The sequence below is a fragment of the Diplotaxodon limnothrissa genome, linkage group LG15 (assembly GCF_057381915.1).
Source record: "Diplotaxodon limnothrissa isolate DT_005_m linkage group LG15, D_limnothrissa_male_GT1.1, whole genome shotgun sequence".
Lineage (NCBI taxonomy): Eukaryota > Metazoa > Chordata > Actinopteri > Cichliformes > Cichlidae > Diplotaxodon > Diplotaxodon limnothrissa.
In genome coordinates this window covers 1,828,501-1,900,589 of record NC_140610.1, presented here as the reverse complement: position 1 = coordinate 1,900,589, position 72,089 = coordinate 1,828,501, and positions in this window count along the sequence as shown.

Genomic DNA, 72,089 nt, shown 5'->3' with positions numbered 1-72,089 from the left:
CACCAATTATTCCAACACTACTAAGTACGTGTCTTTGGAGGAATCCAGAGTACATGGAAAGAACCAAACACACCGAGAACATGAAAAGTCCACACAGAAAGCCTGACATTTGAATCAGACTCAGGACTTTAACACCACCACGCTGCTGTGCTGTATTTTAAGAGCTATTGTTTCAGTAAACTTTCCTCCCACATCCAAGACAAAGTAGCTTCAGAGTCAATTAAGATATACTATATGTAGTGTATACATATACATATATATGACTATGAGATAATGAAGCACTCTTTGAGTTGCTGATCAGCGTCTTCTTTGTTGCTACAGTTGGCCTTCAGGGAGCAACATGTTGTTTCTATTTTAGTTTTCACTTGTTTGTTTCTTCTGGATTTCTACTTTAATGGTACACCTAATGCCAGTTTCAATAACTGAACTAAGTATAGGCATTAACTGCTGTTGTAGCTTGTTCGTATGCACTTACCTCCTGCAATATTTGTCACATGGCCAGAAGATTAAAAAGAGACCTTTAAAGGTCCAATGGGTTTTGTTTTTTTTTGGTCACTTTGAAGGTGAGAATAAGTCACGACATCACTGATGATTATCACTTAGAAATCTTCATTCTTGCAGTCAGACTGCGACGAACAGCAGTTGGAGACCAAAAAACATCCAAAATTATTGGGACCTTGTGCAATGAAGTCTTATTAATTTTGAAATGGTCCCCAAAAATACTGCAAATATAGCCCAAAATAAACTGCCTCGAATTATCTTGGAACCCTTTGTTAACACAAATGAGTGGAGTTCACACATTTCACAAAAAGATGATTCAGTGACACTATTCAGTGATCTAATGTCTCATTTAAAAGGTTTTCCAGTGTATCAGAGTGCACCTCATCACCCTCCCCTGTCCTCGTTTTCTTACTTCTTCACCACTGAGAGTTTCCCACATTAACCTTTTTCCCTCTGACAGGGACACACAGTAACTATACATTAGCTAGCACACACATGTGAAAAACTGCACACACACCACACTGTTTGTGTGTTGGGTGATGTTTGCAGAGCTAGTACTACTGCAGTTATTTTCGTATTCTCGATCAAATACCTCCATGCCATCAGCTGGAAACAACACCAGGGTGCAAAACGTGACAATTGACCTCGTTCAACAGTAACATGGCAGCTCAGTGCGACAAAAATCAGCAGAGAGGTCGAGCGTCAGGAATCAAAGAACCCACTCAGTGCTGGTGCAGATCGCTTTCATAAAAATTCTGAAAATGATTACAAGTACATGCGTTAAGTTAATCGTAGTGAGAATGTTTTGGCTCTGTGCTGCACATGGGTTTGAGGGACTTTACATCACACGCTGACAGAATGAGCAACAGCAGCAGGCACTCAGTAGTCTGTCTCATCTTTTAAGCCACCAGGACTTCAATCACCCTCTCTTAAGCCCAAAGATTGAGGCTGCTTAGAACATTATTCCTTCATCCGATTGAAAGTTGGGACAAATAGAGCAATGGGCTGGAGAGGGTTTCGCTCTCGTTTCCCTTAAGAGCCTGGATGCAAAGACAATTACCAAGTTGTGGGCACCGCAATGGAGAAGAAAACCACTCTAAGTCCTTGTGGGATGTTCTGTCTTCTACTAATCTTGCATTCCCCAAGTAGGCCAGAGTGTTTCTGCAGAAAGTCGGAGGAACTTTGCTGTTTTCATCACAACTGAGAGTACATATGTCTGCTGTAATGACACAAATATAAACGGCATGTACGACGTTTCTGTCCCGATTTTAATAATGCATTTTTAAGACAATACTTCTGTCGATGAAGCAGCTTGTCCGTGCCTGTGTTTGAAGCTCCACAAATAACATTCATTTATTTAATCACCAAACGATTCAAAGATGGAAGCCCCGGTGGCACGGGGACGTGAGGACCATTCATTTTCATGTCACTCAGTCTTTTATCTTTTGTTCCCTATAAATCACATGTTGATTAATGTGAAATGACAAGCTGAGAGACACTGAGCGCGGCTTTCAAATTGAACAATAATCAAGTGGGTTGAGAGTGACCCTGGCATGCAGGCAGACAAGCTCGCAGCTGCCAATGGCGTGTGTCTCTTTCCCCCCTGTTTTAATTACAGGCTAGACTTAATTAAAAGTTTCTGTGACATTTCTTAGTGGCTGGTTCTCACATCAATTAAAACATGATTCCTGAGCTCCAATCCAAAGTGGAGCGGGTTTTGTTTTCTCCACAGCTGTTGTAGAGAAGCTGTGAGTTCGGTTTATTAGCGCCACACAATTTGCACAATTGTTAATTTGTCACAAACTCTATATGTGGTTTCCTCTCCGGGGAGGCTGCGTTCTCTGTCAGAATCAGACAATTGTTTGTAGTGTCAGCTTTAATGCACATCTCAGAGTGATGGTTTCACATGCTATCAATCACGTTTCCATTCCAACGTCTTCATGAAGACTTGTGACATTTTAAGGTGGGGTTAGTAAATAGCATCTTTAGTGGGCTTTCACATACTTGGGGAGGAAAGTGAAGTCGCAGCCTCCATTACTGACTCATTTCAAGAACTCAGCTTCAAGCACCTCAAAATGGGCTCTCCCTTATTCTCACACTCCTTATTCTGAGGCTTGGAGTAAATCTCTCATCTAAAGGAATAAGAGCTATTCAGACAAGGCACTCAGCGCATCACATATTGGAAATCTAAGCCATCAAAATAAGTCCTGAATGACTTTTTGTGATTTAGACCTTATGGGAGATTTTCAAATGGATTCAAAGAGAACATGTGCTTGGAAATGACTGTGGATCACTGCACCACCATCCACGGTGGTTTTGAGGTCTGTGCACAACCTAATTGAGTTAGACTATTGATATTATACTTTATGAAAAAATAAGTATCTCATAATGCTTTTACCTGCACGGATTCCACTTCCAAGGATGCATTAGCCTGTTCCAAAGCTAGAATCGAGGCTTTTTACCTTAAAAACATCAGGATAAAATATACGCTCTCCGTTGTTTTCCTTTTAGTTCTGAGCTGCACGCTGAGTTTGATGCCAGCAGCATCAGCTGACTAACTTGTTTGAATATATTTTACACACATTAGTAATGTTAATTGTCTGCAGGCAAGCGAGACGGTGACTAACCTGAGCTTGGTGATATTTTTGAGCTAAATGTTGACCCAACAGTGATCTGAGTCACAATGTTTTAAGTGTCATTTTGTCATGTTTTTGAGATGTTTGTTAACATGTTTGTCATGTTAGCTTGTTAGTTAGCACCAAACTCAAAGTACAACGTGGTTGATTTTCCAGGTGCTCAGTAGTTTAGTAAAAAGATGAAAACCGAAGGTGCAGGAGTAATAAATGATGATTCTGTATCCCACAGAAATATGCCTGAACAGGTAACCTGCACACGGTGTATTTGGAACAATGCTTCTTCTTTTTCACTCTATGACACCCATCTTAATAAAAATTCAAATTTAAAATGATAGCAAAATAAAATCCATTATCATTCCCAACGCCCCTAGGCATCACATAGTAACCCTAAAGGTGTCTTCCACATCCTAATGAGTAAGACACATTTCAAGCAGAGGCTCCAGCCGTCCATTCCAGCCCTGACCCTAACCTTAAACCTATGACATCGTGTTTTCCAAAGTGATTCAGGTTAGGTTGATTTTCATGTCACACATATAACTCATGCTCTCATGCCTCCGAAAACATAACATTACCGACGATTTGTCACAGTCGTCGGTAATGTTACGAGCTGGGATGAGAGCGTGTTGACTTATCCAGGACTGGGTTGGGGGGGCAGCAGCCTTTGCAGAGAAGCCTAAATCTCCCTCTTCCCCAGGAAGCACTGAATAGTGACATTAGCAATAAGGCTGCCACGATTAGTCGACTAGTCACAGTTTGAAGCTTTGTAAGATCCCAAAAGACGCAGGAATAAGTAGTAGGATTTAAGAGTGTAATAACGGACTGAAACAGAAGATGGCAGCACTGCATGTACAAGGATGCCAGCTGCCGTTAAACCCCAAAGAAGAAGAAGAAGCTGTGTCCCAGAATTCATAGCGCAGCCCAGCGCAGTTTCCAACAATGGCGGCAGCTAGTTAGTTTTAATATTACTCTTATTATTCTTTCTGGGTCACAGAATAAACGTTTAACATATTTTCAGGCGAGAATGTAGCTGTGTAAACCTCAAATATCTGCTCAGTTTATCAGGACACCGCATATTTTCAAAAGCGCTCCGACGTTTTCGGAGACGTCTGTTACCCACTAGCTAGCTAGTAGCTCGATAGCTAGCCGGGGGCTAGGCTCACTAGAGCCGTGAGAACACCGGACTCCCGGCAAATCGTTTTCAAACCCACCGCCGTCTTTCACTACTCAGGTTAAACATGATATATGAGTCACTTAGATAACTTAAAAATGTTATTGTTTGGCTTTTTTCAGTATTTTATTTGTTCCTGAGTAAATCGGTTTGGCTGAGATTAAAGTTATAGTTTTTACACAGCTGAATAAACATCAAGCAGACAGCTGATTATCAGAAGTGTGAGATGCTCCAGAATTTACTCCGGTGTCCTGTTATATTTTAGATAGCAAGGAGTTTATTAAACTTCACCGAAACAATCTGCAAATGTCATTAAAATTTAATAAACTATCATCTTGTCTTTATTGTTAGTTAGCACAGACCTGAAACACTTAAAGCTGTAAGCTAATGATAGTTATATAAGAGCAGATGCTGCTGGTGCAATAAGCTGTACTTTTACGTCCAATGGATCCTGTATCAACCAAGATGGCGCCGCGTATGGATGCCCTGGTGCTTCAGTGCGTTACTTTTGTTTTGTTTTTGTGCATTTCTTCTGTGTCTGGGCACTCCTCTGGATACTCGTACACCAGAGAAGAGCTCCTTAACTACAGGACTACAACGCCTGTGGATTTATTTCCAATATTTGTCGCATCTGCGGCAGATTTACTGCTGACTCTGACCAGGAAAGCGAGACGCCGAAAGAGAGGGAAGCGAGCCGGCGCACTCGTGCGTTTGAGGAGACGCGGACTGCGAACTGCTCTTCCTGGGATCTTCCTTTCTAATGTACGCTCACTCGGGAATAAGATTGACGAACTGGCCCTGATGAGAAGCATGAACAGAGACTTTGCCTCCTCCTGTGTCTTATGTTTTACGGAGTCGTGGCTCAGTGAGGACATCCCAGACTGCGCGCTCAAGCTGGAGGGCTTCCATCTGCTGCGCGCGGACCGGCAGGCCGCTCTCTCCGGTAAGTCCAAAGGTGGAGGTCTCTGCTTCTACATCAATAGTGGCTGGTGCACAGATGTGACAGTGATTGCTCAGCACTGCTCTTCCTCTCTGGAATATCTTTTTATCCACTGCAAACCGTTTTATTCTCCGCGGGAGTTTGCTTCATTCATCCTGGCCGCTGTTTACATCCCGCCAGACGCAGATGCGCAGGCAGCTCAGTGCGCACTCGCGGAGCAGATACTGCACATGGAGCGGACATTCCCGGACTCTCTCATCATTGCTCTTGGGGACTTTAACAAAGCCAATCTGAGCCATGAGCTTCCCAAATACAAGCAGTATATTAAATGCCCGACCAGAGAGGAGAGGACATTAGACCACTGTTACAGCACGATCAGCGGGGCCTATCGCGCGGTGCCCCGCGCTTCACTCGGACTTTCTGACCACGTCATGATCCACCTAATCCCCGCGTACAGACAGAGGCTGAAGCTCTCCAAACCTGTCGTGAGGACTAAAAAACTGTGGAGCAATGAGGCTGTGGAGGAGCTTCGCACGTGCTTGGAGTCTACAGACTGGGACACATTGAAGGCTGCTTCTAACAGCTTGGACGAGTTTACCGACACTGTCACCTCCTATATCCACTTCTGTGAGGACAGCATTGTGCCATCACGCACCAGGGTGAGTTATAACAATGACAAACCCTGGTTTACTCCTAAACTCAAAAAGCTGTGGCTGGGAAAGAGAAAGGCGTTCAGAAGCGGAGACAGGGACTGCTACAGAGAGGCCAAGTACAGGTTCACTAAAGAAGTGGACATTGCTAAACATCAGCACTCTGAGAAGATGCAGCAGCAGATCTCAGAGAATGACTCGGCCTCTGTGTGGAAAGGTTTTAGGAATATCACCAACTACAAGCCTAAAACCCCCCACTCCACTGACGACTTGCTCTTGGCCAACACCCTTAACGACTTCTACTGCCGTTTTGACGAGCCATCAGGCAGCCTTCACACCTCCAACGGCCCCAACAATAGAGGCACTTTGGACACTCATTCCCCCACCTCTCCCCCCTCCATAGAGCCATCACCACCTTCAAACTGTTCACCTACAACACCCCCCTCCTCACCCCACACAAAAGAGGATTTCACACCACCTCCTCCCACCACAACTCTTCATATTCATGAAGCAGATGTGAGGAAGCAGTTTAAGAGTCTGAATGCTCGGAAAGCTCCCGGCCCAGACGGTGTGTCTCCTGCCACCCTCAGACACTGTGCAAACGAGCTGGCCCCAGTGTTTTCTGGCATCTTCAACTCCTCACTGCAGGCATGTCATGTGCCTGCCTGCTTCAAGTCCTCCACCATAATCCCTGTCCCCAAGAAACCTAGGATCACTGGACTAAATGACTACAGACCCGTGGCTCTGACATCTGTGGTCATGAAGTCATTTGAGCGCCTAGTTCTCTCCCATCTCAGGACCCTCACGGCCCCCCTCCTGGACCCCCTGCAGTTTGCATATAGAGCCAACAGGTCTGTAGACGACGCCATCAACATGGCCCTACACTTCATCCTGCAGCATCTGGACTCCCCAGGAACCTACGCCAGGATCCTGTTTGTGGACTTCAGCTCTGCCTTCAACACCATCCTTCCAGACCATCTCCGAGACAAGCTTTCCCAGATGAATGTGCCTGATCCCATCTGCCGGTGGATCACTGACTTCCTGACGGACAGGAAGCAGCATGTGAGGCTGGGAAAGAATTTCTCGGACTCCCGGACCATCAGCACCGGCTCCCCTCAGGGCTGTGTTCTTTCTCCTCTGCTCTTCTCCCTGTACACCAACTGCTGCACCTCCACCCACCAGTCTGTCAAGCTAATCAAGTTTGCAGATGACACCACCGTTATTGGGCTCATCTCTGACGGGGATGAGTCTGCCTACAGGAGGGAGGTTGAACGTCTGGTGTCCTGGTGCAGCCACAACAACCTGGTGCTGAATGCCCAGAAGACAGTGGAGATTATTGTGGACTTCAGGAAGCACACAGCCCGGAACAAACAGAGTCTAGAGAACTGTCAAGAGACACTCAGACCTTTATTTCAGAACATTATTTTTTATTTAGCACAGAACAAAAATCACTTCCACAGGCAGGATGTCGCAGCACTTATGATACGATTGCAACAGTTCACTGCGTGTAATTAGCAGCTGAAAGTTAGTGGCCACAGAGAATCCACAGATGAAAGCGAGAGTGGCCTCAAAAAGACTCCGGGGAAAGGAGAAGCTCGAGGCTCCTGATAAGTTCGGGCAAGTGTGTAAACAATTTTCAACCTCAAGGCCAGCAGGCTTCAGTAATGGATGCTTAACCCAAAGTAGAGTGATGTACTCCCCGCCCAGAAACACTGGGACCGGCTGAATTAGTGTGAGGACCTCTGACACGCTAATGTAAATAGAGGAGCAGAATTTACAGAGCACAGCGTTCTTCAACCTCTGAAACCACTCAGAGATCGAGGCAAGAAATTTATGTCCTTCGCCTTCGTGGAGGGGGGAGAGGAGGAGAAAGTGAGCGAGCGTCGTGGAGAAGAAACAAACCTGATGTGAGTCAGCAACAAAGAGACCCAAATATTCACAAGGGGGAACCTTCATCAACGCAGATGTTTAATAGCTGCTTTTCATATAATGTTTAGGATTTGATCCACTCCACTTTTTAAAGAAGACCAGCCTTTGAAATCAGTTACACAATCTTCGACTGATTCGGGCCCAATTTTCAGATACGGCTTTAAGGACTGTTCACGGTCTACGCGCATCGACCGCAGGAGAATCAGCCAGGGTCATTGCAATGTAGTGTTGTTCTGTGATACCCTGGAATTCATGTGGAGTTTACTTTGACACAGACCACCCACCTAAACACTGTGCAGACCAACAATACAACAGTGCTTCCAAAAGCACGACAATCTGTCGAGCTCAGAAAAGCAACTCAGAAATGACAAAAGGAAACAAACGATCCCAGAGCTCCAGTTCAAGTCCGGTGACGCAGGTGCTTTAATGTTGTGTTTGTGGATAAATCAATTTTTGTCATCTAATGAAAAAGGATCACAAAATCAGATTATTGAGTGATTAATGTTGAAATGTGAAGTTGTGCAGTTCATCAACAGAGTGTAGCCTTGGGTAATGTAAGTCAATCATATTGTTTTTTAATATGATTGATTGGTCATCAGCCAGTCAGCTTCTGCTACAGCTGATTATTTGGCATTTAAATGCAACCTGTTATTATCCAGAAATTGCTCTATAAGCGCAACAACCCAGGCAGCTCCATTTGGTACAATCAGATAAGATAAGATGACCTTTATTAGTCCCACAGGTGGGAAATTTGTTTTGTTACAGAAAAAGTGCAAAGTTATGTAGCAGAAATTAGAAAACACTGGAATGCAATAAAATAAAATACTATATACAATAAGCAACTGATGCAAACACAACGTGTCTGCAAAGCAACATGTGATATGATTATAATATGTTATGTTACATGTGGCTTTATCTGTATCTGGGCTTCTCTTAATGCTAATGCAAACACTGATATAGAAACCCACATTTGGCTTTAGTAGGTTACTGGTTACTAAAAGTCGAAGCAACACAGAAAAATGGACAAAGGCATTTTTGCCGTGTAGTGCAGTGAATCCATCTGAACACAAACTCGATCGATTCTGTTGACGTTTTCTCGCTGCAGTAACTTCAGTCATGGAAGCTGCAGTTTAGCATTTATTAGCTTTCAGCAGACTTTAAGCTATGATCTGCTCAGGCCAGGCCACACAGCCTCACAGCAAAACATATGCGGTAACTGATATGCAGCTGTGCTAACTGAACATGGTGCTTGTTCATGTTCCCTCGTCTAAGGTGACTTTACAACATTTAACTGTTTGTGAAAGAAGGAAAAAAAGTAGCTTGCATAGTTTGCAAGTTGGTATTTTGTCTCTTGGGTGAACTCACTGCTGGTCCTGCCCTCAGTCGTTCTCTAACACCCTTATCTCGGTGAGCAACGTGCTCGTGGTAGATGAACAGTAATATGAAAGAAGCATTTTGTTTTCTCAGAGATGCGCTGTGCTGACCGCTGATGTTTAACTCCTTTACATAACACAGCTTTAATTCCAAATATGATGCACAACAGACAATATTCCACTAGTAAATCATAAGATCATCGTTCATGAACATAAAGCATTTTTAGTTGTCATCACCCAAATAATACCTGACGTGATAAAGAGATTGAGAAACGCAGCTCCATGAATAGCTGCTAGCTGTGGTGACTTGGCAGTTTGCTTAAAGAGACCGTATCAGACCTGAGCTCACATCTCGCTAACTACACATACGAGCAGCAGATGTCAGAGTTCTGCCCCATCAACAAAGACACCTTACAGAAACAGTGCAGCACCTAATTTTGCCGTCTGCCCACTAACTTTAAAGTTTTAGCTCCATAGAAACCGACATTCGTAACAGTGGGACTGTAACACTTCTGTCTGGCACCTTTTTCCATCACTGAAAGCAGCACTTATTAAAAAATACAGCTCATACCTCAAACCTCTGATCAGCCTCTAAACTTACTGGTGTCATTTTGAGGCACGATTATAGGGAAGACAGATTTTTATTGATCTACAATACTTCCTCATTTCAGTCAGCTTTTCATGTTAGTCAAACCACAACATGTTTTCAGCGATGTCATCATTGTAGGAAGACACAGCTGATATAACTGTGAGTCCAGTCTTTGGTGATTGTACGCTATTAGAAAGATTAGTAACACCGACTTATTTAGAAAACTGTTTCTCCTCGAAACCAAAAAAGCAAACCGCCTACGGTATCCTTCGAGGTTCAATCCTCGGCCCAGTTCTGTTTAACCCGAATCTGCAGGGCCTCACTCAGCAGGAGGAAATGTCATAAAACTTCATAAAAGAGTGAAAACTAAAAAAAAGAGTAAAAACAAAAGGTTGCTGTCGAGCTGAAAGGCTGCTTCAAAATGAAAAAAGGAAAATTAATAATTGTTTAATTTCAGGTTATTAAGTGTTCAGCAAAATAAATTATCGCAGCACTTTGTTCTGTAGCTTGTTTTGACTGCAGCATTAATGCAATTAATCATGCATTAATTATAGATTTTTAAATGGACCTGTAGGGGTTATTAATATTTCCATACATGATATGTTAAGCATATGTTTTAGCCCAGTGATCATTTTGGACTACGTAGATCTGTGTGTATGAAATCATTTCATAGATTTGCCTTGGCTACTGATGGTATTCAAGGCAAGTGATCCTTTCACAAAGCTTAAGCTTTATTGATGAGGAGGCTGTAACCAATCAGGGTGATCTCAGAATAATTTCCTTTGTTGTGAAAACTGTAGTTGAGATTGTGTTTGTTACTTTTTGTCTGTTTTTTCCACAGATTTGCTATTTTTAAAGTAATTCGAGTATTTAACACTGCATTAAAGCTCCTAAAGTGGAAACTGTAATAATCAGTTGATATGACTGAAATATGTTGTTGTTGAAGATCAGTCAGACTTGCTAAGACTACCACGATGCAACAATTAAAGAGATTTTTGTGCAGTAGAGTTATTAATGATATAAAATATGCATTTTGTCAGGGGCTGTGCAAACATCGCATGCTTCTCCCACTGCAGTTGTTCAACTACTTAAATGTTCTCAGCAGTAACTTGCATTAAGGATCAGAGGGCCCTGCTGTGATGCAGCAGCAGTTAAAGTGATGATCGTCTCATAAATGAAATCAAGTCATTTTGGTCTTGATTTTGAATTTAACTAAACACGAAGCAAAAGTAAAAACAACTAAAAACTAAACTGTCTAAATCAGGACACGAACTCCTGCCTCTTTGAGTCGAACATTTTTAACATGTGTTTCAGCTTCAACACGCGTTTATAGACGCGATGCATCGTGTTTTATAAATATCGCTTACAACTACATAGTAATAATAAGAATGTACAATTTATAAGCAGTGGTTAATATTCAGTGTTGTCAGTAACATCGGGATCACAGATTTTTTTATAAAGAGCCATTTTGTGTGAAGCCTGCATTAAAAGCCCGGACACTTTTTCGCTCAATGTTGTTTTCTGTTATTTTCAATTTTCAACACATAAATCTCTGCTGTCACTTCCTCAGCTTTAAGTGAGTTTCTTGCTTAATTAAAAAAGTGCTCTTGGTCAGAACTCATCACAGCAAATTAACTGTACGAGTGTTTTTTTGGTTATATTACAAAGAGCAAAGACGGCGGTGAAGGATTAGTGCTACTGTTCTTTCTCTCCGTGTGTGTGTGTGTGTGTGTGCGCGCGTGCACGCGTGCGTGCGTGCGTGCGTGCGTGTGCGCGTGCGTGCGTGCGTGCGTGTGTGCGTGTGTGCGTGCGTGCGTGTGTGTGTGTGTGTGTGTGCGTGTGTGTGTGTGTGGGCACATGTAGTTGTGACTGTGGGAATATGAATATGAAAGATGAGATAAATCAGAGTGCCATGCAGTAATGGTGCGTGGGCTTCACCGAGCATGTTTCAAGTCAAGAGGAGTGTGTGTGTTTCTTTTATCCCTCGCTCATGGCTCGTTTTATTTTAAGGCATGATGACAGGTAGGGAGGATGAGAGCTGAGGTGGTGACTCACAGTAAAAGCAGAAGATGTGAGAGAACGTCTGGTGCATGCTCGGGTGTCTCATTCAGTCCTGGTAACGATGCGCTTGCTTAAAATGGAAAAGTGTATTTTCCTGGGTGGGCCTGTGGGGGTCGGATGGTGGACTAGTGCAGCTTTAATCACATCAGTCCAAACTGAGCCTAAACCTGACCCTGAACGTTTTTACAGTAACAACAAGCGGATGTGTAGAAAGGTTCAGCTGATGTGGGAACTCAAAGGAACTTCAGTTCATTTCACGGTGGCTCTTTTTCCTTTGATTGTGAAAACATCACAGTTGCCACAGTTTTTACTGAGATCTGAGGACCTGCTGAGTGGAAACATTTATGTGATTCAACATTTTGCTGGTTACAAACATCTTTATAAGAAAGACCAGAATAAAGTCCATGTGTGTGAATCTGACTCTCTCCCCATCCACTCGCTGAGTGGATCAACTGGAACTTTTCACTTTTTAACAGAAACGAGTCTTTTGAAAAAGAACTAAAATCTTCTCTGTTGGACTTCCTGTTAAGGTCACTGCATGCCACTGTGGTAAGATAGGATGTTATAAGATAAGATGAACCTTTATTAGTTCCGCACACGTGGGAAATCTTTTGTCATGGCAGAAAGTTTAAGAGCAGTAAAAGTTCAGAAAAACACAACAGGATAGGATAAGATAAAAATAGAATAACATACTATACAAAATGGAATAAGATGCTTTGTTATAGCAGGAAAACTTGCACTTGGTAATATTGCACATCAGGGAGACATTTACAGTTGTCTCTCTGCACATGTGTCTCTGCAGACACCATGTTGTGGAGTCTGACAGCAGTTGGAAGGAAAGGCCTGTGAAATCTCTCCGTCCCACACCGTGGGTGCCACAGCCACTGAAGGAGCTGCTCAGTGCTGTCAGAGTCTCCTGCATGGGGTGGGAGATGTTGTCCAACAGGGATGACAGCTTAGCCACCGTTCTCCTGTCACTCACCACCTCCACTGAGTCCAAAGAGCATCCTAGAACAGAGCTGGCCCTGCAGATCAGCCTGCTCAGTCTGTTCCTGTCCCCAGCAGAGATGCTGCCACCCCAGCAGACCACACCGTAAAAGATGGCTGAGGCCACCACAGAGTCATAGAAGGTCTTCAGGAGTGGGCCCTTCACTCCAAAAGTCTCCACAGCAGGTACAGCCTGCTCTGCCCTCCCTTTATCGTTTTACCAGCAGAATGATAAATATGGTCTCTGTATTCCCAAAGACTTCACTCACCCATCAAATCACTGAGTTCGGGTGTTTAAAACCAAGCAGCAGACTGCTTCTGTAAACGTTTGTTAAAGGATGGATTCCAGCGTGGTGCTGTGACAGGATGCCACCTGTGCAACAAGTCCAGCCGTAAAATGTCCTTACAACTAAATATTCCACAGTCAGCTGTTAGTGGCATCATAACGAAGTGGAAGCGATCAGGAACGACAGCAGCTCGGCCACTAAGTCACAGGCCGTGCAAAATCACAGAGTGGTGTGAGCGGTGTGAGGCGACTGGTGCACAAAGGTGGGTCGCTGCAGACCTCCAATCTTCACGTGGCCTTCAGACTAGCTCAAGGACAGGACATGGAGAGCTTTGTGGAAATCGAGTTTCCAAGGCTGAGCAGCTGCATCTAAGTCTTACATCACTTGGTGCAATGCATAACACTGGATGCAGTGATGTAAAGCTGCACTCTGCATGTTCTCTGGAGTGACAAATCACGCTTCAGTGTCTGTCAAGCTGATGGACGAGTCTGTGTTTGCTGATTGCCAGGAGAACAGTACTTGTCTGACTGCACTGTGCAGAGTGTAAGTTTGGTGGAGATTATAGTGTCGGGTTGTTTTCTTAAGGAGTTGGGCTCAGCCTCTCACTTCCAGGAAAAGGAGCTCTTAATGCGTCAACATACCAGGATATTTTGGACAATTTCATGCTTAATTTCAAGGCAGACAAGCTGGCGCTTATAAACCCGTAAACCTGAATGAAGAAGAGGATGGCGTTTGCCTTAAAGGCGTTTTAAAGAGCTGCTGAATGTGACAACATTACAAATGAATATACACAAATAAGTGAAAATGCAATTGAGTGTCACACATAAGGCAGTGAGAGCACACGTCTCAAATGTGTCTGTATGGAAAGCCAGAGGTGGGAGAACAGCAGGGAGCCCCCGAGCACAGAACCGAGTCATCATCCATGACATTGATTAAATCAGATACTATTAGAGGGCTACAGAAGCAGGAATTCCCTTCCCTTGATTTACAGTTTATTTAGACTGTTCACAGACGACAGGGCGGATTAGGGTTTAGAAAAGAAAAGAAAAACTGCACAAAAACCCAGAAAACTGTTCTAAGACATGAGAGAACTCACCAATCACATCCAAGGCTAAGCCCATGGCTAACTGGCTAACACTTCAGCCTCATAGTTTCATGCGTGTCTGTCCCTCAGGAGACAAGCCAAGCTAATGAAAATTAGTCTCCTTCTATCAGTGCAAACCATTTTGTCATATTCACTCACAAAGCTGACGTTTCTGTTCAAAAACAACAACAAAAAGATGTTTTAATTGTCGTTTCTAAGGCTCCATAAAACTACAAAAGGCTACAAAAGTTAGCTTGCATTGTTTAAAACAATTATTGGAGACAAGATGTTTCAACCACTTGGTAAACTCCACATCACCCAACCATGAACAGATTTGGGAATCTCTCCCTGTGTGACAGTCTGCATCTTCGATATAGACTCGGAGCGTGGTGGTACCCAGCCTTCCATCATTTCGGTAATGCTGACTTTTGCAACTAGCTCACTTTAGTAAATGCTTTGGATTGTGTGGGCGACTGATGACAATTTTGCCGCTTAGGAAAATGACCAGAAGTTAAGCTCAGTGGTAAATCCAGATATTCTATTGAGCCTTGCAAAGACTTCAGGTAAATGTGAAGGAATGGTTCACAGCAGCACTGGCCTCACACTCTCTGTTTGTCGGCTTGATGTAGCAGAAAAATCATTCCAGTGCACTGTTGGCCACGGGATACAGCAAGAAAGGAGCTGGAGTGGAGCTGGGTTGCAAAGTGGCTTGAAGATGAGCAGCAAATGCGGCAGGCTGCTTACGGAGCACAACATGTGAGATTTGCTGGTTTGATGTTTAGAAGGACTCAGCTGATGTTCGCCGTGATCCAGAGCCACTGATCTGCTATGACTGCAACTGGATGAATTAACACTACAGCTGACATTCAGTGTACTTTTACTACTGTAAAATATAAATGTCCATTTACTAGAAATGTACTCTGTCGAAGGACGGGCTGTGTTAACCAATCAGGTGGCAGATCCTAAATTACTGCTGAAACAGAGCATTTGGTGATCCCTGTGTATGGCACCCACACCCCCACGAAGCACAGTGTAGTCAGAACATGTCATTTTGGATAGGTGCTGTAATCTTCTACAGAACAAAAGAACACAACATGAGACTTTCAGATTCTGCACTTGTTTACAACTATGCACAAAAGCTTTTTTCCTTCTGGAACTGAGGCTGGTACTCGCCTCCAAATGAAAATGCCGTGTGTGCCTTCCAAAAGATGTGACCCGTAGCGGGCAGAATATAAATGCACTGAAGAGGTGTTTTTGATGTTGGAAATATCAGGCACTCTCTTCAGCTCGATGGTAGCAGATGTCTACTCTACCATCTGCTTCAGACAGATATTGCGACTGTGTCCGCCTCTTAACATGAAAAGGACTTCTGAGCATCCTGCACTTACCTACTGAATCCTCTCAAACTATTTTACTTGCTTAGAATATCTTATTTGATTTGTTCTGCAAATTCATGCCGTGCCGTGGATGGGCTATTGATTTAGTCTTGATGCAGAAATAAGAGCCAATAATAATAAGGAGATAGAGGAATAGACAGCCTGGATGGAGCCGCACAGTTATTAATATCATCGCTATTGAGCTCCTTGGGTCCTCAGATATGCTTGTTAGCAGTTCAGCGGATAATAATCCTAACAGCCACCGCTCGAGCTGCCTTAGGCCTGCTCCCGTGTCCTTCTAACCCAGTCAACATCCAAACACTCATCCGGGGGGACGGTGCTGCTGTGTAAAAGCCAGCTGTGCTCGGAAATCAGAGAAGAGAAGAAAGATGAAGAAGGAGATTGTCTATTAAAAAGTATAATGCAATCAGCAAGGGAGGAAAAGTGACCTTCTTGGGAAAAAGTACGGAGGAGTGTTCACTGTAGAAGCTATATGATAGCGATGACACTTAGCTGTCTTCTGCTGAATTATGACTGGATTAGAGCGGCTCTTTGGGTTGCAACACGATTCCCAGGCCCCCGGTCCTCCTCCCTACAGGATGTAGGGGTTAACAATGAGTTCATAACATGACCTTTCGAAGGCCTTAGTCAGCACACACTCCCTTTACCCTGACCTCCCCCTCCCGCCTCCGTCCTTTTCTTTTGCTCAGACTGGGCCATCTCTGAACCGAGATGAGTCAGTGTTAGCACATTCTCTGCCATCGCTTCCTCTTTGTACTCTTCTTTGAACTCGCCGTGGCTTTGACTGTCCCATCCCTGCCTGTTTGGCGAATCTTTATTCCTGGCTCTATCAAGGGGAGCGGAGCGGGGAATAAAGAGTGCTCTTTCCTTTCCGGCTCTTATCTTCTCTCTTTCCAGTTTCCAAAACCAACAGCACCCCAGCTTGTCCATCTCCTTTTATATTTTTGGTCCTCTGCTGTGAGTGTGTCTGCAAAACTTGTATCCATCGGTGACCTGTGGCCATGTGGATTAGTCTGCCAAGTCCAGCTGGGCTTGTACAGCTTCCTGTGGAGTACATTAAAGGCTTGTAGAGGTCAGCTTTCCTGAACTCTGACCTCGGTGAACCACAATATCTGATTCCTATTACTTTGAACTTGCAGTACAGAGTGAGGTTGTTGTAATTAATTTCGCAAGATGACGAGCTGTGAACCCGGCTTTTGCTTTCATGCCAGACCATCTGGACTAAAAATATATTTCTCATCCGATTTCCTGAACAGCAGGGACGACACGAACAATCGTCTCCATCAGCTTTTATTTTCATGTATTATATTATAGCAGCAGCATCTCCTGGGCTGAAACTCATCGCATCTGGCCCTAAGCTGGCCCCCTGAGTGCTGTTAGAGGTTATCGCCCTGAAAGCTACCCTCCACATGTGCTTCAGCAGCAGCCACACTGCAAAGATCTGTGTTTCCAATCCCGTAGAGGAAAGAGGGAGCATTGTTTCAGCCCTGCACCCCAGGGGAGTTGGAGGGATCTTTTACACGCTTGTGGTTTTACTGTAAAACATCTCTCTTTCTGCACTGACTGTGTGTCAGACAGCAGGAAGGGCTTGTCTGGGATTTATTGGCAGTTGCGGATCTGCAGATGATGGACGAATGCCCCACTGGAGCGCAGGTCTTGTAAAAGGCAAAGGGTGGAATACCCCATTAAAGTGGTGTTTATTTCCTTTCCATGTCTTGCAGGATTCCTCCTTCTCTCTCCATTAACATCACTTTTTTCCCCATCCAGTCGTGGCCTACGTGCTCCTTTATCTGTATAAACAGGGGATTGTCTGGACACTCTCAGCATGTGTGCATACGTGTATCACAAACAGTTAATGTCATGTCTTCATGCTGTTGCTCCACAGGATTCATTGTTTTGTTTGAAGAAAATGTCTAAGTGTGTGTATATCACGCTGTTCGCCTGCACCGCGCACTGCATTAGAGATAAGTCCAACACCTGCCTTCATATTTCTGGAGCTCCACGTCTGCACGTCTTTGTTATGCTTCAGTCTGTACCATGTAAAACAGTGATGGGAGAAGTATTCAGTCTCTCAAGAAGAAGCGGTGCTAAAATGTTAAAACACTCCTTTACAAATTAAAGTACTTTGGTCAAATTTGGTAAAACCGTATCATTAAGATAATCAGCACAGCTCGTGACCTTAGTTTGGAGATGGGTTAATTTTGAAGGGCTTTAGAGAGCCAGTGAGAGACGGAGAAGACAGTTGCTTCAGTAAATCCTCAGTTATTTAAAGGACTAAAAGCACAAACAGCGGTACATTTATTTTGCAGTGGCATGGGGTCTCGCATTGTTGTAACACTCACGATTATTGTATAATATTTATAACGACATTAACATTGCATTTAAGGCGCGCCTTAACATTTTTACACATTTCGTCTTGATGCATCTCAATCATCCAGGAAAGTAAATCTCCAAAAGTTGATTCTGTTCATCCAGACGCAGCGTTTTGTCTTCAGTCTCATGTCTAATGCTGTGATTGCAGCCATTCCCCAACTCTCTGTGAATGGTGCTCATGGCCATTGATCAGTGGTTGTTGATCAATGGCCATGAGAATTTGCATAATTAAGATTAAAGAACTGACCTCCCAGCCCATTGTTGCTTCAGTGGTTTCAGTCATTATGCAAATTTACTGTTTCTAAGGTTGGAAACCTGCAGTCAGCTGAGACTGAAGACGTCACCTGGATGATGATGAAACGTTTCTCCCACAAAACGCTACGTCCAGACGAACAGAATCAACTTTTGGAGGTTTTTACACGTTGCTATATCTAAGAGAAAGTATTGTGTTTTATACCCTCCAGTCTGGAAGTGTGGAGAAAGTACAGCATTTGTATCAGGAATACAGAAAGAATCAGAAAAATCTTTCCATCATGTTTATTACTCATTTGTGAAGCAAAAGCATCCAGCTTAACCACAAACAGCACCACTACATTTATTACCTACAGCTAATTTACAGAGCTGCCATTTGTCACCAGGTGAGGCAGCGGACCCCTCCCATCCTGAGTACTGACCAACTTTAAACTACAGCAGTGGCAAAGTTTGCAATGACAGTAGGAGAGAACCAAGCTCCCCGGGGGCCCCCACTTGACCCCACTCACTCCCACTGTTAGTGACGACTCTATTTAAACAAACCTAAAGACTGATGATAATCAGTGAAAGTGAGGAGGAGTTACCCTGGGAGTGAAAAAAGGAAGAAAGTGCTGAACAGATGATTAAATATGTTGCGTAACCACCGACGTCTTTCTGTTGTTTACATTATGTGATGAAGCTGCGTCTGACAGCGCTAACTGTCCAGCTGTAAATGCTAAGTTATGAAATTTAGATTTAAAGACATTTGGATCCATACACTAAGTATAATGTATACTGGTGTAAATTATTGTGTGGGATTGTATGTGCAGTGTGGTGGGTGTATTTTATTGCATTTTCCGTGTCTTCAGAGGAGACTAATTGGTTTATGAGTGTTTTCATTATGTAACAAATAGTCAGTGTATGCTCTGTAAGCTTAATCCTCTATATTAGAAGTATTACATTGCTTCTATCAAATAAGAGTCTTTCTTAAATACGATCTTATTGTACTTATGTAACCATTACATACTGTTATAATTAAAAACTGTTCCTGGTTTACCTGTAAGCCTGTAGTTATCTTCATCATCAGTTAGAGCCCCTCCTCATCCATTCTTCTTCATTGGTGCAACACTATAAATGTGGGGCACCCCTTTGGCCTCTCCTATGGGAGAGGTCGTGTCTTTTCTTTTCCAGCACTAATTCTGTCTTTATCCACCCTGATGTTTCTGATTGTGTGTTTTAGTTCATTAGTGTCATCGTTGCGCCTGCTGTAAATATGTGCTGCTTCTGTATTGGCACTGCTAATGCTAGCACAAGTCTTGCTAGCTTGACGTTGTAGTGGGTTGAGCTAACTCTCGTCCCAACTGTTCATATTTGGTTACGGGAGCTGGAGCGGGCACGTTGTTTACTTGGAGGTCTTTCTTTTTACCTTTCATTGTTAGACACAACGCAGGACAACACTTACACTGTTATATGTATAATATGCTATATTCTACGGTGGCCCTGAGAAGTCAAATGCACTGCAACTTGAGAAAATGCCAGCAAACAAAAAAGTGCTGCAAAAGCACATAAAACACGACAGAAGTTTAATAAAACACAACAGGCGTGTTTCTGGGGAGGCAACAACGTGACAGATGTGGACGTGACAGAAACCAAAACATGGCTGAGCCGTGCAGTGTGTTTGACGTCTCATGGTCACAGAAATATCATTTTATTAAGTAATTTGTGCATCACTTACAGTATTTTTCTATTATGTTTCTTCAAAACAATTTAACATGTTTGGCATGAGCAGCCAATGAGAAGGTTAAGCTGCCCCACACTCTGTGTGCTTTGCAGTGTAAAGATGCTTTGTTTCATCTTCCTGCTTTCATTTTAGGTCAGTCAACAGAAACTGATATTATTATTCAGTTATTTTTTTATTATTTCTTCCCAAATGTTGATGCACTCTGATTAAAGGGGGCCCATGTGCATTTCTGCCCAGCGCCCCAACAAACTCTAGAACTGCCGCTGCTAAATGTTCAGAGCCTCTGTGCAGAGCGTGAAACGGTGCAACAGAGGCAGGAGTGATAAAAGCTTCCCAACAAATCTCAGTTTTTCTACCAAAAATGCACAAACAACAAAACAACCTGACCTACTGTAGAGCTAAACCTCAGCGCAGCACAGCAGTGAATGCATTACAGTACTCTACGCTCCGCCGCTGCTTTAAGAAACAGCATGCATGCACAAGCAGCCAGTAGTGTTTGTGGATGCGTGGGTGAGAAGACATGGCTGGAAGGGCAAAATGAGAGAAATGCAGGGAAAAGAAAGACAGAGCAGAAGATGAGAGTGGAAAAAACGGACAAATAAAGAGGGAGAAAGAAGTGGTGGTGAAAAATGTGCACCCACTGTGGGTGGTTTATTCACGTCTGAGATCAGGAGCAGTGAAAACTGCCTAATGGAGTCCTGTGGAACGTTCAGCAGTAAGAAATATTCCTAACTGTGCCAGGTAGCTGTGAGCTATGAGGAAAACTAGAAATAAATAAATACTTTATTAGAAAATGCAACATGTTAGATGTTCCTTCTCTGGCTGTATGAAACCTCTGTAATGATCTTAAAAGGCAAACTTTAAAGGTTCAGTTCGCTGGGGATTAAAAAAATTCCCACTTTGAAATTTCAGCTTTTCCCCCCATTAGGATGGAGTTGAAAGGATCTTTGGAGTATTAAAAAAATGCCCCCAAAATTACTCTTAAAAATTCAGTGTGAGAATTTTTCATAAGTGACCCTCCCTTCAGGTTTCTTGCTGGGCTGAAGCAGAGTAAGTTCACAGCACCGTTTCGCCATTTCAGCCTCGCTGCTGCTTCCGACTCATCGTTGACTGCTGCTAATAATAGTCTGTTTGAAGAACAGTATCAGGTTTTTTTCTTTTTAGGTGATGACAGATTTAAACTTTGATTTTTCAAAGTTTCTCTGAATTTAAGAGGACTGAGACACAACAAAGAGACTTTTTTTGTTTAGCAGATACGCTGATGCATAATTTTGTTCCCCTCAAGAAACATTCCTGCGACAGTGACACAGATCGCTAGAAATCTCAGTGGGGCCACTCAGCAGAGTTCAGTCGTGGGAATAATCACTCAGCAGGGGCGATAATTCTGCTAAAAAAATATTCAAAGGTGACAAACTCGAAACTTTTGAAGATGGCTGCGAGAACGCAAAAAACAGGTTTTTATAGTAGAAGGTTGTTTTTTTCTAGGCCTGTGAATTGAAAGAATAGTGAAACTGCTGCCACATGAAATGAGCTTTTAATAAAGTCCAGGACGAGCCAGTAGAGAAATATCTAGTAGACCAACCTAATCCTTTGAAACTCTCAGCCTGTTTGGCAAAGACATAATTATTAATGCCCAAAATGAATTTTTAGAGGGCCGGGAAGGATATTTGGGCTGAAAACATAAAGTTAGACCCATATATTTTTGGACACTGTGATCTGACTTATTTTAGCTGTGTACCACAACATGTTTAAGTTACAGTTACAGGAAGAAAATGGGCTTAAAACACAGACTCTCAGCTTTCATTTGAACAACGCTGCATTAACGATTACTTTACACAGTCCTTGATTTTCAGGGACTCAAGACAAAGTGGACAATTCACTTAAAAGGTGTTTTGTGGGCAGGTGCGGGCTTTCGTCTTCATTATTTCTTCATAAATTAAGATTGGAGTTGTTCCAAAGGCGACATTTACACTTGGAAGCTCTGTGCACTCGCACTGTGCAGCCAAGTGAAATGTGTCATTCCTGGGTTAAAAGAAAAATCCATTACAGAGATGGCAGTAAAACTACTTCGACACATTCACAGAAATCCACTGAGAGCAACACGGATGGCTGGTCACAGGTTTCTTTCCATGGAAAAGAAAACCCGCCTCACAGCATCAGAACACGTTGCCATTAAGCCGACTGTGAAAGGAAAATGCAGATGATTTCTGAAGGCTTCACAGACTTTGTTTGTGATCAGCCAAAGACAAAGTTCACTGGACAGACCATCACAGCACAGACGCACACAGATGCTGAACATCGATCGGGTATTTTTTGAAGATAAGACGTGAAATGTTCAGCAGTGGTCGAGTCCATTGCCTGATCCTGACATTCTGCTGCATTTTACTACCTGAAGGAAGAAACATCCACAAATGAAACACCAACAGCTACAGATCAGTAGCTGCTGTAACTGATCAGACCGTTTTGGGATCGCCACAGGTTCCAGATTTAGCCGTCGTTGCTTGCAAAGGATTCCCAATATTAACTCTGGTCCTGGTGACTGTAGAACAGCTGATCTACTAAGAGCACCAAAGATGTGACTGAATAGGGGAACTTGTATGCAGTGCTGTGCAAAAGTTTTAGGCCGGTGTGAAAAAATGCAGCAAACAAAGAATGCTGTCAGGAATATAAATGATTGTTATCGGCCCCAAATGTATTGTGCAGCAGGACAACGAGCCCAAACACAGCCAAAGTCATTAAGAACTATCTTCAGCGTAAAGAAGTACTGGAAGTGATGGTGCGGCCCCCACAGAGCCCTGATCCCAGCATCAAGGAGTGTGTCTGGGATCAGAGACAGAAGGATGTGAGGACGCCTACATCCACACAACATCCGTGCTTAGTTCTCCAAGATGTTTGGAACAACCTACCAGCCGAGTTCCTTCAAAAACTTTTTCCTCACCTGCCTTAAAGTTTTGCACATCACTGTATGTAAACATTGAACGCATTTGTGTTCAACCTTTCAAATTAAAGATAAAGTTCTGCACTTTGCGCTCATCTCATCACTGTAACTCGTGCATGTTTTGGTGCGTCACATAAATAACAGAAAATGTGCCCATTTTCAAGCTACACTATTATACAGTATTCATAAAATGTCATCGAGTACAGAACACGGTAAATATTTGTGCGTATAAGAAAGCCAAACATTTAAAAAACTATTGCATCGTTCAGTTTCAAGACCCAACAGAGGGAAATCTCATTCCTTATAAAGACGCTCCGAGTGTATCTAACCGGAGATTAAATGACGCATGGAAGTAGTTTTTAGTTGTTTGAAGGTACTTTTGGATGTTTTTTCCACCCGAGTTAATCCATGCCCAACTCGGCACAAACATTACATCAGAATGGCTGAAAAAAACATTTGCTGCATGTAAAACGAGGCCACCGAAGGATAAGCGAGAGGAAAATTAGTGTGCGAGGAAAGGCTTTTGAAAAAGCCCGAAACATTTTCCCACCAGTAAACTCCAACAACACTACAGCCATTATTGAGTTTCCACAATATGTGAAAATATCAGCCTGGCCCGCAGTGTTGCTGGATGAGAGGTCTTCTCGGGTACAAAATGTTGGCCTGGGACACCACGGTCAGGGAAAAATCTCCCTAACTTACACTGAGGAGGAAAAAAAGACTGTTGGACGGAGAAACAGAGCACAGCGAGATCCAACCTCCACAAAAACCATAAGAATAACTCGACTCAGTCCAAAATCTTAACGTGGAGAGAACGCAGAGTTTTTTGGCTCAACCAACAGGCACGCATGGTAGGAAAGAGCAGCCACCATAGTCCATAACAGTTAACTATGTTTAACAATTTTTAAGTGAAAGACGATGCCACTAAACTCGGGTTCATTTGAACCCAAACTGCATCCTACCTGAGCAGAAGCTGGACCCGGCCCACCTTAAGCTCCGGGTATCGAGTGGCTCCTGCGTCAGACTGTAACGCACATGATAATGAGTACCATCAACAATGAAAAGTAGGTGCTGTAGTCAGCTTTAGTTTCACACTATACAACAGCACAAAACCAGATGATAGACTTAAAAGAGATGTGACGGGGAGATCGAGAAACAACAGGTCCATTCATCAGACTCTCTCTGAGCTCGGCCCGGGAAGGAATAAAAGAGAACGAAGGAAAAGATGCAGGAATAAAAATAAATCCAACATTATTTAGGAAAAACACAACCTCACCAAAGCAAGAGGAAAATAAATGAGACCCTGACTGTGTTTGTGAGCCAGCTCTGGCTGCATTTGAAACGACTGCTGCTATAAATAAGATTTGTTTTCAGCATCTACAGTTGAAGCAGTTTAGCATTTCAAGACAATGTCAGCGCAGGTAAGGAGCTCTAATGCAGCTCATCTTATTACCAACAGCTGACACGACAGTCTGTTTCACAGAGCTCAAACACTCTCATGGAGCTTTTTTCTGCAGTTTTGCCTTATCTGCTTTTGACTGTTATCACCATGCGTATAAAAGCACTGCATTAATCAAAGACTGCGTGTCACAAGCTGCTTTTGCAACTCTTCATGTGGAAGATTAAACACACGGTCTGAATGTATTTGGGCTAATAAAATGCTCTTGACCTTGTAAACAACAGCTGGCACAGTAATGCCACAAAACGTCTGTTTCAATAGGAAAAATCATTCAACTTTTTAAAGGCACTGACAACCTAATGTTTGCACGTCCCTTTGTGGATAAATAAGAAAAGTTTCTTCTGTATTTTCCTTGTACTAAGAATAGATTGACCCGATCTTCCCCAGTGTCAACATCTTCATTCTGCAGCAATCCCAGTCATCAGACATCGTACCTTGTTGCTTCTTACCATGTTTCCTGAGCCCTCAGCAATAATGCAGGGCAATACTTGCTGTTAATACAGGGCCAGTACTGCAGATACCGATACTTTTATCCTATAAAGGGAACTTTTGTTGGGCAGAGCAGTGTTTCATGGTTTATGATATGAACCATCATTAGTTCTGAACACATTTTAATGACCGCTACACAGCGAAACACAATCCGCCCACCTCTGTTTAACACCTGTGAGAATTACAAAAGTAATAATACGATAATCACAGTGTGTCGTTTTGTGGTCTCCCTCCCTGAGCCTGGCTCTGCCGGAGGTTTCTTCCTGTTGAAATGGAGTTTTTCCTTCCCGCTGTCGCCAAAGTGCTTCCTCATAGGGGCTCATATGATTGTTAGTCTTCTCTGTTTTGTTTGTATTATTGTTGGGTCTGTACCTTACATCATAAAGTGTTGTTGTGATTTGGCACAATATATTATACCAGCAGAGTGGAGGACAAGCGTTGAGAGTTCATCTTCAGCCAGGCCCTAAAGCACACTTTGTCTTAATGAGGAACAGAATATATTTCTTTAATAATAAATATAAATATAATATAATTATAATGGATTGCATTTATATAGCGCTTTACAATGCCACTATTCATTCACTCTCACATTCACACACTGGTGGAGGCAGCTACAGTTGTAGCCACAGCTGCCCTGGGGCAGACTGACAGAAGCGAGGCTGCCATATCGCGCCATCAGCCCCTTTGGCCAACACCAGTAGGCGGCAGGTGAAGTGTCTCGCCCAAGGACACAACGACCGAGACTGTCCGAGCCGGAGTCGAACTGGCGACCTTCCAGTTACAAGACAAACTGGCAACCTTGAGCCACGATCGCCCCAATAACAATAAAACTAGAGGTCATGAAGGCTATAGATTAAGGGGATTTTTTTCCACACACAGTCCGAATTCTTAATGCCTCTAAAAAGATGACCCACAGAGAAAATGCAGGTTTAAGACGTTTCTGCATTGGCTTCACTTTTCAGCGACATATTTTAATGCATTTTGTTTTTCAGGCTGTGAGTTTGTGTTGACTTGTGTGCGTGTTCTACCTGCACCCGAGGCGCTGCTTTGACACAAACGCAGGCAGGCGACCGAATAATTTTAAGTTTTTGGAAAAGCATCTCCTCCAAATGCAGAGAGTGCTAACAGTTCAGGATCCCACCTGTAATTGATGACACTGTATGTGCATTGCACTGTAAAGATACCTGGTTAGAAAGCATGCCGTGTTCCTGTTTGGTCGTTTCAAGTTCAGTCAAAAAGTAAAACTTTCAGTTATGTATTTCTAACACAATTGCAATGAATTCTTGTTGCATTTGTTTCTGTGAATTATCACCTTGGGTTCCAACAGGCTGCCGTCACCACTGCATGCAACAATCCCTCACAAACAGCCGTCAGCGTGTAAACATATGACTTATAATACTTGATGTACATTAAAAAAAACAGACTGTAAACAGGGCCTGAAGAAGCTCAGCAGCTTTATGTCACTGAGACTGCAAAGATCTGATCATGTGACAAACTCTGACCAAACTGGCTCTCAGTATGATCAGTATGTCATCTGTTATGTCATTAATTTAAATAATTAGTTGTTAAACAATTATAATATTTCAACAATCGCAAAAATATTTTATGGCACTCGTCTGTGCAGTCAGTCAGCCGGTGTAACAGGACGGAGTTTGGTTTGGTTAGTGAGCTGTATGGACGATCAGCGAGTCACAGGACACGTCTTACTCAGTGCCAAGTGAATCTTTGAGGCGGTGCAGTTGATGCGTTGGGAAAAAAGAACACGAGTCTACACGGATTAATTGGAAAAGTGAATTCTGTAATTGCCTGAGTTAAACATTTAGTTATCAGGAGAAAAACAAAAGGTTGTTTCCTTTGTTTATCTGAGATCAGGAGAGTGCCAGCAGGGTGCCACTACAGGCCTGCCAGTGGGAGCTTGGCTCTACTTAAGAAGACACGAGCTCAACTGTGAGCTCCAGTCTCCAAAGATTCTGTTTTTTAAAATTGCATTTTATTTTTCATTGTCTTTATCGTCTTGGATCGTGCATAGTACGGGGTTATTATCGTATGCATGATTCATGCGTGAAGGCGGCTCACCGCTAATTTGCCTTAATAGAGAACGATGTGCACGCCGCTCTCGCTAAGCTTAGTTTTCATTCTCACCTCGGAGAAACAGAAAATAAAAAGACCTTGTTCACTAATGTATGATCCGTGGCACTCAAGAAAAGAAAGGTGTGCTTATTTCTACAGAGGAGCGTGGATTAGTGAAGCGGCCTCTCTATGAGAAGCCAACCACTATTATTACTGCAATAACCAACCACGCGCTCCAGGCTGCTCTCCTGTGGTGCAGGACGCACTGCCGGCAGCCGCCGCTACTTTTATCTGACTCCTTATTGTTATTTTTCACAGCCTCATTAATGAGAATAATGACAAATAAAAGAGAAATTAAGTGCTTTAGAAATGTTGTATCTGTCCTGTTTATGCCTGTGGTATAGTTGGCACGCTGCATGCCAGCATGCACAGATGGCATCTTGTCATCTGCAGTAACTGATTTAAGCTTAAAACGTCAAGATCAAGGAGCAGTTATCAGCGATGGCCACAGCTGACTGTACTTCAGTCAGCAAACATGGACAGATATTACACTGGGCCTTTCTGATGGAGGGAGCAGTCAAAACCAGTTCTCTTCATTTCAGGAAACCCGGCCCGGCTGCATCTTCTCACTCAGGTCCACGTCAGCGATCGTTTACTCGAGGGTTAAGGGTTGTCGTCACGGCTCTTCATGGAAAACGAGTCATTTTCAGCAAATTATCTCCAAATCAGGTTTTTTGTTTTCACAGCATAAATTAACCTGTTTTCACAAGAAAAAGACCTGAATGATGTGTGAGCTCACGCTAATGCAGCGAGAATAATAATTGGCTGTACAGGTATTTGGCTTCTGCAGGTTTGCATTCACTGGCAGAGGCTCAGGAGCTGAGATCTGGACACGGGTGCATATTCTAGGCTTTGGTTGAATAGTTTGAGGTTTTTGCTGGTCTCAAGTCCTTGACTGTCATTGCAAGTTTTCCTGTGTGCACACCTGTGGTCACAGTTCATATGATTTTGATCTATGGCATCCATGTGACATCTCACAGACCACAGCCAGCTCGCCATAAGGTTGCAATCAGTCTAATACAGAGAGAAGCTCACTAACCTCCCACCAAAGTCACTAATCATCCTCAACTAACTCTGTTTACCAGGCAAACATCACGCCACACAGTGATTTATGAAACAGAAACTATTGCTACACTAATAAATGTACACCGCCGAACAGCATGCTGGGTAATGATAGCTGTCCAGAGCCATTGCTACAGTGCACGGAAGACCAGAGCAGAGAGCTGGAGAGAAACAGCACAGAGGCAGGTCAGAAAAAAATCTGTCTGCTCTTTTAATTTTCTAAAACGAATAATTCTGTCCTCGTTCGTGGTCGTGCTGCCTCTGAGCTGTCCTCTGTCCTCTGTGCTTGAGCTCGAGCGATCTGTACTGGAAACCTGATTTGTTCCACTCATGGGGCATCGGAACAAAGAAGCGTACACGTCAATGCAACGTATGGACAAATCTATAAAGTCTTATCTTTGATTGTATTTATGAAATCTGATACTTTTTTTATTAAATGAACAATTTTTGTTTTTTTTTAAACAATGCATTAAGAACAGATTTATTTCCTGTTTGGATTCAGGACACGGACGCCCCTCAACTTTCTCAGGTGACACTGAACCCTCCCCTAGTTACATTACAATAGGCCTCTGCTACTGGGGACTCCTTCTCTCTTTTCACTCTCTATGTCATTATACACCACTCTGCATTTAATTATTAGCTATTATTAATCTCTGGCTCTCTACAGCGTCTTTGGCCGCCCCTCCCTGAGCCTGGTTCTGCTGCAGGTTAGTTCCTGTTGAAAGGACGTTTTTCCTTCCCACTGTAGCCAAGTGCTTGGTCGTGGGAGTTTTCCCTGTATTATCCCACGGGGCGATCGTGGCTCAAGAGTTGGGAGTTCGCCTTGTAATCGGAAGGTTGCCGGTTCGAGCCCCGGCTTTGTCAGTCTCGGTCGTTGTGTCCTTGGGCAAGACGCTTCACCCGTTGCCTACTGGTGGTGGTCAGAGGGCCCGGTGGCGCCAGTGTCCAGCAGCCTCTGTCAGTGGGCCCCAGGGTGGCTGTGGCTACAATGTAGCTGCCATCACCGGTGGGTGAATTGTGTAAAGTGCTTTGGGGACTAGTAAAGTGCTATACAAATACTTTAAATAGCTGTTGTTGAGATTTGGGCTATATATGCATATATATGAACTGAACTTATTCCTGATCTGATAAAGAAAGTCTAGTAAACTAATTTCTTTATCTATGAACCAAAAAGTTGGTAAAATATTTGTAAGAATATAACTAACAAATATTTAAGCTTTTTTATACATAAGGAAATTAAAAAATCATGCAGATTTATATTCATTATCATTTGGGTAGTGCTGTAACGATCATTAAGGGATTTTTAAAATGTAAACTGAGAAATAGAGACTTTGAAAGCGTGCACGAGATCACTTTAAGCTATTGTTCAAATACTGCAGCATTTAAGACGCACAAAGAGAGAGAGACGGCAATTAAAGAAATCAGCCTCGAGAGATAACGGCTCCTTGCAGAAATGAGCAAAAATAAAGAGACTCGATTTCCATATAACAGTGGCAGCAATGTGAACATGATGCACAGATGTGACTTAGCAGCAGTTTTAATAGCACGCTGGAGAGATAAAGACTCATTTTTAAGTGGCGACAAGAAGACAGCGTGTTCTCACACACTGAACAAATCAGGTTTCCGGCAGGAAGCAGGTCACACGAAGATAACGTGTTAGCGCTGATTCATGAGAGTTTCAATAAGTCGAAATGAATTCTGTCACTTCACGGCGCCACCGTGCAAACACCAACGAGCTGCTGTGCTGACTTTGTCTCAATAAAGAATTTTATTTATTTAACAGACTTTTTAAATCGCAGATATCATATAATACTTTATGTAGTCAAACACATGATGATGTCACGCGTTTGAGTCCTGACGGATGATCTGTCACACATACATCGTTAACACAGTCATTAAAGAAAGCTTATATACTGGCCTTATCTTATTTATAATGACTTTAATAATAACACTGTTTGTTTATTAAATGCTTCTCTGCAGCCTCCAGGCAAACAAGCAGAGTGTCCCTGATTTATACACACAGTGTTCAACCAACCAGAAAGGTCATCTTTCTGTCTGAATGTGCTTCCATGGATTCATTCGGTCTTTTGTTCAATACTCTGCAGGATCTGATCGAGCCAGTTATGACCGTGAAAATAATTAAAAGGGTCGAGAGAAGGAATGGATAATTGGGTCAGCCTGTAGGGTCACCGCTGTTGGAAGCGCTCGTGTAAAAAGACAAAGAAGATGCAGCTGCGTGCGAAGTTTCCCGCCGCTCGCTGCCAAGTGGTGAAAAGATGTACATTTAACCTCACCTCTTTCACGCCGTGACCTCACAAATTCAGATAGATGTTCGCCAGTCGCTCTCTATTAGACTCTGAGAAGCAACGTGTGGTGTTGTGCAGTGTGGACATGCTAAAAGGAATCTGAACTATTTTGTTAATTAATTGCCTTAACCTCTGAGTGAGGCCCTCACTGCCCTTGCTGTGGAAGTTGGGAAGCTTTGGCAAAGAGGCTACGCTAAGCCTGTATCCCTTAGTGGGCTACTTCTAATTCAAGTCCAAGACTAATAAAGTCAAAAGTCCTCTACGCTGTACGTCACCGCTGGACAGGCGCCAATACTGGCTTCAGAATACAGGCCAGCTGAATCCCATTTCATTAAGTAAATATTCCCATTTAGGTAAACGGCTCCCTCCTCAGCCTGAGCTACATGTGCTGACTTTGTATACGAAGCATGCCGATACACACAGACGGTTCAGTTACTGATCGACTAATTATTAGAAAGAACAAAGCCTGCGATCAAAGCGTATTGTGATTACTGGCTTCAGAAACGGCAGCTAATTCACATTCACTTAGCATCGGTGGTGTTAGTAAAGACGGATCCTTGAGACGAATAAAAGAGAAAAAGCAGATCCGCATAGATAAACAGGGCTTTCACGCTATCCTCTCATTCAGCAGCCATAATCAGCACCTCCTCCCACACGAGGACTCGCCATGACTCAAATGTTCATCAGATTTTCCTCAGTTCGAGTTATCTCATCGCCCCCCCACCCGCTATTTGTGTTGAATATTTTATGTCGAGTCACGCAGTTTCATTTCCTAATGTCAACACCCACACAGACTGTCATAGCGGCTGCTCAGCCAGGACAATGCCGTGACTCAGACGCACAAGAGAGAGAACCTGTTTTCTCCGGATTTCAACAGTGTTACTTCTGTACAGCATTTTTCTTTATGAGAAAACCGTTTGTGCCTTTTTTAAGTCACCAGCAATCCTCAACCTGTGTATAACTGTGTTTCAGTGACCGTAGACTCAAAGTAACACTGAGATCTGAAGGTAGGCTTCTGATACAGGCCTTATCTTAAAGACATCATAGAAACAAACTGCTGTTTGTTTCATGTAAAATACGTAAACTATGGAGAGTATCCCAAACCCACACCCAACGTGTAAAAACGACTCTGGTCAAGAATCTCCTGCTGGCACGTTTCAGCCTTTCGATTACGTAACCGTTCAGCATGATAAAGAAGTCTTTATTAACAGGGCAGGAGTGTCTTCTGTTGAGTGTTTAGTGGCAATTAATTTTCCCAAGGATCTACATGAGAATCAGGCAGTTCTGCGGAGGAACAATAATCTAAACTTCATAACGCTCAACATGAATTTTATCTCCTTATAAGCTTATTGCTTAAGCTCCATCTTTAGCTAGCAGCTCTTAACTGGAGAACTAAATGCAACTGCAAAAACCCAACGTGTAGCTGTGAGTCTGCCTTTTCTATACCTATAACTTTAAATGTCACCAGCTTCAATCAAACATGTTCTTGACAGCAGACATGTATTTAAAACTTCTGTCACTTGAACCTCGGTGGCTCTGATTTCAGATACTACCTACACTTAATTTAATGTTAGTCTCTGAAACACTGGAATGAAACGAAGTCCAAACTGTGTCCAACACAGAGCTCACGTTGTTTTGTTCTTTCATTAGCCTGCTGTTTTTCTCTCTACTGTTTTGTGAACGTTTCTTATATTAATGTTATTAAGCTTCAGGGTTACAATTCAATTCAATTCAATTCAATTCTTTATTTATTTGTCACATGTAGTTATAGCTGGTACAACATACAGTGAAATGTTTTTCCTGGCTAAAAAAGTACTCCCCCCGACTGTGCAGACATGCTAAAAAGGATTTTACATAAACTTAAAAAAAAGGGGGGGGAAGAAACAAAAGTTAAAAAGTAAAAAATAATATAAAAAACAATGTAAAAGTCCATATGTTTGTGCTTATAAGTATATATCCATGACGTGCAGGATATTGTACTGTAATAATTTACGTTACGTTATATTACTTGACACAGACTGTACAGTTGACTTAACTTTAGTTTGTAAGATAGCAATAAAGATGCACAAACAAGGCAAGCAGTTCCATAATAATCCAAGTATGTCTCCATCTTTCATACAGTTTTATGTTTTCATACAGATTTGTGGTCGTGTCACATAAAAACATGCCTAGTTTTGGATGGTTCCTCAGGGACGTATCCTGGCAGTGTTTGTTGGATATTTGACAGCAGTAAAAATCATCCTGGCCCAAACATAAAGGCACTTTTTTTTTTTAATTTGATATTGTTGCACAGGTGCTGAAATTGTTCAACGAAGCTGTTCTGGGTCAGATTTGACCCGTATCTGTTGTGACGGATTTCAGATGCACCACTGTGGGTCAAATCGAGGAAAAGGACGGTTTTAGGGAATCTTAAAGCTGCTGTGTCTGCTGGTATTTTATATAGAACAGCAGGGCTCTAGAGTGCGACCAATTTGGTCGCAAATGCGACCAAATTTCTCCATGGTGCGACTAATAAAAAATACTTGGTTGCACCGGTGCGACCAAGTAAAAAAAATACTTGGTCGCACCGGTGCAACCAAGTATTTTCTCGGAAAAAAAGTTTCAGCAACCCTGAAAGTCTCCGTGTGTTCAACAACAGGCACACATTATGCCCATGTCGTGTTCTAAACCAATCAGAGATACTCAGAGGCGGGGACCTCTGTGATTGGCCGTGGTCCAGATATTCCTGCAGACCTACTTGTGTTTACGTTTGAAAGTGCGGGCAGATAGAGAAGGGTGAGTAGCCCAGGTCAGAAGTGTATGAAGTTGGTATTGAGAAAATATGAAAAGAACAATTGATAACTTTTTCGTTAAGTTAAGGCCTGATCAGTCCAAAATTCTGAGCCAGCGCTCTGACACGGAGCCATCAACCTCTCCGTTTTTGTCAAACACTGGTCTGGAGACGGCATCAGAAAATGAGCCACATACGATCGACTCCCAGCCGGAGTCCACTGAAAGTAAAAGTGAGAAAATGTATAGATTTCGAATCGAGTGGCTTGACCAGTTTCCCTGGCTAAGATACAGCCAAGCTGACAATATGATGCACTGCATTTATTGTCGCGAGTGTGGAAAGACCATGGCCGGCAACACAGCATTTGTCACTGGTGCTAATACGTTTCGAATTGAAACGCTGAAAAAGCATACAGCATCGAGAAGACACATTATATGCCGCGATAAATGCTCTGCCAAAATGTCCCCGCTCCCCACTGCCTTTCAGCGGCAGGCAGGAGTAAACAGGTCATCGGAGGAGGCCGAGATGATCATTAAGTTTAACATCGCCTACAATATTGCAAAAGAAGAAGTTCCGTTTACTAAGTTCAAGTCAGAAATAACTCTTCACAGGAAAAATGGCTTGGACATAAACCCCACATACAGCAATGATGTTGCGTGCGCCCAGTTTATAGGCGTAATCGCTGACACACTGAAAAAAAAGACGTCAGTGGAAATTGCGAACAGTACATACATGGCCTTCCTGATCGATGGAGACACAGACATCGCCACAAAAGAATGTGTCATTGTGTACGCTCGTATCTTGCAAAAAGGAAGACCAGCGAATATACTGATTGGACACATTGAGGTCCAGCATGCCCATGCCCAAGGTAAGCCATGTCATGTCACGTAGCCTATGTATATGATTAATAATATTACGTCGTGTTACTGAATTAACCATATCTAGCATGTTCTTATCATTGAAAATTAAACATAGCAATAATACATGAATATAGAAACTCAAACTGAAAAAGACTGCATTGTAAACTCTTGATCTGATAAGTAAATGGTATTTTTTTTTTATTTGTTTAGGAATTTATGCTGCCTCAAAGAAAGCATTTGCTGCTCTTGGGGACCAGTGCAGTAACTGGTTGGATAAAATCATTGCTATGGGGGCTGATGGAGCTGCTGTTGATTTGGGCAGCAAAGGGGGTGTCAAGTTAATCATTTTGAAAGGTTGTTAGTTAATCATTTACAAATAAAAAAAAACGTGAACATGTAAAACTGCGGTGTTAAGTAATGCAGTTTAAAAATTTGGGTACGCCTAACTTTTGTGCTTGTACGCCTAAATTTTGTGCTCGTGCGCCTAAATTTTATTTTTAGGCGCACCAGTGCAACCATGGCAAAAAGTTAGTCTAGAGCCCTGAACAGCTGTGACAAACATCCAGTGGACCCCTGACTCCCTCCGGTCCCAGCACCAAGAGTCAGGCGTTCAAGGGGAATCCCGAAAAACTGAAACAGGGTAAGAGCATATGAGTCATCATGAGAAAAAGAGGTCAGAGGTGCCTTGAGGGAAGATGTCTTGACACAGACACAGAGGTATGAAATATGACAGTATGGTGGTCAACACTATCACCTCAAAGCAAGAACATTCCCAGTTCAAATCCCAACTGGGGTCGTATATGTTCCCCCTTTTCCTCGGAAGCTACAGTCTAAAGATGGGCTACTTTGGATCGGCCATGCATGTGAGTGAAGATATATTATTATAAAGATTAAAGGGAACATAAAAAACACTAAAGAAAGGCAAAAACTGACCTGGACCAAAAGTTTAGGGAAGAATACTTGTAAGTAATATAAACCACAAATCTATTAATATTTGGTAATTATAAATGTAACATATATGAATACAAGCACAGTGAGGTTTTGTGATTAAAAAAAATCATAATCAAGATATGGGTGAAAGAACATGTTCTTCTCAATATACATAATCGGGAAAAAAGCTTTTTCATCACTTTTTTTAGATACAGCATCCAAGTCGGTCTATCCGGTCTTTAAGTGATGATGTATGAACCCTGCTTCCTGGGCCAAACTCCGCGTTTATTAAGGCTGTTGTGTTTTTAACATGTTTTAATGCTTTAAAGCCCCTAAAAACAGTCAGTGATCACTGTCGGCCTCTGTCGGTTTTTATCACCACTGTTCATTTTAAAGCTCAGTTTTTTAAAAGCTTACGCTGTAGCTACAGCCCATGCAGCAGTACATTAATGACTAACCTCGTATTGTGGATGGATTATCTCCGTGGTTCTCCTGACTGAAGTTTTGTCCGTCATTTATCCCTAACCATAACCATAACCTAACCTAACCAACCCTCACGTTAACTTTTATCGAGTGGAAAAAGTTAGCGTTCATCCTCCAGCTTCACTGTGTTTATGCTAACATAGCTGTGTCGCTAGTGATCACGTAGCACATCAGCATAGCACCAGCTAGCCCAACTTCAGTAACCCTACAAACGTCACTGCTGGTTAGTTTTCTGTCTTCATTTATGCTGGACGTGACAGCAGAGCTGTACATTTGGATTTTTCACAAACCTCTCAGTCAGAACATGCTATATCATATTTAGGCGGAAACTAGCGAGCTAACTTCCTGCTAACTTCTATTCTTCTAATTGCCACGGTTTTTAAATGTGCTCTTTAAATATATATAAATATCATCTTGATTTGACTTTTTTGTTGCTGTTGCACTGAGAACAGAGTTCACCTGTTCGCCTAAGTAAATTAGCTTTTTACTGTTTTAATAAACGACAGTAAACGCTGTAAGTGAATAAAATTTTATAAGCCCGGCTTCCAGATTTGATTTTAGATGATTCATTTTAGGTCAACTCTGCACACCTGAATCAATGACAGCTGCATAGAGGGGAAAAAAAACTAAAGAGACATATACAATGTAATATTTAATATAATGTAATATAATATATCATGTGTGAGGAGATTGTTATATGATTCGTTACAATATTTTTAAATGATTACAAAAATTCTTGTCTCTTCATATTGACATTTTCAGATGATTTAAAAGTACTTGTACAGAATATTTAGAGTATGTGTGAAGAGACAGTGATCACAGGTTATTGTTTCTTTCCTGTGACCCATACACCGCAGTCGCTGGACCACTGCTTTATGAACATTTGAGCAACAACTCTGAACAGTAGCTGAATGGGAGCCATTAATCACTACAGGAATCCCAGTCATGGGTGGGCTGTTACTGGCTTTAACTTCACCCTCTTTTTGCCGCCTCATCCATAAAAAATTAAAGGTAGAAATCGAAACGCAACATAACGATCACAACACTGATACACTTAGGATCCGAGGTTAAACGTGAACAATACCATTAGCCTGTGTGCTATGTGCAGAAATGGTCTTTATTTAGAAGATTTACATACAAATTATCACATTATATAAGAGTGCACTGCTATACTTATGCTATTGCAAAATGTATAATTATCACACAAATAAAAGCACAAATAGTAACAATTATCTAAAAAACTAACACCAGCTATGTTAGAGCCACTTGCTTAAATTGATTAAAGGACCTTGTTTGCAGTTACAGTGTGCAGTGGTCCACCAACCTCGGCTGTTGGTCTCCTACCACATATTTTAAACCACAGCACAAAGATAGTGAGTCATGGAAAAGCAATAAATCATAGGTGAGACTAAGCAGCAGCAACATGAAGCCCCCTGCTGCTTAACCACTAATTTCAATTTTGACAAATACAGTGTACACCTCCTCAGATGAACCCCAGCATGGGTATCGCAGACCTTACTTCTTACTTAAATCTACATGTACAGCCATTATAAAGCGATTCCTACCGCTAATTGGAGCTGTTTCCAACATATGCTGTTAATAGAATATTATTTTTGCACATCTGCAGAAGCACTTTGGCTGGTCATTAGTTTGCCCAGGTTGAAAACTGTGGTTTGGACAAACGAGCTTTTACTCTTATTTCCCCGAATCTGGATTTGTGTTCCACACTTAATTTATAGTGAAATATGTGGAGGCTGAACACATGGCTGTCTGCTGTTGACCAACACTGTGGAGCGATAACAACTTGGGGTTTAGCTTTCACCTTGTGTGTGGGAGTGTGGGTGCATGTTAGAAACACAGTACCAGTCTGACGCCAGCACCGCAGGCCGTCTGGTCTCGCCTCAGCCCCGTTCCCCACCCTCTGTCCTCCGTTTTACCCAACAGCAGACATCCAGTCACACACATGTTTAATCCCCTCGCTATGTAAGAGGCAGTACAGAGAGGCGCTCGTCACCCTACCTGTCAGGCGATTGCGGATCAGTTTTCTAACACGTCAGCGGCCTGTTGGGAAGTCCCTCCGGTTCAGACCACAGCTTTGCTCTAACGTCTGGATCCAAAACAAATGTACATCTAAGTTTAGTCAACTCCACCAGAGATAACAGTATAAAAAAATGCACCCTCAAAAGCCACTGATGTGTCATATTTGTTTATACAACATGTCCTACATTATGGGAGCAATAAAAACGTCTTCCTAATCTAGACGAGCGAAAATGTCATCGAGAGCACACGAGCGCGAAACAATCTCTAGTCACTCCGTTTATAATGAATTGAAATACGAGTCTGGAAAGTCAATTCGGATACAGTAGTGTTTGAAATCAAATTTATATGCAACAGCTGCACATTAGAAAGGCCTCCATATCTCATTGAAATCAAACAAATACAAGATCTGTCAATCAATATCAGTGAAACAGCGACATGATTTTGTTTATCTTGCCTAAGCCTCCATTCCAATGAGGAGAAAGTAGAGGCAGCCAATGCAAGAGTGCAAAGCAAACGCTCTGTTTTCCCTCCCATTGCATCCAGTGACAGGGAGAACAAATAGCGAGGATTTGCAAATGCTCGCTTTCTGCCTTCCACTCCTCCACCCTCTCTCTCCCTTTGCAGATTTCCAGCCCTCTGCCTTTTCCCAACCGGCTGCAGATGGCGAATGCCATATTAGATGTTTTCCCTTTGCACATCAAACCAGAGGTCACAGCTGCAGCGCTTCTAAACCAGCCCGCAGATGTGTCGGCACAGTTACCTGACAACCAGTGCAGATGGAACACTTTTTGAGGCTGGAAGTGAAATGCACACACAAAAAAAACAAGTGTTGTTTAGCCAGAAAGTATTTTGCTTCCCCTGAGAGCCACTGAGATCAGAGGAACAGAATAAAGACAAATTTGCTAACTTTTCGCTGAGAGTTTTGCCACCTAGAGCAGCTGGAAAGCTGTCAGGACTGAAATAAGACAGAAAAAGGGGGAGCGGCGTAACATAGCCTTTAGATAATGTTGTGTAAGAAAGACGAGGTCTGGCTTGAATATTAACAAATTACATGATTTATTTATGCTTTGTCTTCGACAGAGCAAAGCGCGCTTGCTACCTTGCTTGGCCTACAGAGCACTGAGGGGAAAAGGCCTTGTCAGCATTATGTTTGGTTTGTCAGATTAACATGTTAAAATATGTACATACTCAAAACACTCCCGGGTGCCTCTGCGAGCCTGATTCCTGCAAGAGGACCAATTTTTTTTGTTAAACGCGCTCCAATAACGAGATTTACATCCCAGTTTTAGCAACCCGCCATTATAATCTGTGATTTGCAAAAACAGTGCGTGACTCAGACCGCGGCTCATTTAAATACAGACTGCATTTTAATTAATATTTGTGATTTGTGAACGCAGCTTCAAAGTTTTTAACTTTGCACATTTGAATTCTGTAAGGAAATCCCACTGTGCTCGCCCTTTAATCAGCGAAACATTTACATATTACAGTTAAACCCAATGGCACTGTTATTCTTGGCTGCGCTATTAGAAATGCACAGATATGCAGTGTGTTGATTGAAAACAACGATTTTCGCAACCTTCATTCACGTTACAGTGATAAAAATCTGCAGAGATGTCAGCAAGTCTCACTGAGCTGTTGTGTAACATTCTGACTCTGCTTTTGTCAGAAGCCAGCATGCAACACCTTCATAAGTCAACACTGGTGAGCACTCGTCCAATGATTCTGCCAAAAACTCTACAAATGACAATTAAGTAAAAGATCCTTCCACAAACACATTAGTGAAGAAACTTTCTGGACATATGTTCAAACACTGTTTGACACAAAACGGCTAAAATGAAAACAAGCACGGCTTCCATGATATCAGAGTCAGAATTCTACCCACAGTATTCTATCCAGTAAATCAAAATCAACACAAAGAGATGCAACAGAGCCCGGGTGAGATGTAGAGCATCCAAAACAGAGCATGTGAGGAGAAAAAAGAAAGCTAGCAAGAGCGGGCCGGAGCGATGTTCTGGCACCTTCGGTTAATGAGTAATGAAATCTGATTGGCAGGTTAATACAAAATACTATCAGGTGATTCCAGCTTTTATGAGCACGGTCTGGCGAGCCGATGCTACAGAGACAGCAAAGCCTCTACATCAGGGGTGGGCAACTCCAGGCCTCGAGGGCCGGTGTCCCTGCAGGTTTTAGATGTGTCCTTGAACCAACACAGCTGATTTAAATTAGCTCCTCAACATGTCCCGAAGTTCTCCAGAGGCCTGGTAACGAACTAATCATGTGATTCAGGTGTGTTTACCCAGGGTGAGATCTAAAACCTGCAGGACACCGGCCCTCGGGTCCTGGAATTGCCCACCCCTGCTCTACATGATCCCACCTGCACGTTTTAGCTCTTATCCCTGTTCATGGTTCACATGTAAAGTTGTAGCTAGCTAGATGAGGACTGAACATAAGCTGAGTAATGTTACCCAGGTATTCTCCAGTTCAGCATACAGCCTGTGACACACAAACTGTGTCTATGTGCAGGCACAAACTGTCTGCCAGCTCGGGGTACAGCGGGATGTTTACCAGGGAAGAAAAAGATGTTAGTGTAAAATCCAGGGGTGTCCAACTCCAGTCCAGAGAGCTACTGTCCTGCAGCTTTTAGATGCATCGTTGTTCTGACACACCTGAATCAAATGAAGGCTTATTAATCAGAATCAGAATACTTTATTCATCCCGAGGGAAATTAGGGTTACAGCAGGCAGCACGCTAATGGCGCATGCGCACTTGGCTTTTGCCAAACTTGATGGCATGCTGAAGAGGTAATCCAACCATCTGATTCAGTAAGGACGCGTCTTAAACCTGCAGGACCGTAGCTCTCTGGACTGGAGTTGGGCACCCGTGGTGTAATCACATTTTCCTTCAGATCCGGGGAAAGATGGGAGAAAGAAAGGACGGGAGAGGAAGATAGGAGATTATTTTCCAAGGTGAGGACTTCTCTGCAAGAGCCAATATGTAATCTGCACCTGTAGACGACGTGCTGCTGAAATCATCTTAATATTTACAATTTAAAATATTTTTGAAAACAAATGAAATCATAATTCCACATTATTCAGAGGATCAACTGGGTGGCGTGCAGTGTGCACGGAGCAGCAGCAGAGCTAAAATGAGGCAAAGACGGGTCGATCACATACTGAACACATGAGAGAATTTTAGGTAGAACACAGCGGTTCCAAGTTTCAAACCCTAATAACTTTGCATATTTTAGACTGTGGCTGGTTGAATTCACAGAAGCTCAGAAACTGTAGCAGCGCAGATCAACTGATCGCTGAAGCTCACAACAGAAAATATTAGTGCACGTCACTTATGCCCGCTGCACCAGAACAACAAAATGAGTCCTGAGATTACCAAACGAAGACAAAACAGTCAAAGTGAGATCGAAAACAGAAAAAGGAGACACCAAGAACCTCCCCAAACATGTAACATCAGAAGTGCGATGCATGCTGTTTGCACTACAATCATTTTCCTGTAGACAGGAAGCTGCAGTCCAAACTTTGCTCATTTTTAGACCGCTGGACAAACTGTGAATTAGCAGCAGTGTATTTTCATGCAGTTCACACTGTAGACCGTGGAGACTTGAGTGGGTGGAATTTGGAATTCGGATCTTAACAGCGTGCCAAGATCAAGCAAGGACTTCTTTTAGTTTGGGCGAGAAGGACACTTCTAGCTTACTTCATGTCACAAAGACAGGGTGACTCAAGCCGCGACTCAAACGGCGCCCACCGCACGGCAGCACAGGTGGCATCAGTGGAATCCTTTTTTTAAAGTGGCACTTCAGGTCCACTCCATCACCAGCTCCGAGTTAGAAGTAAAATAAAAACTCTGGCAGACGTGAGAATCACTTTAAAATGTGACAATCAGACGTTACGCCCTCCAAATGGTTTGCTGAAAATAGAAATAAGTCGGCACAGAGGAGTCGTGGAATACTTCAGGTTTGAGTCAGTGCTGCTGAATGTACTCGTGCTCGCGCTTTTATTCTGAAAATAATGGCAAATAACAGTGGAACGAGCTCCACACTGAGCGCGTCACTGTATTCCCCGTCTATAGTTACTAAAGTAGTGTTTAACCAGGCTAAGTTACCTCGCTGTGTCTACATGTACACTCATGCTTTGTATTTCTGACATTTCTTTCTTTCTTTTTTGTTCCTCTGAGCCTTCTGTGTCCATCAGGCCTCAGGACCTGAGCCCTGCTAAGCCTGTGGATTAAAACAGCTGTGTGTAAGCCTTTATATAAAATGGCAGCATGTGGCTAGTGGTTAGAATCGTTGCCTCTGTGGAGCTGTTCTCCACTTCCACAGTCCAAGCACATAAAATGTAATCAAATGTATAGATTTCATATTGTATGTGTTTGTGGTGCATATATATGCATATTGTCTCCGTGGGTTTGACCCCCTCCTATCAAAGTGCTGAAAACAAGCTGCGGTGCCGACTCGACTTCTCAGAACAAGTAAAAAAGTAAAAATCTGCTCTTTGTGGATTTGTGCACCAGCTATTTTTGTGCGTGCTCCATTAATAAACTAACAAAATCATAATAAAACAAGGAGATACAAACATTATTACAACTTAATTCTAATGAATTCATACAGCTTCAACATTTTTCATGCAGAACACAAGCAGAGATAAAAAACCGAATTAACTAAAAAAACACCTGTTTGTCGCCTGCGTTGTAGGTTGGTGACTTTGCCTCCACAGCTGAATGTAAAATGAGTGCAGTTGGGGGTTAAAATGGGATTTGGTAAGATGGGCACAGAGTGTTGCACCCTGGGGAAAAGAACCACTTAGAAAGAAGTTACAATCGTTTCTATTGTGAGCTCCAGTCGACTCCGTGTACACGCTGTGATCAGCTGACCTGCTTTTTCCAGACTTACACAACTAAATTCCAGCAGATGGTACGTGAGCCATCACGGCTTATTGCTCATGCACGATGGCAAAGTGCTGTAAAGGTAACATTTCGTGAGTGAATCTAATCAACATCATCAGCTGAAATTCAAACTGATGTCTGCTATCCTTGATGATGAGCTCAGGGTCGAGACACAGCGCACTGACTGAACATCACACATTAAATATTCTGCATTTGTAACATCTGTTCTATGCTTTAACTCGTTTAGGCCCCCAGCAGCTTGTGTAGAAGAGATAAATATGTGCTTGATGGGGTTGTATAAATAAACCTTTGAACTTCAAAGCAAAAATGCATTATCATTGTTATTCATAGACGTTAGTATGCAGTAATTAAAACTGTAGTAAGAAAAAATATGAGCCAGCTCATTCTGCGCTGTGCAGACGTGCAGGGGGTCACATCGCTGCAGGTGTTGTTCACACATGAGGGATGAAGACGAGTCCATCTGAAGTATTTCTTACTAAAAGGTTGTCATGTCAACTTTATCAGCGTTATCATGTTTTGTGTTGCTTTCATTCGCTTGGAGAGAAATGCACACATGGCCAGACACACCGTGGTGCATTCATTGATGTCCAGTGGAGCCAGACTGGATATAGTCCTTGACCCAGATAATCCCTGGGGGGTCAGGGTTGGAGCCCGGCCTGCTGGTGACTCCTCTTTTCCAGTCAGCGCTGCCTCGGCTGCTGAGAATACGCCGTCAGCTTCAACTTTCACCCCGATTCTGACCGGCGATCCGCAGATCAGCAGGACAAATGAGCTACAGGGTCAGCCTTCAGAGGATTCTGGGTGGTCTGGGTGGAGACCTTGGCAGAAAAGAGGCTCCTTGATCTTCTGTACACTGTGTGTGTACACATGTGCTCATTTGGGCCAATGAGGGAAATCTAAAACAAGCGTGTATATTTGCATCTTTATATGTGGTTGCACACAAACTGAGCTCCAGTCGCTATCATTTACGAGGCTTTCTGCTCGGCTCTCCCACAGTTCATATTATCCCCAGGCCAGCATTCAAATTCCAGCTAGTTTGTTATTAGTTAACTGGAAATGTGAACCCAGGAAGCAAGACGGCGCTTAGAAGGTTTGTCCTTTGATCGGCTCACCAGCTGAAAGGCTGGTAGTCTGCAGTATTACTTCAATAAGGAGAAAAGCACTGGAAATGGATAACATGTTTTGTTGTATTAGCAAGAGGGAAGGACATAAGACTTCATCAACATGCAGCGTGTTACCTCAGAGTCTAGACAGAGTGGCTCACAACAACCAAGTGGTTCAAAGACTACAACAGAAGCATCTCACCAAGTATAAAGAGAAGCTCTGTCAGGTCAAGGTAAGAGAGAAAATGAGAGAGAGGGCCAAAAAACATCTTTTCAAAAATAAAAAGCTAAAGCCATGTGGCGGTCTGTTACATGGCAAGCATATAGTAAAATATATGAATAGGAGAGGTTATTTATGCGGATCAGAAATACAGATACACCAGAGTTGCTGTTGTTATGGTTACCTGAAGTTTAGAGTTACACAGCGTAACCTTTAAAAGGAGAAAGAAAAACACAATCTTTGTCTTATGAATAAAAATCATTTCTAAGCTCTCAAACACACTCGGTACTCGGTCTGGAATCAGTTTACAGAATTTGTGACACTTAATTATTTGTGAAGTTCAATATTCATTTGTAGTTTGTGGAAACAGTGTTTTGTGATACATGTACGGTTCAGAGTCAGCGTGACCTTCCTGTCAGTTAATAACCTGGGTTATAAAAAAAACCTTTCAAACCAACCTTATGTGTGCACACGTAAATTTTCCTGTTTACATGTTCTAAGTTCTTCTCATTGTTTCATATTATTGTTTGAAACACAAAAGTGTTTCAATTCAAATTCAATTCAGATCAGTTTTATTTATACAGCACCAAATCACAACAACAGTCGCCTCAGGGTGCTTTATAGGGTCGACTCTACAATAATACAGAGAAAAGTCCAACAATCATATGACCCATGATGCACTGGGTGTTTCTCTACACTCACTACGTGTTAATAGACCTCTCTGCATACTTGTTATTAATCTCTGTCTCTCTTCCACAGCACTTCCCACTGTCGCCAAAGTGCTGCTCACAGGGGGTCATGTGATTGTTGGTTTTTCTCTGTATGTATTATTGTAGAGTCGACCTTACAGTATAAAGCTCCTTGAGGTGACTGTTGCTGTGATTTGGTGCTGTATGAATAAAATTTAACTGAATTACATGCAAGCACTTTGGCGACAGTGGGAAGGAAAAACTGCCTTTTAACAGGAAGAAACCTCCGGCAGAACCAGGCTCAGGGAGGGGCGGGGCCATCTGCTGTGATTGGTTGGGGTGAGAGAAGGAAGACAGGATAAAGACATGCTGTGGAAGAGAGACAGAGGTTAATAACAGATATGATTCAATGCAGAGAGGTCTGTGAACACATCATGACAGAAGAAGAAAATCCCCCGGCAGCCTACGTCTACTGCAGCAAAAACTAAGGGAGGATTCAGGGTCACCTGGTCCAGCCCTAACTATATGCTTTAGCAAAAAGGAAAGTTTGAAGCCTAATCTTGAAAGTAGAGATAGTGTCTGTCTCCTGAATCCAAACTGGAAGCTGGTTCCACAGAAGAGGGGCCTGAAAACTGAAGGCTCTGCCTCCCATTCTACTTTTAAATACTCTAGGAACAACAAGTAGGCCTGCAGAGCGAGAGCGAAGTGCTCTAATAGGGTGATATGGTACTACAAGGTCATCAAGATAAGATGGGGCCTGATTATTTAAGACCTTGTCAAATCTGCCCGTGTCAGTCTGTATGTGCAGCTGAACAGTGATTATTGTGATCCTATTTCAAAGCATTGTTCCTGTTGCCATGCTGAAGTACAAATGTTAGACTGAATTGAAAATATCATTAACCGTGTGCAATTCAAACATTATGTTTACATTCAGTGTGACACACAAACATAGACCTTGTTAGCCTTTGTGCATTGTGTGAACACTGAAGGTGTAATGAACGTGTTTCATGTGGTTTCTTCCTGAACGAGTGAATTAATTGCATATTTCAAAAATTATATCTAATTACACATAATAACAAGAAGCACTCTGAGAGCGCAAATCTGCCACCAAGGAGCTCCATCACCAGGTAGTGTTTACTTTTAAGGAATACTATACTAATACTATTCAGTTTTCTTTGGTCTAAAAATAAAAACAACACAAATTTCAGGCTTTTGTTATTTGCCCTGTTGAAACAGCCGTCTAACATGACTGTGAGTATAATTATTTATATTATTTATGTGGATTTATTCAAATATTTAAATATTATAAGTTTTAACCACATTTATTAAATCATATTTATTCAGGAACATGTTGAAATTGTTATGACCTGTTTCTGTAATGCAAATAAACCTACTGTCATCTAAAACCTCTGTATAACATTAATATAACACTTTGAACTTCAGTTTAATCTGTTGATGTTGAAGGTGAGAGGTCAAATGGGACGTGATATTTGAAACACGGTACTTTTTATATGTTGGCAGTACCTTTGTGATCATTTTGATGATAATAATCATGCTTCTCCTCGACTTACATCGAAGCTTTGCACCTGTGTTTGTGCTAACCCGTTCTTAGCTAGTCTTAGCTGAGTGATGAGGATGTTTCTGCAGGTGTGGGTCAGTCAGTCTAACAGTGAGAGCACTCTGCATTACTTAATACATGACAGTAACTCTCCTAAACGACTTATTAGTATTAGATAAACAACTTTATCCAACGACAAACTGAATTTTTTTTATAATGCGCTGCTGCACAGCGAGCTAAGTACAGCAATGTTAACGTATCAACGCTTCTTTGTTGCAAAATAAAAGGCAGAGTTGAAATTGACAGTCGTCATTGCAATTTCTACAGAACCAGCCAATAATATGCATCAATCTTACATGATTTTTATTAAAAACTATAAAGCCATGTCTAATGGTTCAGCTGTAGTGTTTCAGTGCTGCTAATGTGAGCCGTTGTCTCATTGGTTTATAGATATATTGGTACTCAGCAGCTGAATTAGCATTAAAAATGTCAACGAATTCACCGCATGTAACACGACGAGCGAGAGAGACTGAAATCTGCTGAACGTCGCTGTGATGCAAAGACTCAACAAATTTGCCATCTGTAGAAATAAAATGAATGGTGAACGGTGTCATGTCGGTGCCACGTAATGAGGACGGCTGGAGGCCTTTCAGGCTGCTGAGAGCAGAGCACGTGCACGTCTCCATCCAGCTAACGTTCGACTGACAACTCTCCCCTCCCTCTCTTCGCCAATTAGCTCCAGTATTAGCATATGCGCTCTATTTGCATGAGCAATGACTAATTCCTGGTGTCAACGCACAGCTGTCGATGCAGATTAGCCAGGCTAGTTGTCAAAGAAATCTCCACATTATTATCGCTCTCAATGTTGGATCAAGTTTCATCGGGAAATAAAATGATATACACGCGTGCCGCTGTTGTCTCGTAATCGTCTCGGTGGAAGGCCTGTGATTGGCAGGATGTGGCCCTGTGGACAGCACAGAGCCGAGTGTGGATTTCCACTGACATCAGTGAGCAGAGTTGTGCTGATGCTCAGATAAAGTTTGAGAGCGCTGGAGATGTTTCCTGTTTCCCTGTGTGATGAATAACAGCGGCCTGGCCGTCTTCCAGGGTAAACACGAAGAGAAATATTTATGACTTGTGTTTCAAGTGTTGTTTTTTACAGGGAGGCTGCTTGTAGGCTGTTTGTTTGGGTCTGCTGGTTGAGAGGATCAGAGTGTATTCTGACTGGTTTCTGCTTGATTTACTATATTAGTGTTTCTTGAAACCGTGAATCATATGAGCATTATTCACACTGTGATTTACAAATGTGTTAGCCACAGGTCAGTGTTGCTGTAATCTGTATGCAGAACAAAGTCAGAAGAATGTCGTTTTTCACTTAATCTCTGTGTTGTGGAAGCTCATTGGCTCATTACAGGAGCTCAACAGTTAAAACAATACATTATATATGTAACCTGCTTAGTTACTACAGTCGTGTTGTTTTTATGTGTACTTACTGCTTCCATAGGACTAGAGAGGGTAACAGCTGCTGATCGACTGATTACTTACTGATTGTCAGTAAGTGTGATCACCTGGATCAAAGCAGATGTCGGTAGCTTGCTGGTCTGGAACATTTCATTTCACAGTCATCTCAGCAGATTCCTGCCAGATGATGTGATGCTCAGACATAATGCAAACAGAGTTACACGTCCGACTCTACAGGCAGCCGTTCATGACCGTATACTTACAACGGACCGAAGAAGTATTCCTTTTGTGGAAAAGTTGCCAAGAGCTGGGCTGCCAAGACTTCTTAGATGAGAACAAAATGAAGTTGTTTGGTCGTATATGGTAAAAACTAAAACAGCTCGTATCAAGCACGGTGGTAGAGGGGTGATGATTTGGGCTTGGTGTGCAGCCACGATCATGAAGCCCTCTGTGTAGCATCCTGGAGGCAGCGAGGCGATCTGTCTGACAGCTGAAGCTTTACCAAAATTGGGTCATGCAGGCTGAAAAAAGGAAATAATCAAGATGTTGCGATGGCAATGCCGTGAGCCTGACACATGTGGATGTTACCACCATGCTGCTTTAAGGTGCATCACCTAAAAGTGAGACTACCAGGGTTTTATGCAAACCTCGGTGAGGTTTAAACAATATTGTGAGATTCAGTCAGTTTTTTCTTTTCCTTTTTAGTTTTTGTCTGAATGAACTAAATGAAAATAAGAATTGCTCTTCTTTCTCAGATGCAGTAAAATGAAGAATTACTGACCTTCGACTAACAACGTCGCTCATTCAAGTGAATCCTGAACAGCGTTACTAACGGCGTTTCTGTTTTCAGTAACGAGTAATCTAACTAATTACTGTTTCTATCGTTGCAACGCCGTTACCGTTACTAACAACAAAATGCGGTGCGTTACTGTTTTTCAACAAACAGACGGTTGAAGCTGTGTTCAGCTGACCGCACGTAAGTAATCTGGGCGCTACAGCTTTAAGCAGCTGCGCTCCCGTGGACGGCGATCACTGCACAACACCTGGAGCTCAGGGGGAAACAATGGCATGAGTGCTGCTGTTTGACTGAGGAAGCATAAAGGAGTCGTGGTAAGACAATCACATGACTACTTTAAGACAGCAACAAGGTGACATATACCAGTTTATAAACTGTATTGATAGACCAGTAAAACCAGAGTCATGATAAACAATATATATGCAGCGTTTTTTCCTCAATAGTTTCGTCACGTTTACTGTCTGAGGACAGCGCTAACAAGCACTCTCTGCTTATGAGCAAACAAAAAACAGCTCGTTCGTGTTGGTGGAAAAACGCACCATGTCGACCAATCAAACTATGATATGGAAACATGACATTTGGTTGTTTAGGAAGAGGGGGAAGTTTCAGGAGTGACGGCGAGAGAGATTTGTGACGTTTAGCGTGTTTGGTGTAGTTAATGTGTTGTCTTGTGTAGTTAGTGTGTAGTGTTGTGGATAGTTTTGTGTTGTGTGTCAGAACAATGAGGCGACTGCTGTCTCCGGGTAGAAACAGGAGTGACACACCTGCTGCTGTCAGACCTGCAGGCATCAGGCTGTGATGTTTCCTTTATAGTGGACAGAAATATTTGCAGTGGCACAAATAATTTGTGGCATCTTATTGAAGAACAGCTGATTGTTCTGTAAATAATTTGAAGTGGTTGTAAAAAAAAAAAAAAAGGATAAAAGGTAAATGGCTGCAAGTAACTTTGTTGTTTGCAAAACTTGTGCGTATGATTTTAAAATTGACAATTTATATTTGCATTTAAAGTTATGAAATATGATTCAATAAACACATTTGTGGTTGTTACAGTAAAAATATCACTTTTTCTACTCCGATTTTTCATGTTTTTTGTCTGATTTAAGATCAATTGTATTAATACAGTCTGTCAAAATGAAAACGTAACTGTAGATTCAGACGTGTGAGGCTGTGCTGAAGAGAATGACACCAAACAAGGCAAATAAACAGAAATGTGAAATGTGTAGTTAAAAATGGCCGATTATACCCTGGACCCCTGAGGGTTAAACTTTTTTTAAAGTAGAGAGTATTTTAAATTCAGGGAATTTAAAATAGAAAGTAGCTCGTCCACAGAAGGACTGGTAGCTCCCCTTACGATAAGGGTTCAGATCACGCGAACAGGTGTGAAATGTGTGTTTAGTTAGTTAGTTTGTTTGTTTTAATAAATTTTAAATCATGCTTTTTATTTGTTTTTGTTTCTAATGTCTCTGTAAAGCACTTTGAATCACCTTGTTGTTGAATTGTGCTATACAAATAAGCTTGCCTTGCCTTGCCTAACGCAATAGTTACTTTTCTAGTAATTAATTACTTTTAGAATCTTGTAATTCAGCTACTAACTCAGTTACTTTTTTGAAGAAGTAACTAGTAACTATAAGTAATTACGTTTTCAAAGTAACTTGCCCAACACAGACGCTCCAGGCTCCGGTTGCCTCCTGTAGATAACCTCTGTGTTTATTATCCTGTCACATGTCAATCACTGGCCCCGCCCCTCGATCACTGTGCCAGTGAGATGATCACTGGTCCCGCCCCTCGACACGCCCACTTCACTTTGCCGGCTGTCGCTGACTTTCTGTGGTCTCTGCTGTGTGGACGCCACTCTGGCCGTAAGTTATCGATTTCATCCACGTTTCCACGCATAGCTGACTTAGGTTATTATTTACATGTTTACTTACAGTTTTACTGCACTGGCAAACATTTTGGATATGATGTAAATGTGGTCCAGACCTTTTTTCTGCATTTATTCCTTTACATTATCCAGACAAATTGAAACTTCCATATGCTATCAGCCTCCATTATTTCTCACTCACCCACGCATGTTTAAATGCATGTACGTGTTTTCACTGCCGCTGCCAAACCAATGAGGATTAAAATAAATAAGGATTGTTATTAATGTGAAGGGAGTGCGAAATGCTCCTGTGACTGATGACATCCATGGTAGAAACAACAGCTCGTTGGCTCGAGGACTGACTTATCACATTAAAAGATAAACAGTAACAGCACAGGGCTTGCCCCGTCGACTGGGTTATTTCCTGTGTTTACTACAGTACGGCTCTTTGTGAAAATGAAGTATTGTGTTTAATATCAGCTTTTATTTGTGTCCAGTATTTTTCTGGCACTGTCAGAGTCGCCGTCTTTTCGAGCAACCCGACATCTTTTTTTATTGTCTTTAGGGGTTTTTTTGTATTTGAGTGTGACAAGCTTGTTTTTTTAACTTAAGGTGAGAATTTATTCATAATACAGCACAAAAAAACAGAATAATACTTCTCCTGAATAAAACTGTTTCTCTGCTACAAACTATCTTGCTCAGTGTAGAGTTTACTGAGGGCACTTACTACTTAAAGCATCAGAAAGGTTTTATACAACACGAAGTTGGAATCTGCTCTATTTCAAATATGTGTAAAACATCCAAGGTTTTGGAGGAACCGGTGCATCGTTTTAATTTCCATTTGTTTTACTTTGTTAGCTTCAATCCACTGCAGCTTTAGATGGTTTCAAGTGTGAGCTTTTGCTTTTCTTTCACTTTAGTTGTTATTGATAAGAAATGTTTGGTTTCAGTCGAGTTCTTATTCGTTTCGGGTGTTTGTCCCAGTTAACATGAGACGGGTGGGATTTTTCAGATACTTCACAACCGACAACAACACGAAGTGAAGTCGTAATCTGTATTTCTATAAACATGTGCACCAGTGTCTCCGCCAGCTGGAGACTAAAGCTCAGTTAGTTTTAAAAAGCACAGATATTTAAATTTAAATTTTCTTAGTGTATTTATTATCATTTGATTGCATTTTGATTAGTTTTAGTGTGCTGCAATAACTCTGGTGCACAGACCTTTGCCAAAGGCAGCAGGTTTGGCTCCCATTACCATAAACGTGGGCCTGTCTGCGTGGAGCTGATGTTTATGGGTGCAGCACAGGTATCAGTCTGCAAAAGTGCATCCAAGCAGGAGCCTTGAGGCGCTTATAATTCACAGAAATATGTAACCACCATTAAAAGCAGTTATACCTGTGCCGTGCTGGGAGATTAGCATAAATATGCTCTATGCTCAGCTAATGCTAATTACCCCGTGGCTCTACTCACCGCTCCCACCTCCACAAGTCTGTCTGTGTTTATATGCCACAGCTCTCTGCAAACCTCCTCTCTGAGAGCGACTGCTGACTCTGACTGTTTGGGGACAGGTTGCCTCCCTGTGCAATCAAAAGCTTTCAGCCGGCGGTTGAGTCTAAAGCATCCTCAACCTCCAGGTCACTGCAGCTACTTGCAATTTGTCACTGATTGTAAAGACATCAATGCAATCACCTGACAGTCATCGATTTATTCTCTAAAGAGGTCGTCGTGCTTGTGTGACTGAGCCATCAGTGAACTGAAATTTGACTCATATTGTTGCAACTTGTCCAAGTTATGCTGCTTGTCCAAGCACCGCTGTGGACGTGAAGTCGGCTTCACTCTCTGGCGAAGGCCGGCATTCTGGGATGTTTTTTCTTTTTCAGGTGACTGTGCAAAAGCAGCATTTGGTATTTAACAGAGAATGCCTTGACCCTTTACGCCTGCGTACTTTGATATATCCTCTCCAGCAACAATCAGGAAGCACGCCTGCTGAAATACTTTTTGCAGCATGAAATATTTGTGCCAAATCTTGGCGAACATCTCAGCAGAAGTAAGGTGATACAAGAATAAGTCCTTTCTCATTAATGCAACTAGAGAGGGAATAACACAAGCCTTTGTGCTTGTTTTAACTTGGATCTCAGTGTCAACACTGAAGGATTATTACAAGGCACAGTCATATCTCTCCCTGTCTCTCTGGCTGCCATCACACTCTAATGTCTGACAATTAAGATCTAATCTTTTCTACAGGCTCTCACAGCTAGCATGCCAGCCCACTGCTGATCAAGATAAGCAGCAATCACTTTGATTCCTGAATTAGAACGTAGGAACTGCCATCCCATCTACTCACATTACAGAGTACACTGCAACCATCTTTTATTCAGCCAATATTAAAGCTGGCACAGGCTTCAGGTTGATGTGCAGAGTAAAGAGGGCAGGGAGGAAAAGCATCCGTCGCTCTGAATGTGGAATGTTTCAGCGTTTTTGACCCAAACCTTTGCTTTTGTTCTGGGCCGTGCTTTTTCAATAATAAATAATGCATCTGGTTCATTAGTTTGTTCACTCCGAGGTGGACTGGGGAACTCTGTTTCACCTCCAGGTCATAAATCAAGGAGAAAAAGCTGTCAGCAAAAAGGAACTCGGGATTACAACATGCCTTCACTGGCTCAGAGTGTCAGTTCCTACAGCATTTTTTGGTACCCGTGTGTCCTCGCAGGCGCAGCGCTCTCAGCTAATGACAAATATGTGTGTGAGATATTTGGCAAAGAGGACTTGTGTTTGATTTAGTTGGCTTTGAAACCTATATTTCAACCTCCAAAAGGCTGGCAAGTTCAGCCTGGCCAAGGAAACGGCCAAGTTTTCCATCAAGTGCTCGCTAACGATGACGGGAAAAGGAGCGGTGAGACGGCAGCTGCATGCAGTAGCTCCTCCTCTTGCTCGCTGTTTATCCCTGTGATTATTAAAGGTGAATTTATATCGTGCACCCTTTGTGTGGGGTTCAATCCCGTTGCTGCAGTCCTCCATCTGGTCCCTGCAGCCACCGGGTCACAATGACACACTGTGTCTACTCTATATTAGAACCAGCGCTGCCACTCTTTCCACGGGCAAAACTCATTTGTGCTCTCTGCACGGCTCACTGTTGGCCACCTTTCCAAGCATGAACGCACATCGTATGCCCATATGTTTGTGTCTGTTATGTATTAATTTAGCAAGTTGGTCTTTTCAAAAATCATTCTGTCATTTTAAATCTAAATAAATTCTGTTAATTCGAGTTTCTTGCATAATGCATGGGCAGACCGCGGCACACGTCCAGCAAACACTTTCTCCTACAGCATGGATTCCATTTAATAAAGTCTTTGTGTAGACTCGCCTCTTCCAGGGAGGGTGACTCAGGGTCCATGTTGGTCGAGCCGGCGCCCCGGGGCGACGATCGACTTACGCAGTCTGGTCACATTGCTCTTCGTGATTAGATCTCACACGAATTAATTATTTCTGAGAAATTGTCAGCAGTGCGGGTCACATGACTCAATGAACGCACATACAGTGCTTTCCTTTGTGTGTTGGTATCTGTGCATGTGAGCCGCTGCTGCCTCTCTGGGTCCATTTGGGTGGCAGCAGCCTAGGGAGTTGTGCTCTCATTAGGAGCACCACGGGCCAACTCGGCATTACGCCATCCGTGACAACAAATTCAACATGAGAAATGGTGCGCGTGTGCGAGAGCCAGCGACTCAGAGCAGCACGCTCCCCACAGTCTAAGCACAGGGTAGGAAGCATGAAATGGGACCTTGTGTTTAACCAAACACTCATTTCTCCAACTTCTTTTCATAATATTCTGTGAATTATTATCCTCATACTGTGCCTGTATTAACAAAGTCAAAATCAGTATCACTGTTACTCGTGTAAATTTACAGCACTTTTTTACACCGTTTAATGTTCTCGAAACTGTCGGTGATTCTGTTCATAACTGTTCTGGACCTGATTTGTAGGTGAGGTGAAGTCAGGTTTGGTGTCTCTGGGTCGTGTCTCTGCGGACGATGTGGTTCTGTGGGCTTCTGTGAGTAATGACCTCCAGGTCACAGTGGGGTGGTTTACAGGCAGCACTGATGGGAATTAGCACCTCAGAGTCCAAGTCCACGGTTCACAGAGAGAAAGAGGTAGACTACCCACACTGGGTTGGGAATGACAAGTGGAGAACTTCCAAGTATCCTGTGACATCATGAGTGGGGAGGAGTAGAAATGGAAACCGACGGCAGTGATCTGGACACGTCGTGGTAAAGAAAGAGCTGAGCATAAAGCCAAAGCAGGTTAATATATCAGTCCACCGTCATGTCCGGAACTGCTGACGAACTAACCGCACGACTGAAGGTCTGTGGCGTTAGCTTCAGCTCACACGGGTTTCTAATCACATGTCAGTAAAGATGAGATTAGCTCAACTAATTACAGATTCAGTTTCTGGCAGGAGGATTTTCAGACACATGGTTAGCAGAGTTAAAGGTTTGTTTGAATGCAAATCATGACCTTTTCCTAAACATAATCCCAAATCCTCGGGGCCCCCAGGCCAGGTGGGATAGCTAATCCTTCCAGCAAGAGTGCCGAGGTACAGGGCCCGGGAAACAGCCTGATCAGGTGTCTGAATCACCTCAGCAGCAGAGCCCAGTCATCCCACAGAGGGAGCTCTCTTTCTTTCTGTCACTACCATGAACCCTCCCCCCGAAGGCACATCACAAAATCAAGATAAAAATGTTTTTAACACATCAGGAAACTATTTAGACAACAAAAAGGTCACTTCCTCTGCTGCTTAGATTTCTCGAGGCAGTTTATTCCTTAGATCTGGGGCTCTGGCAGCAACGTTTTTAGCTTTTAGCTGTGTTTGTAGAACAGTTACAGTAAAAGACGAGATTCGTGTGTAGCCGTAGCCATGATATACCTTAAAAGTCAGCAGCAAGATCTTTAAGATCTCGATTCTAAGACATACTGGGAGCCGTGGCAAGGACGCTAAAACAGGTACAGGCTAATAAATGGGACACGTCCATGGGCCACAGCACATTTAGACAAGCAGAGAGAAAATAGCATTAAAAACAGCTGCAAACTTTTTAGGGAAATTAGTTTCGGGGTTCTGGTTCTTTGAGAATCGTGGCTCACTATCATGGATTACTGGGACACTTGATGGCATTAGACCATCATTTATAAAATTTCCAGCTCCAGTTAGGCTTTTAACTTTGCACACAACACTGCCTGCGCGTGCACCAGACGTCCCGGCTCCCCCGTGTCGGATATGGTGGCCTTATTGAAAGTTCAAAATCCATCGTCTGCGTGTCTGGATATACAGCTCTGGGGTACAAATACCAGCTGCAAACAGCAAGAAAGATGACTAATGAATGCACAGAGTGGATTTGAGAAGCTAAGCTTACACTTTTTATTAACCTTAAAATTCAGCTTACATCCGATTCTATTGATCTGGTGTCTAAAAGTCAATAGCAGCCCCACAGACCTCGTGGAAGTGCATTGTCTCTTTATGGGATGCATGAAAGCAGCTTTGTACTGTAGTAGTTTAGGAATAACTCTGCTGAAACATTAACTGTCCCTGTCTGTAATACACATCAAAGCTTGAAATCGACTCCCCAGGTGTGGACGCAGTGTCAACAGAGGGGGCCGGCTACCTGCTGGAGTCTGGTGTCAAACTCTGTACCTGCGTTACCTGAAAACTGAGTCGTGCTACCTGAAACGAAGAGCTGGAGAGAACTTCACCCGAGCCAAGCCCATCTGGTAGATTCATGAAATATGGAGCGGACGAGTGTGAGTGCTGGCTAATCAGCCGACTTGTTGGTAGAGGGGCTGGAGGTGTGTGCTACAATATGAGATTGTATGCAAGCACACTTTGCAGGAAACACCGTGACTGCTGGGCAAACACACACACGGTCAGACAGGGGGCGCAATACGAGCGGCTCGCCTGCGCAGCTGTCTCACGTCGCCGCCGTGACCTCGCGCGCCTGATGACAGCAGGGAAAACAGAATTTGTCAAATCAGAGCCGCTGCTGATGAGGAATAACACAGATCTGTATCCCACACATTAGCGAGCCAATCAGAAAACAGGCCTGCCCTGGGAACAAAGGCAGCAGCGGGGCGGTGTGGGAACACGCGTGTGCGTACACAAACGGCGAGCAACAGAGCAGTCGAGGAGCGAACGCACACCCACGCTCGAGTCTGGCGGGGTGTCGGGTTGCGTCTGGCTGGTGTGTGCGTGTGTGTGTGCTTCTTTCTTTGTCCGACTCTCGGTTTTCACTCTGCTCACCATGCGTGCATCCGTGCACGTGTGCGTCAGCCTCCGGCGGGTCAGCTTCTCTCCATAAGACACAGAATGCAACGACAAATAAGAGTCTGATTAGTTCCTTCCTTCCTCAATGGCACAAAGCCCGACCTAATCCGTGAGCAAACACGCTGTCTGCCGGGAGAGCAGGGAGGCTGATGGAGGAGGGAGAGAGTCCAACCTGTGGAGTGTTTGTCCTTAGGAGAGAGAAGGAGAAGAAGAGTGAGGGGCAGCTGGATTGATGCAGGGAGAGTGGGGCTGAGGGCTGGATTGAGCGGGAGGGATCAATGAGAGGCAGGATGAATGAGGTTTGGGAAGACGTGGGGGGGAATATGAACAATGCGAGCAGGACGAAGACGGAGGTGTGCAGGGAGCGATGAAAGCAGGGGATTAAACATGCAGGAGCTGAGGTGAAAAGGTAGCCGTCCCGCTGACCTGCGCCGAGGCTGAAAACCTGATTGGGAAATGAAAAAGGAGCGCGGCTCGATGAATGCACGCTCCTGTTTGCCAAGGCTAATGCTCTCTGTCCAAACACCCAGTGGTGTGGAGGGTGTGTCTTTACGTGGGGGGAAGTCTTTTCCAAGCTTGCGAGGAGCTAAACAAAGAGAAACATCAGAGAAAAGAAAGCTGGCCTTGTGCATCTGCTTCCATCCCCTCAGTCCAGTTCATCACACTGATCTCGTTGCAGAATAAAAACCATCATTTTATCTGACTTGCCTGTGATGATCACAGTCACACGGCCAAGAGTGCAAAATGTGGCCTTTTGTTTATGTTGTGTGCAGTCGTTGTCATCACACTGATGGCCACGCTGGAGGTCACAGCCTCTTTTTGATTGTATCGATGGAAGTTTCAGAGATGGCTGAAGGGTTTTTATGCTCTTATATTTTTAAACATAGTTTCCACGTAAAAATCGGCGTGCGCCACATTCGCAGTTTCAGCTTTCCAAAGCCGAGAGCAGGTCAGCGACAGAAAACCAGCCAAGAAGAAACGTGTACTCCTGTTATCATCAGGATTTTATTGTCATTGTGAACATGTTTTAGATTTCAGTGTTCAAAGAAAAATTCCTCTTTTCTTTTACAACTACCTACCAAAGCTGCTAACATTGTAAGCATGGTTGCTTTTGATGTTTTTTCCAGCTTGCAGAGCAGACGATGCTGACGAGCGTGGCTGTCACTAACATGGTCAACTCAGATACTGCGAGCACTGAAGTCCCGCCCACCTGCTGGCTTACTACTTCATTAAGAAAAAGGAGTTTCACTCACAAACAGGTGAAAGAACTTCTAACAGCTCGTCACATCAGTCACTGTAGTAACTCAGCTTTCATTATTATTTATGTGGCATTTAACATATAAAAGCACACGTTAGTCAAAACCCCCGGTGGTCATAAAGGAAACTGTGGTTCTTACTATAATAAGTTACAGGTACAGAAAGTGGCAGTATGGTTTACATGTAGTATGATTTCAGCATTTCTTATTCCTGGTTCTTACTTAGTCATTTCCTTCTGAGTTGAAACAGTGAAGAAAGTGACTGAGGCCGATTAAGATCTGCCGAGCTCTGGAATTATGTGTTCTAGAACGGTCCAGAGGATTTGTGCCCTTAAAGACTCTGCAGCCAGGAGGCTGAGCGCTAGCACTGCCAGCTGCCACTATTTATTTCTATAGCACCAAATCACAACAACAGTCAACTTTATATTTGAGCTGACTGCAGGTTAAAGACCCAACATTAACAGAAAGAAACCCAAAAGTCAGACGACCCCCTATGAGCAAGCACTTGGCGACATCGGGAAGAGAAAACTCCCTTTTAACAGGAAGTAACCTTCAGCAGAACCGGGTCAGGGAGGGGCGGGGCCATCTGCTGTTACATATCCTGTGACTGGTCGACACACTGTGGAAGAGCCAGAGATTAATAATGACTAATGATTAAATGCAGAGTGGTGTATAAGCACAGAGAGAGTGAAGAAGAAGCACACAGTGCATCATGGGAAAACTCCAGCAACATCCAGCCTATTGCAACGTGACAAAGGCTGTTTAGGTTTACGTGGTTGCAGCGAGATCCACACAGTAAAATAAAAAATGTTTTTAATGTCTTTTGGAACCATTCATTATTTAACAGTAGCATCTAATAAGACATGCACTTAGTGGGGATAGGTTAATTGGTTAATCCAAATTGCCCATAGGTGTGAATGTGCGAGTGAATGTGAGTGCGAATGGTTGTCTGTCCCTGTGTGTTAGCCCTGCGACAGACTGGCGACCTGTCCAGGGTGTACCCCGCCTCTCGCCCTATGACAGCTGGGATAGGCTCCAGCGCCCCCCGCGACCCTGAAAAGGATAAGCGGAAGCGGATGGATGGATGGATCTAATAATACAGATATGGAGATGAAAATGGGCATAACAGGTCCTCTTTAAATGTGAAGTAACTTTACTCGTATGGAGTAACGTCTTCTATGGCAGCATGTTAACGACTGACAGGACCTCCTGGTATCACCACGACTGTCTTGTTTCGGCCTCGGCGACAGAAAGACTGAGTTACAACGAGAGGGCGTGGAGTTTGAGAGACGGTGAAGGTCGCATTTCATTGATGGGAACTGACTGCAGCCTGGTGTTTAGAGCCCAACATACCATTACCATAAAACTAATTGCTTTGTCAGACTAACGATCCAAAAGCTGAGATAAAAAAGAAAACTATAATTAACTTCCAGCGATAAAAAGTTGATGTAATATTTGGTACGAGGTGTCCTTAAACCACCACCTGTAACACTTTTGGAGACTTAAAGCTTAAGGTGGTGGGAACATGACGTGCACGCTTATCCTCCCCACGGTTCGTGCGCCCTTTGGACATTTGCGCTTTGTGCTTTTTTTCAGGCGTTCGTGACTTTTTTTGTAACTTTTTCCTAAAAATTTAAAGCTACAGTTTAAAGTTTCTTACGCAGCGTCACAGAAATCATTTTTGCCACACCTCCTACGCGTCACACTGAAGCGGTGTCTTTTATTTATAAAGGCTATATTAAAATGGTGATTTTTTTTTTGCCTCTAATTTAAGTTATAAAGAATTTATCATGGCATTGTGCGCCCCGGGGCAGCTTTTACTTTCTCGAATTACTCTTCTCTCGGCCCGTCTCCTTCTTTGCCAACCATTAAAAAGAGAATTATGATCTCGAACGGCGTCACACTGTGTTTAAATGCGCCCTCTGTGGTTTGACATGTTTGTATGGCTCCTGCAGCACATGCTATAAGTGTGTCTGTATTTATGTGCTCACGTGTACGACTCTGCGACTGTGCGTGTGGCGGCACAGTCGTTTGTAGAGGAAATGAATAGTTGCTACCATCGTTCATAGCTCCCTAATGAGGCGGCTGGGCTCTTGCTTCTCCTCGTGTCTCCTCGTTTTATACGTTCTGTGTGGCCAGGTCTCCTTCTCATCTCGTGTCCCTAAAAACACCCGGAGGCCTCATTACCCTACCGTCATTGTTTATTTGGAGGGGAGAAGAAGAGAGGAGAGGAAAGATCAAAGAAAGGTCTGTGATCGACTGCTTCCTGTCGCACAACCTTCCACAAGGCCAGGTCTGCTGTCGGGGTCTAAAAACATGCTGCACAGTCTCAGACTTTGTGTCTGTGGCTCCGAACTTTTGATGGCGTTCGCTTGATCAGCGCCAGATTGCCTCTCGGTGTCATCTAATCCTTTCTGAAGGTTATTGTTTTGCTATTTTGGGGAGACCCAGCTTCACTCCTCACTTTGAAGAAAATGATGTCATGACTCTAACCAGAGCCTGTGTTGTAATTAAAAATGAAACCGCCTGTGATCACATTACTGGATTATAGTGTTACACAGGAACATACTTCCAAACCTGACAGGGAGGATGAGAGGGAGGACGAAGGGGAGAGTTTTGGAGCAAGAAAGCAGCGTTTCAAAGAGTGACAGGAAGGAAAAAGTAAAGGAGAGGCTGGTTTTTCTTTTTCTTTTCTTTTTGTCAAAAGGAAAACAAATCCCCTTGAACAAATCCTGGTGTACAGCAGCTTTTGTTATATTTGTCCTACTTCCTGACTTACAGTTATGCAGAAATATTTCCAGTCTTCAGTTATTAAAATTTGTCTCAAACATTGGCTCTTGGATCCAGATGTCAGCAATGGAAGAAACTGGTTTCTGGAAAAGAATATCCAGAGAATATTCTGCCCCCATCAACTATGAACAAATAAGAGAATGAATAGATGGATCGATGGGACTTTAAATCAAGGTGAAAACTGGGATTAAGCTTGACACTGGAAAACAATAACGTAAAAGAAATGATTGCGTTGGCTTTCCAGTTCTCCTGTTTTGTACACATGATGAGCGCGGGACTGTCTGCATATAAATGTTTGTACGCAGGTATTTGTATAAGATACGTGACTACATATGTCTGTCTGTCACTGTGTTGATAATATAAAATGATTTTATTAGCAAAACAGCTAACAGACGTAATAAATGTGCTCAACAAAGTCATTTCTGTTAATCTGAAAGTGCTGGTGCAAATGCGCCTGTTCAATTTTCCTGTTTTATTAAAATGGACATTTCATTTGACATCTTCCTCCATCAAGGCTTAAAATGTATTTAACTGTATGTGCTTTTTGACTTTAACAGAGAGAAAGAATATTACTGAGCAGAAATAAGGAAGCGAATATTCACAGCAAAGGTCTGTTTTGTACCATTAAACATGAGAACGTTTTCCAGCATGTGCAATAGTTCCTGCACACTCGCAGCATGAAGTGTTTGTACTTCAGTTAGAAGCATGTTTCATGCCTGGATCATGTTTCTCAAACAACTGATGAGGGAGAAAATCACCATGGCAACCAAGACAACAAAGCTTTGAAAAAGTGGGAACTGAATTATTTTTTTTTTAGCCATCCAAGTAGTTTTATTGTTTTAGCCACTGTTTATTAAAAAATAAGCGACACTAAAAGATGTGCAAGATTTACACGTTTTGTGCGTGCAGTGGTGTCGGTCAGCATCGCTGCTCAGGGACGCTGTCATACCAGTGTTTGCCAGACATGAAATCATAGAAACATATTCAGTGAGTTTGCTGAAATGTCATCTATTGTATGAATCGCTTTAGTGCGACCCATTTAGTGCGACCAAAGCAACCTTACCGACCTCACACAGATATCGATTTTCGTGAATCTTTTCTCCGTTTTTCTCAGATAAGTCTCGTGTGTGTCGGAACGTAGTAACGTGATGGGCTTAATGGGAGGATGAGCATTTCAATAGCTATTCAACATGCACACACACACACACACACACACACACACACACACACACACACACACACACACACACAGGTTTCCACATGTTTCATTGAGTAATGAACCGTTTCCACATCCTTTGGCAAACTAATTGAAAATATTGCAAAACGATTGATTGGGTTAAGGAGCTGAAATTATTGTTTAGCAGGTTTGAGATCTGTTGACTGCATAAGATTCACATGATTTTCACACTGATGAAATTATTCAGTGAGCCCTGGTGTCCTATAGACGAGGGGGGGCACTGTCATCCTGCAAGAGGCCACTCGTCTCCAGATCGTACATTAAGATGTGAAATGTTATTACAAGACTCATTAGATATAAAGAGAATTTAGTTTATTCCAAATGTGTTTTATTATTAGTTACTGTTTTTGTTTAGGCTACTCATTACTGCTTATTTTTAAAGGTAATTTTGGTTCCTAACTGCGGCTGTTTAGAGCGTCACACGATGAAGCCGCCATGACGTCACCCACTGGTTTGACTGTAAAACTGCGTGTTCATTGGCTAAGGACTTGTGAATCTAAAGTCAATAAACAAGCCAATGACAATCAATCGTTCTGACTCTTAGAATGAGCACAATTTCCAAAACTGACTTTATGTTTTATTCCATATGACCAGAAATAAGTGACTGAACTCATAAACTTATCAGAAAAGTGTTTACAAATCTCAGAGCCCAGAGACGTTTTTCAGTCCACGAGCCAAGAAGTCTTTTTGCAACCACCTGCCCTCTGGTGGCCATTCAAGCCTGCAGCTGTAAAGCACTTCCATGTTGGGTTCACCTTTCAGACCCAGAAGCTTGTTGATGCGTCTGTGGTCGGGGAGAAGAGGAAGTGAAGCTGAGTGCATGCGCTCCCGTTGCTATTATTACATAAGATGCTCTCGTAGGAGAAACAACAGCCCAGCTTCACCCACACAGACCTGAGAGTACTAAAGCAGAAACAGGGTTATGATATTGTGAACATGTTTTCTATATTTATCAGTCGATAGGTTATTAATTAGCATGACCTAATCAGCATTTTCTATACTGCTCATTTTGTATTCCATACAGACTAAGTGTCCACAATCAGTGCGTTATAATTTAGTCATTTTGAAAAATGTCAGTGGGATTTGTGATGAATGTGGTTCATTATTAACTGATTTCATATGACTGTTTAATCATTATCAACCTTTTTAAATATAAAAGTTCAAAGTGAAGATCTGCTGAAGATTGCAGTATTGTGGGGAGGTGTGAGGAACGCGAGCCTGTACAGGTCTGTGCGTCCCTCCATGTCAGACCATCACTGACCGACCACCAAACCAGACATGCTGAACGATGTAAGATAAGATAGAAGATAAGATAGAACTTTATTAATCCCTCGGGTGGGTTCCTCTGGGAAATTCGGTAATTTGCAGGCAGCATAACGTTTTCCACGCCTTCTCCAGACCCTCTCACGCCTGTGTTCAGGGAGAACTTGCTCTCATCTGTGGACGCCATGGTGGACCTGCCAGTTCTGGTCTTCTATGGCAAATACCAACCAGGCTCTGTGGTGCTGGGCAGTGAGCACAGAGCCCACTCGAGTACATCGGGCCCTCAGGCCAGCCTCATAAAGTCTGTTTCTGATTGTTACATCAGAGAACACGTCACCAGTGTCCTGCTGGAGGTTATTTTGTAGCTCTCACCCTGGGCCTCCTTGCAAAAAGGAGCAGATACCGATCCTGCTGATGGGTTAAAGGGCCTTCTACAGTTCTGTCTCATGGAATCCCCACAACGATCTTATGGTGCGTTCACACCGAATGCAATAGATGGGACCAAAAAGCGCCAGACGCCCCTAGCTGGTTGCGTGCACAGTCGCACCTCAACGTGCGACCAACGCGAACTGTTCACGTCTGGATGACGGCCGCTTTCAGCGGTACCACCGTCTGTCCCTCACCCAGTTTGAGGAGCTGCTGTCCCGCGTTGGTCCAAGCGGCGCCCGCCTAGACACCAACTACAGGCGCTCAATCCCACCTGCAGAGCGCCTGTTCATCTGCCTGCGGTCACTAAAAGTGTTTAATACAGCAGTCCTTTATTTATACCTGTGCTAATATATGCTCATTTAAAGTCCCAGTGACTTCCCCACAAACCTCTGAAGAGCGTTCCTGCCTTTCTTTTTTTGGAGTGGAGCTTTCCTCCGAAATAAACTAACTTGTCTTTATCCTCTTAGATAATTGGTCTTCACTATGTTCCTATATAGTAGTGTATTTTTTCTTTAGTATAGTATGAAATAAATTCTACATGTGTCAAGTTGTGTGCCAACATTTGCTGTGTAGTAGAACTGAGACATTACAAAGATTTATTTGAAATAAATTTTGACGTGGGGTTCAGATTTTTCCAGTTGGAGCGGTAGACGTGATATGTGCGAATGCACAAAATGCACCACATAAACTGGCGCGCGTATTTTTATTCGCACGTCAAACGCTACTTACTCGTGTGACTGATGCATTTTTGCGTTTTCGCGACACAAATTTTCGCGGGACCCCCAGTCGCGCTTCATCGCGCTCCTGCATTGACTTTACGTGTAAACTTGGTCGCGTCTGTCGCGCTCGGTGTGAACGCACCGTTAAGACTGAGCTGGGAGACGCAGCAAACCTTGACTTGATTAAAAACTGTTGCTTACATTTTTTTGAGCTGTTTGTGTGTCATTCTCTGATCAGCTTACTCACTGCTGTAGTTGTTTTCTGAGAGAGCGCATCCTGAATTTTAAAATATGGACTACAGTAGAAGACAGAAAAGTTATCTTGAAGTCAGCTGAACTTTGGCCGGATCTGCCTGCTCCCACCTGCCCTCCTCATCAACGCCTGTGAGGCAGACAGACGAGGGTTGCATATCCACGCTTCTCCCTCTTTGTCTCCTTCCTCTGATACTCTCTGCATGTTTCCATCGCGGCTTCGTGGCTGAACTGGTTTCTGCTTTTGGGGAGGAGGCTTTGTGTGCTGACTCCTGAGGGCTGTGTTTCTGTTTTTGTTGAAGTGTGTAAGTGTAGTTATTGTGCACTTGTATCCACACCCAGGCCTGTGTAATAACAATGACTGCTGGGAAATAAAACTGTTGTCTGTAAATCAGATGCTCGTGATTCAAATTTAGTTTGGACTGTTTTACGTGGGCAGGAAGCTGCTTTCTACTGATCTGTGGTGTGTCTGACCAATTTTGTATATTTCCAAAAACAACAACTTTTCCAAAGGTTATCTGTGTGTACATAGGTGTGGAAAAGAAGCTTGGGTTCAAACAATCAGTAAAATGTATTTGAAACATCTGGACTTAAGTTCGCTACTCAGCTGCTCACAGGGACTAGATTCAAGGAGAGTGTTTGCATTTACCAGCAGTCGATAGTTACGGAAAAACAAAGCGCTTGCCGTCACGCTGCGTTTCGTTCCACTCCTACATTCCTGCTCTCACAGTTTGGAAAGCCGAGTCTCCCTCCTTGCTTTGCTTTAGCCGCAAACATCCGTTATGTGGCTACAACCCTCAGTGCATAACATTGATTTTGGATATTAGCCCATAAACATTGTTTTTGTTTCTGATACATAAGTAAAAGTAGCAAAAGTACTCTTAAGTATATCATAAGCACCGTACTTCAAACACACAGGACAAAACCCCCAATTAATTCCTAAAAGTGCTCATCTTAGACTCTGATTTTTAAATAAACATATACAGAATATAGCATGCCTCTAAAGGTGCCTCAACCCCACATGCAAACTGCACTCTGACGGCCAGTGTTGCACGCACACACAGTGTGAAGAAAAACACACACACTCAAAGGCTGCAGAAACATGTCACTCAAACAATCCAGGATTGAAACGTACAGCAAAACTCTGCAACCACAAAAACATGGTAGAAGTACAACTTCCAGGAGCTTTGACTGGTGCATGTTTGTCTCCATGACCACTGAGATGAAGGTTGATTTTGCACTTTTCACATTAGTGTAGCAGATTTCAGTTTATAATGAAACAAGTTATTTTTCTAAATGCACTTAATCATCTCTGGTTTTCTTCCACAGCGTATGTTGTGTCCTGTTCTTCTCCCCTCCCCCCGCAGCAGATGGCCCCGCCCCTCCCTGAGCCTGGCTCTGAGGTTTCTTCCTGTTAAAAGGGACTTTTGATTGTTGGGTTTTCTCTGTATTGCTGCAGTGTTAACCTCACAAACTAAACTGTTTTGGTGCTAAATGAATGAAACTGAGCTGAATTAAAAGTTATCTTACGCACTGTAAAAGCTGATACCTGATGAGAGGTGAGGACTCCCCTGTGGCCAAACTAAAGCTCCTTTGTGTCTCTTCGTTGTCATTTGATCAACTTTCTAATGTAGCAGAGTGAGCCGGAGATTAAAGCACACACTGTGTGGGGGTTTCATTTAAAACGAGCAACATTTCATAAACCGATTAAAGTGCAGAAGTGGAATTTAACACGATCCACATCATCAACATGAAGCACTGAGGAGTAATGGGATTTATTGAATTTCTGACAAAACAAAGCAGGGGAGCTCAGAAACATCAAGGTAAGAGTGCAAATCTCTGAGCAACACCAGCGTTATAATGCAGGTGCTACGCATTTTTATGTAGCTCCAGTCTTCTTTGCGGTGGCAGTCTAAAGCAGGAGAAAGGACCGGTCGTGGTCGTGATTGGAAACTTTTGAGAGCTTCGTTTCTGTCCCTCTCAGGCTCCGTCTGATCAATGAAGCGCATAAAAACTCATTAAATGTTTAATTGAAAGAGATTAAAGCGCGATATTAGCTCGAAAATCTGACTTCGATCTCACAGATACCAACAAATACCTGTTAACATCTTCCCCCGACACCTGAGGCCACTGAGCTCACCAGGCTGGGAAAGCAGGAAATTCAGCCCTCGTCAGCTCTTGTCAGGTTTCAGTCTAAAAATGTCAAGCACAGCCTCGGAACATTTCGGAGTGTTTCTGGAGGAGTTTGGGGGGTTTCTGTGCCGTCCTGCTGGAAGCCATAAGCAGGGAGACGCGTTCCTCTTCTCTCGACTGCGCTGCTTCGTATTGGGAGGAGGGATGGAAGCAATTACCAGCTGAGAGAGGGCCAATCCTCTGCACATCAATCAGAATTACTCCACCGCCACTGTGTGCTCGTGTGTGATGGAGAGTGTGTGAAAGAGCAGCCCCCAGTGGTGACATGCCTCCTTGCCCTGCAGAACTTTTAGAAAACCATCACACCGGCAATCTGCTGAAGGCTCTTAAATTTCAATGGAGGCCTTTTTTCTTCTTCTTCCTCTAAATTAATTTTCCCCACCTAATTGCTATGTTCATTACCAGGGTACAATAATGTCAAAAAACCACTGTCCTGATTTAATTTCCATGGCTGAATGTGAAATGAGTCGGAAAAAGAGGCAAAGCGCTGCGTGTGCTGCTTGTCATTTAGTTCATGTTGAAATGCAAACCAGAGGCAATTTAGGTTAATGTGAAATGAGGAGGAGAAGAAGAGAGCGAGCGAGAGAGAGAGGTTACAAAAAGCAGGGGTAATTTGGTGTGGCAAATTGATGAGTCATCTTTTGTTCAGAGCGTTTGACTGACAAAAGAGCCGCGGAGCGTTAGAGGAGGCAGAAATGGTCTCGGCGTGAAATGTTCATCGTGTCACTCTGCTTTTCATATCGTAACCCCCCCCCCCCCCCCCCCTCAGGCCGCCCTCAGTCGCGTAGTCCTCCCGTGTTTAGGCTAATTACGCTTCCACTAAGCCTGAGTGTGTCAACTGTGACATTTCCACTGTTGGTGTAGCAACATTAGCACTGCTCTATTATGTCTGCATTAGGGACATCACACATTATCCAAACTCTCCTCTGGCTGCTTTTAACAAAGAGGAAAGGGGGAAATATGTCTGAATGCTTTCACAGTTTTGTATCTCCTCTGAATTCTGCATTGGCACTTTGTTTAATGTCCCTAAAATTGCAATGCCGAAAGGTGAGTGGGAACAATCATCCTTCCCTGATTAGTTCTCTGCTCTTGGAGCGTGGTTACCCAGGCCCCGTCACCTCATGCATACTAAACCCATGAAAAGCACAACAGCCAAATGTGTATGCTTTGTGTCTCTATGGAAGAATGAGTTAAAATAAAAAGCCTGTTTGTTGTGCGTTGTGTCTATGGAGGGTTGGAGCGAGGCAGGGGTGTGTGTGTGCATCATATTCAGGGTGTACTTCAAGGCCAAACTGGAACGAGATAAAAGGGAGAGACGGGCGCTCTGTCCTGTGACGAATGATTGTTAGATATAACTCAGCCCTGGAGGTAAACAAACGAGGCTGATTTTCCATGGCCTAAAAGGATTTAGGGTCTGGATGTGTTATCCATGATGAGAGACAGCAAAGTGTCACAACATCAAGGCCAGCGCTCTATGAACCGCGCTGGAACATGGGCGTTTGTGTAATGCTGGGTGTGATTGTACATTATTATGTAATTAAGTGATGCTGAAAGCTGACATGATGCTGCAAAATATTTCCACCTTTCAACTCTGCACCTGCTGCACGAGGACATTCTTCCCACCAGGCTCCTTATCTGTAACGGCGACGCCCCGTAGAGAGGAGCGTGCCGCTCTTAAAGGGAATTAGACGAGCTGATGTGATTGGCCACCACAGGCACAAGCCCACGCTGCTCCCGGCGATAATTTATTCCTCCTTATTCAGCTCCATTTACAACCAAATGCACTCGACAGGAGTGACACACAACGTTCAACAGCTACGGTGAAGAAACGTGAAAAACAAACTGTATATAAAAGATGAACACAGCCGTCCGTGTCATTATTCGTCATCCCTGTGAGCGAGGATACCTGCGTTGGTGCTCCTGGATCATCAAAACGAATGACGGCTCAGGTTCATCTTTACACGTGATCAGTCACATTGTTGTGAGTAACAGAGTACATGTGCCGGCGTTACGTTCTTGAAATACAAAATATGAGTAACTGTATTCTGTAACAGTTACTGTTTAAAAAGGCGATATTCACAATACAGTTACTTTGTTCTTTTCCTGTTTCATATGTTCGGCTCTGCCCTCTCTATTTTTGGTAATTCCACGCCAGTGGAAACCCAAACAAAACGCGCATTAAGAGGCTCTATTGCCCGTGTCTTAGTCTCGCGTCTCATAATGACGTGAGGAAATATTTTTTAAAATTATTCAAAATATGATTTAATATGAAGGCAATAGCAGAGTGTTACAGGCATCGCCCTAAAGCATGCAGCCTGATGGGCAGTGTAGTCCGTGCTGCAGGGAGGATGGACTGCCATACCCGTGATGTGTCTGTGAGCGAGGGAGGGAGAAAAAGGAAAAGTACGAGCTGTGACCGAGCAGAAACAGGAGCTGGAAGCATGTAAATATAATAATAACCACTGCAGCCAAACAGAGAGCCTGACGAGCCCAGTTGCAAGTAAGCTGTTAAGACTCGACTGTACGCCGTGTTCCTGTTTTCCTCCGAAACAATAAGATAAGATAAGATAACCTTTATTAGTCCCACACGTGGGAAATTTGTTTTGTCACAGCAGGAAGTGGACAGTGCAAAAGTTATGACGCAAAAATTAGAATACAATAAGAATAAATACAGTACACAGCTGTACAGAATAGAATAATATACTATATACAGTAGAATAAAATAGAATAAAAATATACAATAAGATAAAAATAGAATACGAATGCTATATACAACTGAGTAAAAATACAACGATGCCAGAAAGGATTATTGCACTTAGTGTTATTGCACATGTGTGGATGTGTGTGTTTGTTCAGTTAAAGTCTTTATTATGGAGTCTGACAGCAGTGGGGAGGAAAGACCTGCGAAATCTCTCCGTCCCACACCGTGGGTGCCGCAGTCTCCCACTGAAGGAGCTGCTCAGTGCTGTCACAGTCTGCTGCATGGGGTGGGAGACGTTGTCCAACAGGGATGACAGCTTAGCCGCCGTTCTCCTGTCACTCACCACCTCCACTGGGTCCAGAGGGCATCCTAGAACAGAGCTGGCCTTTCAATAAGCAGCCTTTCAACGCCTCTCTGTCTCTGCTAGCAAAGTTGACCCAGACAACAAAGCAAAGCTAGTTTTCAGCTACGAGCCGACACGAACCCGACGTATTAGCCAGAGGTCCCTTTACTACGGTTCAGAGCCACAGACCTGTTTTATATACGCGTGGAATAGTTTTCTACACGAGATCACTGCAAAAAGTGCAGCCTTACCTAATGTGCACCTACTGTTACTCATTTATATCAAGATTTAAACATCTAGTTGGTGTTGGTGTGGAGAGTAACCTTCAGTAATAGTAATAAATCACACAGCAATAGGACATTCATGTGGTTGTAAAAAGCATGATAATATATTAAGTAATCCAAAGTATTCAGAATAGTTACTCTCATTGAGTAACGTAACAGAATACGTTACAAAATACATTTTTGGGGCATGTAATCTGTAATCTGTAGTGGGATTCATTTTAAAAGTAACCTTCCCAACACTGATTGTGAGATTATAGTTTTGTATCGTCATAGTTACACCACGTAGCAAACCCTAACCTGTTTATTCTAAGCATAGCTGTAGCCCTGTAACACTAAGCCCCGCCCCAACCCTGATGGCCTGAGTGGACCAGCACAGCTAGCTTGCTGAGAAATCCCTCTTCTGGTTAAAAACTACAGATGAGTCATCAAATCAGCCACTGACAGCAACAATTAGCTATCCGGTTGTTAAGTGATGACGTGACGAATCCTACTTCCGGGCCTAAAGTAGTCTGCGTTTAATATGGCTTTTGTGTTGTTAACATGTTTAATATTTTGTATTTTCTTCTATTTAATCTCAAAAAGCTCCTAAAACAGTCAGTGATCACTGTTGACCTCCCTCGGCTTTTATTACCGCTAATCATTTATTTAAGCTCAGTTTTTAAAACCTTAGGATGTAACTACAGCCCAGCCCATGCAGCAGTATATGAATGACTAACCTCGTATTGTGGATGGATTATCTCAGTTGTTCTCCTGGCTGAAGTTTGGTCCTTTTACAGCATCCTGCCATGCGATTACATTTGTTCCTGACCACCGAGAACACTCACGTTAACTTTTATCGAGTGGAAAAAAAGTTAGCTTGTTTATATTATGCTAACATAGCTGTGTCGCTAGCGGTCACGTAGCACATCATTATATACCAGCTAGCCAAACTTCAGTAACCCTACAAACGTCACTGCTCTTTAGTTTTCAGTCTTCATTTATGCTGGAAGTGATAACAGAGCTGTACGTTTTAATTTGTTTCCAAAACCCCGCAGTCAGGACATGCTATATTGTATTTAGATAGAAGCTAGCGAGCTAACTCCCTGCTAACTTCTAACTTCATTAAATGTCATAAATTCCGTTTTCATGGATGCCTGGATGTTAAACTCAATTGTTACACCTGGTAGAGCAGAACGCTGATCATTTTATTAAAGATGAAAGACTTTAGACAGTTTTTCAACTCTCAGTAATGCCACAGTGATCGTTTGATATATGGACCTGCAGCGGAGTTTAGGCCCAGACACAGCTAGTGACGTCAGACTGAACAATCGGATAGACACACACGCTGTTTGCTTTTTGTAACCAGGCTCAAAAGATGTTAATTTCCTCCTAAAGTTGGGCATTTAAGCATTAGTGAGAGTGTGTTTGTAACCAGGCTCAAGAGGCCATCTGAGGAACATTTTTATTTTCCAGCCTCAGAGGTTGCTACTTGATGAAAACCGTGGGGGCAAGGACAAAGAGCCACTGCAGAATGAGTAGGGGTGCAACGATACACAAAATTCCCGGTTCGGTTCGGTTCGATACTTTGGTGTCACGGTTTGATATTTTTTCGATACAAAAAAATGTTCATGCATTTTTAATTTGTCATTTATTAAAATTATAAATATATATTTTAACTCAAAAGTACAGTTTTTAAATTTAACCCTAACCCTTGTGCGTGATTTTTATTTTGACAGCGAATGCGCACCTGCGGACCACTTATGTGCAGCCCTGGTTATTTAGCTCGTCATATTGCAGCCACAGAAATTCTTTTGTCCATGAAACCATAAAGCTGCACTTTCTTTTTGCCTTATAGTCTGATTTGTCATAACTTTTCCGTTTTGTGGTAAGCTTTTCTTTGGCTGTCACTTCTTCACCCCGACCTGTCTTATTTGGCTCAGCAGAACTAAAATATATATCTGTCTGTGAAGGTCATCGTAGTCAAATATATATCCTGCTGCTTTTACACACGCACTCACATAAGCTCAGCGATTCTCTGCGCGATCAACCTCTCACATGTTTAAGCTGCGGGAGATTTCACTTGTCATGTTTGCATAGTAAGCTAACGATTAATAAGACAATGTCAGAAGAATTGGTGCGCAAATTATCATCACTCACAGATCAGTGCTGTCGCTCTCTATACACAGTTCGCACGATTGCAAAGTGAAAGCAAAAAAACAAAATTCAAACGCGACTTCAATATGTCACATATTGACAGTGGCTCACCGATGCCAATGACATAATTACCCAGCTACATTTCCGAAAGAATGCAA